The sequence below is a fragment of the Pectinophora gossypiella genome, chromosome 14 (assembly GCF_024362695.1).
Source record: "Pectinophora gossypiella chromosome 14, ilPecGoss1.1, whole genome shotgun sequence".
Classification (NCBI taxonomy): Eukaryota; Metazoa; Arthropoda; class Insecta; order Lepidoptera; family Gelechiidae; genus Pectinophora; species Pectinophora gossypiella.
In genome coordinates, this window is record NC_065417.1 from 3520799 (window position 1) to 3592887 (window position 72089).

Below are 72089 nucleotides of genomic sequence, written 5' to 3' on the forward strand. Positions count from 1 at the left end.
AGTGGAGACATATCACAAAAATTACTTTGTGATGTCTAGTTTAGTTAGGACATTACAGGCTAATCACCCGATGGTCCGAAAGTAAGATGATCCGTGATTCGGAAGGCACGTTAGTTCCGGTTACTACTTACATGAGCCACGTCAGGGACCTTTGGTTTCTCAATAGTAACCCCTCAGAGTTGATTAGGTTGGTTATCCACCTCGCAACCCACACGATAGAAGAAGACCTTTTAATTCTTAGTTCACATACTAAATTGAGCGATTTAGCACACTGAGGCAGTATCTCAAGTTTTTATGGCTTGTCATAAAATATAGTGTAGGTACAATATTTAGGACGCGTTGCCTAGCAACAGTGCATTAATATGGTAACAAACTAGACGTAATTAACTCCACAACACTTCATTAATTGAGGTCGAATTCATTTAGCCAGCTCGAAATAACGCTTGGGTAGAGGTGGGATGGAAATACTAGTAAGTTCCAAAGGATTGTAATAGCTGGGTATTAGATACGTATTAGGTACTTATGTGAGGTAGGTCAGTAGCATGGTGGTACTGTTTTCTTTTAGTGTATTTATATGGAAGTGTTTTCGTTTTGTATTGTAATTAGGAATTTAGGTAAGTATATTAATTTGGGTAATAGAGCTTTAGTAATAAAATTAACATAGATATCAAACTTTACATAGCAAGTCATTTCTTATAAAGTCTTCGAAAATCAGTGATTTTTAAGTATGTATTTCGTAATTATATTCGGTATAATTTGCGATTTATACCGTGTTTCTTGGCCAAATAAAGAAGTAGACAATTCAATGAGTAATAGTATAATTTCGTTAATGTTAATATTTCTGAAAACAGTAAATAAATTCAACAGTTGTCCCAGCTTTTTTTACGTGCTTAGCCGGACAAATGGCGATCGCTAAAAGCTCTCACTCGGTAAAAAAAGCAAAGATAATAGGTCTGAATATTGATATTGTGAGCGTACATCTTACTTCGCTACTCGTTCCACGTACCTGAAACAACAAACAGGTATCATTATCAGTAGCTGCTACTATATACTAGGGTATATGCTACTATATGCGAGGGTATCTCTAGCCAGCTGTGAGATTAGGGTCAACGGGCAAATCACATAATAACAATTTACACGAATTCGTGTCCATTAACGATACTCAGAGCACAGGACTTGCATTCAGTTACGGCCACGAGCATTAATATGTATACACTTTGGTACCATGTCACATTAACTTTTTTGACAAATTGAACTGTAAGTCTCACTAAATGTCAAATATGTTAGTGCGACAGAGTCCTAAAGTGGGTACATTATATTGCTCGTGACTGTATCTGTAGTATTATAATAACAAATTGGCCATGTTTTAGGTACAGATAAGTATAACAATGAGTGAATGACCATTATAGATGGCGATACAGTTCACCACTATCATGTTAGTCTAACAGAAAGCTAGATGAGGCGTGGGTACTTAGTTCATATTGCGATGGATGTACCTCTGACTACCCCATTGGGATATAGGGTCATGATAGGTGACAGGTTAGGTCAAGGGTGGCGACTGCAATTTTATTTAATTCTCTAGGAGATAGTGACATAATGGTGCTAATTCCTGTAAATACCATCTAATTTTATTTTAAGTTATATCTGTCATTTTCTTATCCGCCGAAAAGGAAAGGGACGGGTAATTGACAAGCATAAAATTTATGGAACAAACGTCAATTTTAAGCACAAATCTAAACCAACCGTCTAAAAATTTTACATCAGTCAATAACCCTACTCATTCTTCCTAAAATTAAGAGCTGTGAATCATCCGTCCCTTTCCTTTTCGACGGATATGAAAATGACGGATATAACTTAAAATAAAATTAGGCGGTGTTTGCAGGAATCGGGGCCATTGTGACATAAAGTGGTTTTTGTGATCTGTCCTCATCTTGATTCGAACCACGCTATTGTGTACGTGTACGGTCGCGAGTAGTAATATGTATACACTTTGAAACCATGTCACATTAACTTTTTTGACAAATTAAACCGTAAGTCTCATTAAGTGTCAAATATGATAGTGCGACAGGGTTCTTAAGTGGGTACATGATATTGCTTATGACTATATGTAACTAATTACTTATTCTTCGTATTCGAACTTTATGACTAGGTATAATTATCATTTACTTTGTTCCTTACCAAAATCCATATAATTTTATGAATTATGATTTACCATAAAGCAAATTGATACTTGGTATAATATAATTATTATTGTAATTGAACGCGGCCTAGGTCGGACTTACCTCGATTTAGTATTAAAATTAGTATTAATATATGCAGGACCTTGGTGGACTAATTGTCAACTAATTGTGTTGGGCTTTTAGTATACTGGTATTGATATTGTTACCCGACTGCCAGAGTAATGTTTTTCGAGTGTATGTATGTCTGTTTCTTTGTGGCTTCCTGTAGCTTATGGCTTGTTGAATGTATGAGGTATTTAGTGACATTGCTTAAAATTTTATACTGCCATAAGGACTTGACGATACACGCTTTAGAAATACCGAAACACTTAAAACTCAAACGTCAGTCGCAGAAATAAGACTACAGTGATTAAACAGATAAATAAGCTACTTAGTAACAAGCTACCCGTTGCATTAAGTTAATGTTCGCTTCAACTTTAATTCTCCAAGCCATAGATACACAGTAGTAGATTACACAGGCTTTATCTCTACATCTAAATCACTAAAACAAACGTTTTTGCCCACTGGACTCATTAAACTTAATCTTTCGCAATTTTTCTCCCGCTAATCCACCTGACGGCGACCTACCGCTGTGAACCAAGCACGACGACGCCAATAAAATGCTAATTCCCAACGGAATCTGTCTCAATTAAATTTTAAATAGACACAAAAACATTTTTTTCGCCAAAAACCAACCGGTTTGTAGATTAAATAGTCCACAGATTCAATTTACGAGTCATTAATAACGTGATAGAGTTCGTACGTTCAACTTTGTGGCGCTAGCAGCGTACGGTGAAAAGCCGAACTAATACGACACCCCTTTCACGAAAGTGCTGCCCTCGAGAGAAAGTAGCGCACAGATAAGAACCCCGAAAAAACATCCGTAAAAGTTCCGCTACTCTCCGCCAGGTGGCGAACACACGACGTCCCGAAGCATTCGACAGCGACGTACCCATGTGTGCGTGACAAGAGCGAGACCGCAAATGAAAAATAAAAAAGGAGTAAAATAGACAGCAATATGTGTATACAAAGGCGTGGTTACGTGCATGCAAACGATTTTTTTATCGCAAAAATGGCCGGAACTTTACACGTTTCGCGTTAGACCGTAAAGTCGCAACTACATTAGTGGATCAACAGATTGTGTTCTATGACGCGGTCATAAGGTCGAAACTAGGAAGCTAGTGGTGTGCGACTTGCGTTTAGATGTTTAAGTTATGGCAAAATAATTGGCGTCACCAGGCGTCGCGGCGTCAATAGAGAGAGAAAGTCTGACGCTCCTAGCCGCGGGTTAGAGCGGCGCCGCCGACGACCGTTAGACGGAGGGGGACGGCGAATTGGCGAACGTAGCGGCTAGAGTGGGACGTGGCGAAAAAATGTCCGAAAAAAGCTATTTTCACTAAAGGTGCGCGGCGCGATAGAAATTACAGAAACATGGGCGCGGTTTAAAAAATGTTAGGGGCGCCTGCGCCCTCGGCACGGTGCCGGTGCGGAAGCAAAGGGGGAAAGAGACGATGTGAGTGGGCATGTGAGCCGCGCAGTGCCGCGGCGCTCCGCGACCGGTCGCCACTGACGCACCAACAAAAACAACACAATAACCGCTAATTATTGCGTTGCGACTAATTCGAATGCCGTTTGTGTGCACGCGAGCTAGTGATGGCGGATTCGAAAAAACAAATTTAGAATTCAAATTTCGAATGTGTGTGTTCTCGTATTTCGCTTGTGAGACTATTATTTGATGTAAATATTTGGCGGGTTTCATTAAAAAATGCGTTTTAATTATTATTGTCGCAAACAGGTTAAGAAGGGTGTTGTTGTGTGCAAGCAACCGTTGTTTGTTCGATACGACCGCAATGGGCGATGACTTGCTTTTCCCGCTAAAATTTGAAAATGGTTGATTTTCCCGCTAATGACTGTATCGTGCTAGTTTTCAATCAGAATATGAGTGAATAACATATTAAAAATAATAGCGTTTCAAGGAAGCTACTTGCCACAGGAGGACAAAACAGAAAAAAGTGGAAAACAAAACTGTTCTGCTATGCCAACATCGAGAGGTTGAATCAGAAATAGAGTCAAAAAGTTACTTATACAGTTTTGAATGGTACTCTGATTCTACATAATGATTCCAGGAACTCTACAAATGCGATAGAAACAGATGAATTTTAAACTTTACATGAGTCCCAACTCAAAGTGATTAAGTGCTAAAAGAATAAAAAAATAAGAACAGTTCCTGTACAATAAAGACTCGAAAAAAAAATACATCGCCGAAAACGTGTGTCCTCTGGAAAAAGCAAATGACATTGTAAGTAAAGGTGCAGCCACAAATCGATCATCCAAACAAAAATTCCATTACGCACGAAAAGAAAGTCGTTGTAGCACAAAAATAATGTCGTTATCACAGAAATGTCAGTGTCTTTATATCTGGGTGATAAACTTGATAGCAATGTCAGGTGAACAATACGGTATCGTCTTAAAACATTAAAACCGCCAGTGCAAGGTTGAGGTCTTTTTACGGACACATTTTTGTAAAATAAAATAAAAACAAAAGTTGAGTTTGGTTTAGATGTCTATTTTCTTGTGACAAAAAGTATTGGTTGTCACACTTTTTACATTTATAATTGAATTCGGCTTACATTTTTCCCATGGTTGTCAGTTTGAAATTCTTATTGGAATTTGGTAGAGTCACGAATGATAATTTGCGCAATGTTTCCCTTAATATTTTGATAGTAGAATCCGTGATTTTTTTTCCAAAAAATAGTTTGTAATAGTCAAATGTGATTTTATAGAAAGTATTTAGTGTTTCGAATTACGTTCTTACAAAACCGAGCTCACGAACTTTTTTGACTGATATATTGTAGATTTGGCCTGATTGACTATAAACACTTGACCGGACAATCACATTAATCACAAGAACATGAACTAAACACAATATTTTACTTATTAATTATTTTGAAATTATAGATAGATAGATAGATAGATAAAATACTTTATTGAGCACAATGGACACAAAATACAGAGATAAGGACAGCAATCTATATGTATATATTTATTTTTTTACCTACCTAAAAACATTATCTGTGTATCTTAACATACCTAAGTATTATAGATTATGTGCAGTGTTTTTTTTTTTGTAATTCTTAGAGAAGTAAAAATTTCTTAAACAGGTAATAAGTAAATATGCACCTAGACTGTGATGAACAATACAGTATACTAGATATCATTTAGCAAAATATTATTCAGCTAGCTGTTATTACGAAGATAAATTTAGACTAGTATGTTCTGTACGATAAACTATCTCTATTAATATAATTTACACAATGATAAAAAATAAAACACTGGTTACTATTTGACAAGTGAGGAACACTACTAATTTTACAATAGATATTTTTTATACCTTTAAATAGGTAGGTATACGTCAAATAGTTATTGACTTATCTTTTCTTAGTTCAATAAGTTATATACGCATCTTAATATTTAGATTTAAAGTTTCACGAATCATATACCTATATATAGTGAAATTATGCAAATTATTAATAGCTTGTGAAATATTTTTATGGTAATTAAAAGTCCACGTACTTAAAATTATGATTCCGTTTAAAATGCAAATTTTGTGAGAACTCTACCATTGGTAAAGAGTTGAAAATAATATGTGTGTGGTAACTGTAAACTGGCAACTTATTAGGCATGACCATAATTAATCTAGTGGGCAGATGAGTAACGCCAAATTTATTGACAGTAAAGTACTACCTTCTTTACCCGATAATTATTCTAAACAAAGCCATACCCGTATTTAGATTCCAAACAAAAAAGAACAAGCCTCAATAACGAATGAAAACAAAAAGCCCATTATCCCCATCATTTTTCTCTAAAAACGCCACGCATAGTTTATGTTCGGTTGTTAAATCTAAACCAAACAAATGGCCCAACAGGCTTGCTCGGTCAACTTTCCAAAAACTCTCGTCGACAACTAATTAACTTTACGATGGAAAAGGGATTCGAGCCCGATTAAATAAATCAACTGACAGAAATTAGCCGCTATAACACCTGTGTACCACGCAACGTAGCATTAAAAATAAATCATTCTGGCATTTAAAAAACTAGCTTGAAAAAAAAAACTTTTTAAAACGATTCAAGAACTAGTCGTACAAACATAAAACTGGCCGGTTCGGTTTATTCGTGCCCCTCACTAATGAATATCTCGTGAGTTCGAATTTTGAAATGCGCACCGTGGGCCTGCGAGTGGGCGTCGCCATCGCAATTGTGTAAACGGCTCTCACTTGAATCCACGGAATTTTACATGCTCGAATTAGTAAAAACTATACCGACAAACACGCATTGACTGACAAAATATTTAAACCTTTGAAATTAATTGTAAAATCATTCGCTAAGAACTGCTAAGATGTTTTAGATTGAACCCATTTTGTTGAGTCATCCTCAATTGTTAGCTTTTTCATCGGCAAACAACTACATTTTCTTCGTTAAGAGGGCCAGTCTCTCACTGGATAGTTGCTAAGCCATCGAATAGGTAGGTGTATTTGAACAATCGTAATATGAATATTCATCCATCATGTGCTCAGTGTTAATTAAACATGTACAAAGCATTTCATATTGATTCAGGTAGAGCGAGCTTCGATAAATCGGGCTTAATGAAGTCCACTGGCCCGTGAATACTATTCAATGAGGTTTTTTTCAAAAAGGCAACTTTTATACAACATACTAAATCAACTCCAAACCGATATGACAAATGCAGAGAGCAAGATTCAAAGTTTTACATTTTTTAATGTGGCTAGCACTCATCAAAGCACTTACAAAGTCTGACACTACACTATTGCTCACCAATTCAAGAGGACACACATGCGTTACGCGGCTCAACTTCCGATGATGTTCCCTCACTGTCCCTCTCGGCGGTATTTCGTATCCCTCTCGCTCTACACGCACGATCTGATCGGTCGCGGTCCGCTCGTCACGTCGAGCTATCGCATAGGGGTTAGATTGGCGCGTCGCGTATTCAAAATAACGTTAGTTACGGATGGGGATAGGTGTGGATGTGTGAGTGCGAGAGAGCGAGGTGCCGTGCCCCGCGCCGCCCCCGCCCCCGCTGCCGACGCCAAGCGAGCGAGTGGCGCGCGTTTACACAATCCGTTGGCTCGGTGCAGAGCGCGCGCGGCGGCGACCGCGTCCTCTTCTCGCGTTGACGAGCCGCGCGCGAACACGTCTCGTCAATTGTTTTTTTTTTTTACCACATGCGGCTTCTGTGCGCTTCGGAACTTCTCATAAGACTAGTTACGCCGTCACCATATTGGAATAAAAAATCTACTCGTTTTTTTTAATAACGGACTTTAACAATTTTAGTGTTGGCCAACAGCGAAAAATATTTATCAAGAAATATTTTTTAACAATTTATGGTCCTTCGCGTCGAAACGCTAAATGGATTCCAACAAGACAAATCAAGTAGAACTTTTTCAAAACTTTCTGATTGGATTTCAATAATCTAATAGTTTACTAAAATGTGAAAAATCTCGGCTAAAGTGAAGAAGAGTGATACTAGTGACGGAATATCACAAGCAAGAGAGGCGCAACATGTAGTGCCAAAGTTTAAAAAATAAAAAGCCAAGAAAGTTAACTATCAAGAAAAAAGTACAACACTACCACAAATGGTAAGTCGTTTTTTTTGATATTTCAAATATAGCGAGTACCTATAACTAGTGTAGTGAATTTAGTGAGCCGTCGGCACGTAACTAGCCCAATGCATAAAAACTTAGTTTTTTAAACTATCACTAATTCGTCAACAAAGTCACATTGCAATATAAAAAAATCAACACAATACAAAAACGCGATCACTTTAATCGACGCCGCACGCCCAAGTTTTTTTTAATCCTATTTTTTAGAATGCGGCAAAAAGTTCCATGTTTTTTGTAAAGCACTAAAATATTTTAATCGGCCACAAAAACGGTCATTGGAATGGTTAACATTGATATTATTTTAGATTAAAGAAAGAAGGAATCTTTGCTTTTAAATTTAAGTCCTTTGAATAAAAATTTATGGAGGCTAATCATTTTTAATTGCAAAATTAAATAATATTATTTAAAAATATTTTTCATTTAAAATAAACACGGTTGAGTGCCCGTTATACGTGCAGAGCACTTAAAAATACAAGTTATTAGTTTGATAGTTTCACCATTTTGGACTGCACAAAAACCATTAAAAAGATTGATTTGGTTTAGTTTCTGTATTGAATTACATTAAAAATACTAAAAATTATAAAAATATAGTTAAAAAAAAGAGAAAATCAATATTATCCGATGAATTACAAGCTCAGAGAGTTAGAAAATGAGTGCACAAATAAAGCTAAAAATATGTTTTTTTATGCGGATTCTGTATGGATAATAGTAGGTTCAAGCATGAAAAAACCCCGCGTGACTACAGTACAAGTTAGAGATAAAAAAAAGCCACATTTTTTATCTTGTTGCTATGATATTTGAACTTATTCGGCCCTTATCACGCCTGAACAAATGTATAAAAAATTTTTAAAATACATGTTCACAAATCTCTGTGCAAATAGGTATTAAAATTAGTATCTTAAGCAAATTGTACTACCATTTATTTTCTGTGGTTATAGGCACAGGTTTTTGTAAGTAATTTAAATTTATATTTGAAAATTGTTATGCTATGATACGGTACCTAGAATAGGTATTAAAATTAGTATCTTAGGCAAATTGTACTACCATTTATTTTCTGTGGTTATAAGTACAGTTTTTTGTAAGTAATTTTAATTTATATTTGAAAATTATTATGTTATGATATGGTAGAAAAAAATGTTAACTGCAGCAAAATTTTAAAGAAAGCATTTTTTTTAGTTCCAGACGTATTAGATATGTGTTACTATAGTAACATATTTATACAGCAATGGTTGTAACTGGGTAACGATACGAAAGTAGGTAGGTACATATATTAAACTTTATCGTCTATTCTGGTATTCTTGTCAAAATTCTGTAATCTTTTGTATTATCTTAGCTTTTATCAGTTCACCTTTACTTTATCGCAATGTTTTCGTCAGAAGGCGATTTTTTATAGCTAATTATGTAGATACAGTTTAAATAATGTTATGTTTAGTCTAACAACACGTACAGACACAACACATTGTTTCTAGACATAGTAATGTAGAGTAACATACCTTATCATGGTTGCTATGCTGGTGTCGTACAGACAAACAAAATGTGCTATTATTAACATTTCAATATTATTTTTTAACATATTTTCCTGAAACGAAACGTGACTGTCCTCACATACACATTTTTGTTAATAATTACATAAATAGTTGAGCTACAATATTTCCTTGGCTTGTTAAATTGAAGGAAGTGATTCCGAATTTATGTTTTGTAGTAAATAATTTGTTTTAAAAGTTTCTTTGGTGGACTGGGTGCGTATTAATACATAACATAGAACACGTTCAGCTGCTTGTCCACCAGGACAGGTCGTAGAATCCGACAAAAGCATTTTGTTCTTTATAACATGATGGACAATTGTTACGGGTGATCGGCTGAACTATTTTTAGCATACATATCCAGAACAGTGCATTAAAATATATAATTATAAGAGTTTATAGATATGCAACATGGTTATAAAAATACCGAATAATAATGATATCTAGAATGCTTTGATAGGATAATAATATAAAATTAACACACGGAAAGTGTACAATCGGAAACGTGACTAAAACTCGAGTTAGTACCGAGTAAATGACAAAACAATGAGTCAAACACCAACACAGCATTAGGGACTAGGAAAGTACTCAGCTAGCTGTCCAACAGTCGTTTGTACCAACCTATTATTAGCAGCCATCAACAATACAGCTAATACATACCATGACAGATAATTGGTGTTTCATAAGTTATTCAAAAATATGAAAATTAATTCACAATAATTGTAGCATCAGTAACGAGAGGCATGGCCAGTAACGCTAATAAAAAAAAGTAAAAAGAAAATATGCTACTTATTAGAAATAATTCATGTTCTCAATTTAAAAAGTTAACGGAATCAACACTTTCGCATGGCGCCATAACTGGATAATGGCGGAGACGTAAACATGTGTTTTTGAATTGAGAACACGTTCGATATTCGAAACACGTACTGCAACGCTGTTGGCTACATGTCTTGTAAAAACTAGAAATCGCTCGCGACTTTCCTCTTGGAATCATTTATTTTCTTAACAATCCCTCGCTGATGTAACACGTCACTGATGTGAAGTCAGTTAAAATATTTAAACTGCAATCAACAAAATGTTCGTACGTTAAATAAAAATACTTAAAATATATTTTTATCATTACTCAAAACTGAAGAATTCTGAAGGAATCATCTCAGGCCTTTACATCTTTATCAGATGATTCAAACAGCGTTTCTGTGGCAGCTGAAGGAATAGGCTTATTCTATTTGCTTGGAGAGTGCTAGTAATGTTCACAACCTATTTATATTACCAGTGCTTTCAAACAACTTAAGTCTTGTTTACTCTAGAAATATAGCTATAGTGGTTTAGAATTAGTAAGTAGACGGCTTTACCTTATGCTACATCATCAATTACCATCAGGTGAAAATGTGGTCAAAGGCAAAACACTTTCACCCAACAAAATTAACCGTTCTAATTTTTATTAAGTGTAAGTATTATTTTTTTTATGAGCGTATTCTGAGATATGCGATCCGACGCCCACAAGCTTTTATCTCGAATAATTTGGGTGTTGCACGAAAAATATCGACCATTATAAAACTGTAAACGGAGGATTATTAATTTTGTTTTGCCCAAGGCAACCTTTTATGTTATTTGGCCGTAAGGCTTATCGTGACTCGATGTTTGGGCCTTATCTTATAGCCTTAGGGCCATTTTCGTTTTTTTTTAAACTGCTGACCGAATTTTTGCGCAAGCTTATGCGCGTGGCTGAATCGATTCTTTAATTTGTATAATTTTGTTGTTTATAGCTTTTGTTATGTCGTCATGTGGGACAATCTGGGTGGAATTGTTTATGGGCATATTTTGAAGCAGGTAAAGTTTCTTCTCTTTCTTTTGCAAGCTATTCTATTGAAAGATTCGGTCTTTGATCAATAGTTGAAGTGAGTGAGACATTGCCCCGGAGATAACTTCAATGTATATTATCATAGGGTTTTTACGTCCATAATCAAAACTCATTAATACATAGTTTTTGTCAACAAATTATCAGACACCAAACACCACCTTCGTATAAAACTTATCAGGGGCCTTACTGAAGTTGCAAACCATTACGAAAAACGAGAGTTTAATCGAATATAAAATATTGACATGAACATGTAACAGTGACATGTCAATCTCTATAAAATGTCCAAAAGCCATTAAATCTGGAAATAAACACTAGGCATTATCAATTATCATCCTACGAAGTCTAAACCCTAAGACCAAAGATTACTTTATCAAAAATGATAACGTTTTGAATGATTGTCTGTGATACTTTTACAAGTATGAAGATATAAATTGTTGTTGTTATTAATTTCAGTCCCCCGCAGGCGACAGGTAGGATCGTTAGTCTCAAAGTGTGGTAAGGGTTCGATTCTCCGTCGCTAATTATTATTTATGGCCGCCTCTTATCTGTAGCCAACGGGTAAAGGAAGTACCTACATATTACAAAATGTCGAAGCTATGCGCTCCGTTAATTGGGAACGTCTTTTTTGTTTTTTACTATGGCGGCCAGAGCGTTGATTAAAGTTAGTAAAAAAAAGTTGAGCTGAAAAAAAAGCATTGAGAGCTTTGAGAGATTTAGAATAAAAAAGATGTGATGTTTCAGAAGTAAAAAATCTTATTTTATTAATGTTTCTCAGCCAAAAATATCTTCTATTTAGGATAAATGAACAGATGGTTGTTTTTTTTTAGAAATAGTTTTTTTGTAGATATTATTATCTACTTACGTTTATTTGTTAAATTAAAACAGGCTTTATTCCATATTCGTTTGCTTGTAAACCTTCTCAATGCCTCTAAAAATAAATTCCAATATTAATTTAAATTTAATTCCTTATAACGTAGCATATTTTAAGCAATCAAGATATTAAATTTCTATATAAAGAGAAGAAACCTAAAATTAAAGTGAAGAATAAAGCTTTATATATTAAAAAAAAAAACACTTTCATAAGTTACATTTAATAGGAGTGACTTTAGTGGCAGCACATGTAGAAATGTACTTTGTTATAATTAGGAACCAGTTTGAGCTGTCACTCAATAAATTACATTAATTTCCACTCACCATATATGCTACTTACTGACAAGCTTAAACTTCGTAAATATTTGGAGAGGTTTGATGATGAGAGATGGAATTTTGATACAATACACACAACACTAATAACACACACACGCGCACACAGACATACATAACATATATTCCTTTCGCCCTTTCTATATAGCTGTTAAAAAAATACATGACTTTCATGTCGAGGCTTGGATTTTTCAAGATACTGTTTTTCAAAATACAATAATTTAAGTACATTTTTATTTTAATATTAATTTGTAATTTTTTTTTTAATATTTTTAAGTAAATTTTTAACTCAGAAAATATTGATTGGTTTGAATATTCACAATTCTATCTAATTGATCTAGAAATGTGTCACTAACCAGGCTGATATTTTTTGTTTACAACCTGTAAGATAAATCATTCCGTCAATAAAAATAAGAAAAATATTTCACCATTACTGGCACAAAACGTCGCCATTTTGTTAATTGGCGCCATTACTAAAATAAAAGCGCTCTATCATAATATTATTCCACATGAAAACTCGACAACTCGACGAGCAACCAGAGTGCAACCTTGAGTCGTTTTAGCTTCAACCGGATAATGTCTCGTAATAATCTGTTTAAAATGCATAGGAGCGGTGCAAACTTTGTCTCAACGCCCATCGCCCACGCGGCAATTATTTTTATTGCATCTCCTAAATATACATCTCTATGTGTATTTCATAGTACGTATCGTAACGTGTATTTCTGTACTATCATTAGCCGTAGCATGGAGACCATATATCGCACGTGATGCGATATGAATCAAGGCTATGGGCTTACTTAATGTTCACTTTTACTGTATTTTGTTTTTGTTCCTTGATTCGCAAATACTAGTTAGTTAACATTATAATATATTTTTAAAATATTATGTATTTAAGTATTCTTGTGTGCGCGAGATTGTAAAATTATTATTATCTAATAAAGTGGCCTCATACTCGTAATGTGTATTTCAACTATTCAGTTAAAAATAATGTTTGAAACTAATTATCATTTAGATAATAACAGTATTTATGAGTACAATTCATTTGATTCTTTGCAAAAGTCAAACCATTTTGCAATACTTAACTATTTCTAAAACGATTATCATTAGTATAATTAGATAATTAACTATTTACCATTCACTTACTTTCCAGTGGAATTCTATGAATTTTATTCTTTTTTTCCTTTTTTAAAAGCAATTTTATAGCATTCCTATCATAACAGGCCATGTATTTAAAAAAAAAAAATATTTTCTGCAGAAAATATGTTACCGTTATAACTGGTCTTTTTAAAAAGTCAAATTTGATCGGTTCTTATTACATAAAAAGTTATGAGACTTGTTTATTTTAAAAATAAATGTTTTTATTTTATAAGCGAGTTGAAGTGAAGTCTATAGATAGATAGATAGATAGATAAAATACTTTATTGAGCACAATGGACACAAAATACAGAGATAAGGACAACATATACAGAAAAGCACAACAGGCGGCCTTATTGCTCATGCAGCAATTTCTTCCAGGCAACCTCAAAAAAAAATAACTACTTTTGTTCTGTTAGCTTGATGTTTAAAATGTTTTGTACCTATTAAATACTCGTTACGTATTCAAAAGTGCATTCATTGTTTAATATAATATTTTTTCAGCTGTGAGTATACTGTAATTTATTACATTATAATGCATTTCACCTGCTAAGGTTGCTGATATTGCAAGGAATAAATACTGAAAACAAAATCAGAGGCTGAAACAAACCTGTGTGGCAGCATCTAAATTGTCTCATAAATTTATTTATGTGCCAAGTAAACATGTTTTTCCGAATGATAATTAATGTGTAAAAAAAAAAACATGTCATCCAACACTTACATCGCTAGCCTAATATGGCCATAAAAAATAAAAAGTAAATTATTTTAAAACCGTTCGTCGTAATCAGAATTTATGATACAAAACTGTCGAAGCCATAATATTTGAACATATCGGCCCAAAGGCTTCGTGTTCTTGGCCAATAAATTACGATGTACAGTCGCACGCGAGATGTTTTCACCAACTATCTTGTCGGATGAATATATTTCTACATTCAATTGCTGCTAATTAGGCCAATAATCGATGCTAATTGTTTTAGTTGAGACGTTAATAAGCTCGACTGTACTCGTGTTATTTATTAGTTTGAATTTAGAATTATAAACGGTGGAATACTTTTTTTCGGTTTGCAAATGGCGGATTATTTGATGTCATTATTTTTTTTATTTAACAAGAGTACAATTGATGGGTTCGCTATCTCATTTGTGTATTAATTATACTAGTTCACATATTAATTATGAAATGAACTAAATTACTATTGGAGTGGGTGTATAATAAATACTATACACCTTTGCCTATCCCTTCGGGGGGGGGGGGGGGGGGGGGGGGTACTGATTAAAAATAATAACATAACATAAACTGCCTATATACGTCCCACTGCTGGGCACAGGCCTCCCCTCAAAAAAAAAAAAATCAAAATCATTTTTTATCTCTTTAATTTATTTAAAAAAAGGAATGAAGAAAAAGGCAACAATTATTTCAATATTTTAATCACGTATTGTTACGTCACGGCATGTTATTTACAAAATCCACTGTAATTTCTTGTTTTGAGGTAATAAAGAAGTCTGAATATAATATAAAGCCATCATGACAAACTCCCAGCAAAAACCTGCAGAACCTGCTATAAATCCCCGACTACCCATCTACTCCAAATGACCACAAAGTACTACTTCTCAATATGGTCCAATCTTGGCCCAATCATACACATTTCGTGTTATTACGGACCTGATCGGCCCATCTCAACGGTAATTCTATACTTTACTATACTAGGCCGTACTATGAGAGTTGGAGGTCTATTTCTGTTGTACATTTAGCGGTTAATAGGGAGATGAAATGTGTGTTGAATTAGTTTGATTTATAGTGTTTGTAAGTTTTAGGTGGTCCTGTTTTTAAATAAATTATGGCTACCTTTTTGATGAAATGGGGGGACCATCAAACGATTCCCGGTTGGGACTATTTAGGAAACGAACTTGTCTAAATTGGATCGGGTATGGGTGTTTAGGTAGGTGGATATCCTGCAGTGGATCAGTTTGGTAGAGTTTGTACTTAAAGAAAGAAAAAAGAACATCCAACTGATGCTACTTGATGAGAGCGTCTTGTGCTAAGCCGTAGAACAATCGAAAAGAAAAAAATACATAGGTACCATATGTTTGGCAGTGAAGTCTAAAGAAAAAAATATTTATTATAAAAGAAGAAGTCAGAGGTACATTCATCACAAGATGAACTAAGTGCCCACGCCATCGAGCTTTCTGTTAGACCAACGTGATAGGTGAGCCGTATCGCCGGATATAATGGTCGAGCCGATTGTGTTAGTGACAACTGGACTTCAGAACTTATTATAAAAGGTCCAATTATTATTAGGATTCGGTACCAAAAAATAAACACAGTAAGTCCGTTCGGTCCACGGTCTAAAAGAGTCAACAGAACATTCCCTACACGTTGTTTTGCAGTAGTCGCCAAATATAGGCCGTCATAGTACAGTATTCCACCATGATTAACGTTGATTACTACTTATTACTCCATTAGGTGCGGATTAGGTTACCATGAAATATCTAGCCTGGAACGCACTTAGGCTTCACTAATTAGACGCTAATAAAGGTAGTCTATAATGAGCCCATTTTTATAATAAGGCCAGTTTCTCAGTAACCTATTACTGACCATAAAAAAAACTAGACTTGGTCTGGATTAAGTTATAATTATAACTTAAGGAATGTGATATTGGGATATCTATGTACCTAACGTAACTCTGTATTGTTGATACAATTTTTTTTGATGATACTTAAAATGTTTTTTTTTATAAAAGTAAATAAATTTTTAACATCAATAATAACGTATGTACTCTATTTGGTCACGATTAAGTTATAATTATAACTTAAGGAATGTGATATCGGAATATCTATGTACCTAACGTAACTCTGTAATGTTGATACATTTTTTTTGATAATACTTAGAAATATATCTTTTTATATATTAAATATTTTTTTAACATCAATAATAATGTATATACTATATTATTATATGATCACGATTAAGTTATAATTATAACTTAAGGAATGTGATATTGGGATATCTACGGTCACGAGCATTAATATGTATACACTTTGGTACCATGTCACATTAACTTTTTTGACAAATTGAACTGTAAGTCTCACTAAATGTCAAATATGTTAGTGCGACAGAGTCCTAAAATGGGTACATTATATTGCTCATGACTGTACATACCTAACCTAACTGTGAAATGTTGATACAGCATTTTTTATTAATGATACTTAGTAATGTATTTTATATTAGCAAATACATCTTTTTTAATGTCAATAATAATGTATTTACAATTGTTTTATTGACTGACCCAGTGCACTTTGGGCATGCTGATTCTACAAACAATTATGAAATCGATAAAGACGACGTACAAAAAACGTAAACGCCACTAATCCGCACTAAGCGCTTCGCTTAATCTTTCATAATGCGCACAGCCAAGGAATGGAATGGGCTGCAGGCGTCGGTGTTTCCTGTATCTTATACCCTGGGGTCCTTTAAATCACAGGTGAATAGGCATTTTCTGGGTAAGCTCGTTCCAACGTCGATCTCTTCTTCTCCTTGTGGAAGAACGAAGTCAAGAGCAAACCCATCTGAATTTAAAAAAAAAACCGCTTTTTCGTACGAAATGCGAACACGGGTTAACGCTCAGCAACACTCGTCGCCATAACAAGAAGGAAAACATGTTAGAGTCGACATGAGTCACCGCTAGTCACTGTTGGTCACTGCCCAGAATAGACAAGCCAACAGTTTATATTAGTAATAATAGGCAATAATATTATACAGCTAAATGTAGATGGAATGTGGTAGGATTGTGTCAGGAATGTGCTGTAAGGTACACAGCCTGTTTAGGTCTTTATGGAACTGGCTGCCTTCTACCAACTTAATTTTATACGATATTCGAGTTGAATTTAATCGGGTACTTATAAGTAATGCCATTCGAAACGAAATTTTAATGCGCCACGTTTAGGACAATAGCAGATAATACATTATTGAATAGCTCTGGTAGCCCAGTTGGTAGAACGCTTGGATCTCACTTTGAGGTCGCAGGTTCGAATCCAGCACATGCCTAAACCAATGGTTGTCGAATTTGTTTTCGAATTCATAAGAGTTCTTCTTCTACGAAATAAAATGTAACCGCACATTTTTCCCGCACCCAAATAGTTGACATTACACCAAATTGTGGAATATTCAGCGTTCGCTATCAGGCACCATTTGACGACCAAGGTCTTATATTGTTCGCCTCTGTTTACATGTCGTTGCTATGCGGCACACGTGGTTGATTAGGGATCCTTAGGTAGAAAGTTCAACGCATCATACATCACATACATATATCACTAGCATTTTGGCGTGAGAGTTGCTAAATTTTTAACTTTTGGTCATTTTAAATGAGTTTAGCTGGACTGAATCACTATAACATTTGGTCTACATAAATTATCTTGAAACTAAAAAAAAACACTGGCAGAATGGTCGTACTCCTAAGCGACCCATTGCCATAATAATGATAAAAAAAAATAAAAAAAAATCCTATCAAAATATACTTACATCCATAGGTGCGTAAATATACTTAAACCAGCAAGTATGTTAACACATCACTATAGAGTTAGCCAAAGTGACAAAAATCAATAGACAGTAGACTATTTTGAAACTTAAAAAACTGAGATACTTTTTACGAAATAGAAAATGATGGCAGTCAAATTCAAACAATGAAAAAAAAAATACACAGAACCCTTTTCAGCCAAAATACTAATTGTGCGCGAACCTTTTTATTTCTCGTTGTTTTGAGTGACTTTGCCATCCGTTTTGGCGTACTACACGTATTTTTTTTTTCATTCCATATCAAAATAACTTACAAAATAACAATGATTTTATCTCAATTTAAGTGAGTTTGGAGGAGCTCGGTGGCGCAGCGGTAAACGCGCTCGGTCTGCGATTGTTGAAGTTAAGCAACTTTCGCAAAGGCAGGTCATAGGATGGGTGACCACAAAAAAAAGTTTTCATCTCGAGGTCCTCCGTGTTTCGGAAGGCACGTTAAGCCGTTGGTCCCGGCTGCATTAGCAGTCGTTAATAACCACCAATCCGCACTGGGCCCGCGTGGTGGTTTAAGGCCCGATCTCCCTATCCATTCATAGGGCCTTCCCCAGCAGTGGGGACGTTAATGGGCTGGTGATGATGATGATGTGATTGGGTATTTAACTGGGGCAAAGATAAATTGTATCATGCTAACGTAGAAATAGAAGTCAGTCTAAGATGATAAAAATCAATCTTATTTTACTATTCGATTTATTTACGAGTTTTATTTATGAATTAAGTAACAATGAGTACGACGTTTGACCGCTTTTGTTGATGACGTCACAGTACAGTATTTTCATACAAACTCCAAAGAATACTTTCGTTTTGACGTTTCGTAAAAAGTATCTCATTTAACTAGCTTGTCATGTAGCCCATTCTGTACGATTGAGCTATAACCTAATCACTTGTCACCATGCTATTTTCTATGTAAGTACGTATATTTATAATATATTTATTTATTTGGAAACAAATACTATATTTTCTGGAAAAAAAGTTGGCAACCCTAATCATATCAGTTTTTTTTGAGACTTCGTATGAAACGTCTTCTAATTAATTATGATTTTGCCCGCTCCATTAGGAACTGTGGGCGTCAATATATTTATGTTGGTATTATATTTTATGTCCTAATCATTATTGTACTTATTCATAAACTCTCGGAAGTATACCGAACTACAAGTTGTTAAAAAACAATGGAGAAACACTTGGTTTTTCTAAAGATGAATAAGGTGCAGTTTCTAAGCTACCCTAATAGTTTTTTTTTGGCATTATAAAAGTTTATCTAATAGTGTGTAAACCCTAATCGATAAAGAGCTATAAAAACTTTACGACCCAAAAAGAACATTCGTAAAAAGAACGCAAGCAAAAAAAAATAAGATAAAGAACTTTCATTTCTTTTTATTTTTAATTGCCACTTTTCAAAGTATTTCGCGTGCGGTGTTATTTTTATTCGTCTAGCAAAAGGTTAGATGTCAGCCAATCTGACAGGTAATTAAACAAAGACGCATCGAGTGCATTGTCGAAATACTCTTGGCTTTTTATTTATTCCTACACTGTGGTTGGGGCTGTTAAAGCGGCGAGAAGCGATTGTGAAGTTTAAAGTTTTATTAGTTATTTATACATTTGAGTAAAACTTAGTTTTAAGTGTTTTTTTCATACTATCTACACCATTTCAGTGAATGGGGCAATTCAGTGAATGGGGCAATGCACGCAGTTGTTAGTAGCCAATGTATCTCGCAAGATGCGAGGATGGCTGTTCACAATGCAGTGCTTGTCCCTACGCTGAAGTACGGTAGTGAATGTTGGGTATGGCAGAAGAAGCATGAAAGTAGGATCAATGCCGTAGAAATGAGGTCTTTGCGTAGCATCTGCGGTGTGAAGTTGAGTGATAGAGTGAGAAACAGTGTGATAAGACAGAGATGTGGTGTAAAAGACGATATAGTGACTAGGATTGAGAAGGGAATGTTAGGTTGGTTTGGACACGTAGAGCGGATGAAGGATAATAGGATTGCAAAAGCGGTATATAAAGCGAAAGTTGATGGTAGGGCTGGCAGAGGAAGACCGAGAAGGACTTATGATGACCAAATTGGAGATGTCCTTAGAAAAGGTTCAATACGATCTACTCTGAACCGGCGTGCGTGTATGAAGCGATTGATGAATGTGGAGGAAGCAAGAGAAGTGTGTCAGGATCGAAGCAAATGGAATTCTATAGTCTCTGCTTACCCCGGTGGGAAATAGGCGTGAGTTTATGTATGTATGTATGTATCTACACCATTTCAATCAGCAATCCAAAATAAATGTATTTATCTGTCAAGCAGTTTTTGAAACGTGGAATAAAATATATTTTTTTTTTACAAATTAAATGCTTTAAATCCCGGGTTTTTCATCTCTTTGATATCACACAAAACGACGACTGGTGATGAATGTAGGTAGTCAGTAAATATTTAAGGCAATTAAATAATGCACTATATTTATGACTATTTTTTTTTTCTAATGCCATTTATCCAATAAAATCGCTAATTTCGTAGCCTTGCGCCAAGAATCGTCCTCGATTCGCCTCCAAGGGCGTAGCATGACGCATACAAATGATTTTGGAACTTTTTTGACCTTTTTCTTTAGATTAAATATTATTGTTCGCCTCTATCGCTTGCAACATATTGAAGTACCCTTTAATTAAATATTTCAATCCAAAGGTTACGTGGGTAGCGTGTTTTTTGCTCTCAGTATTAATTTCGACATCATTAGTAACATTGTTGTGGAATGAAAATGTAATGTAACAAGATTTGGGTCGGTGACTTTATGAGTAAACAAGTTTATACGTGCTTCTAATGGGCGTAGACCTCAGCACAGAACGGCCTCCGTGGTCTAGTAGTTGAGCGTTCTGCTCACGATCCGGAGGTCCCGGGTTCGAATCCTGGTGGGGACAAATCACTTTGTGATCCCTAGTTTGCTTAGGACATCGCAGGCTGATCACCTGATTGTCCAGAAGTAAGATGATTTTAGCCTCTGCCTACCCCAACGGGAAATATGCGTGATCCTATGAATATATGTTATGGCGGTATTCTGAGATAGATAGGATAATATGATAAACTGTAGAGTTATAGTTTGTCGCTTGGTTTTTCTTTCTATCAGTAAAACAAAACATTCATCCCCTTATCATTATCCCGTTTGTACAGAGTCCGCTTACCTAACCTGATCATTTGACAGGTCCGGTTTTTTATAGAAGCGACTGCCTGTCTGATCTTCCAACCCGTGAAGAGAAAACCAGCCCCATACAGGTTAGGTCATATACCTCCTAAAATGCATTTCTCATGTTTTGCTTCACCAGAGCACGTGATTATCATTTATGATCCAAACATGAATTTGACAATCATTGGTTTAGGCCTGTGCTGGATTCGAACCTGCGACCTTAAAGTGACCTCAGAGGCAAGCGTTCAGTAAAACAAAACTTTATGGATGAAAAAAAAGAACGCGTCTCTAAAAAAAGTTTATCATCCTCGATATGACATCCCTTTCTCGACATCTAAGTACGAAATACTCAAAAATCATGATGCATTAAAAAAAACTAATTTAAATACTAGAAAACCTAAGTATTAAATTCAGTTCGAAACAAAACTCGTTAATTTCTACCTCATTACCTACGTTTCAACCTCATACAAACATTGTATTGCCTGTCACAACACTCATACATAAATACTAAGCAATTCATTACTGTCTCATACACAATAACACAAAGCCATAGAGCTACAAAGGTTATACAATAGGTTACAATAATAGAGTTACCATTGAGTTCGGTACAAATCGAATAGTTACCCGATTCCTTAACTTCTGTAGTGTACTTGAATCTATTGCGTTTTTTTTTTCTATTGATAATTGCCTTTGCGGCTTCTTTGTTACAACCGATTTTGAGATTATATTGTTAGTTTTTTTTTACATTGGCAAATACAATTCCTTTTTGATTTTCTTTCCACGTTCGATTTTTGAAGTTACTTTTTTGTCTTTTGTTAAGAAATTATTTTTGAAAAGTAGGTACTTACTTTGTTTTAAAGCGTTTTTAAAAGTAGAACTTTTGAGTTCTATAATAAATTATTTAACTGAAGTATTTTGTGTTTTATGTTCAAGTAGCAAGCTGCTTTGAAAACTGTCAAAAATGCTCAAGTTAAATGCATTTCTTAACTCTATCGTAAAATTTTATTACTTAATTAAAATTAAAAACATGTTTTTTCCACATTGCAAACAGATAATTATAATTTTTAAACAGGTTATTATTATAACTTTTCTACAAGAAATACGTCTTTTTGGTGTTAGAATATCATCTTTCTTCAATATTGCGTTCGGTTCTAAGAAGACGAGTTCGGTAACATGATATTTTCGAATTTTAAAGTTAAAATGTTCCTTTTTATTTGTTTTAAAAATATTTTATGTTCAAGACAACGCTTGGGGGTTAAAAAGGTCACATCGAAGTAATTCATCCAAAAAAAAACAAAATTGCAATTTGACATTTGTTTACAATGCGCACTTACCTTTATATGCGCAAATGTCAAATTGCAATATTGTTTTAGATGAATTGCTTCGATGTCACGTTTTAAGCTAACCTATTGGGTCCAATTTTATTATTTTAGAAATATTTTCAAATCAAATGAGTTCAGACAAATAGGTACAAAATACAATTAATGTTGATTTTAAGTTTTGAAGTAAAAAGATTTCATTTAAGAAGTACGGCTTACCTCTATTAGTAAAAGAAAATCGGTTTTAATATAAACTAAATCAAAAAATCTGGTTAACCTATTTCTTCTCATTTCGTTCCAATGATGTACTACCTACATCATTAATAATAACATTAGCCTTAACAATACTCAGTAATTTAATATCTTTTGATATGTATACTTGAACGAAGAAAACCATTAATTAAAGTTTTATTGAAATATAAGCATAAATTAATTTCAACACAAAATACGCCATTGGAAAAAACTCAACTGCCGTATTCGAACGCCAAGCACATAAACTAAAAATCACAGAACCAAATTCGAATTTCAAACGCCTAATGTTAAACCACTTGCCTACTGCCTACCCTTTGGTAGCTGATGCAAATTTCTCGCATAAATAAATAAATAATTCAAACGCCGATAGTGCAGTCGATAAGCCCCTTTAGACAAAGATGGATGGTACAACGCGTTGACACTTTGATACGATAAAAAATAATAATTGTGAGTTTGTTTTTAGATTAGGTTAATATGAGTACAAATAAGTAGCTTGTGTTCATGTTCCTTTTCAAAATAGAAATATAACATAATATCACAATATTCCCAATGAGCGTCTTTTCAGGTTACGTCCCCCAAAAACAATATAGATGGCGTTGTACAGCCACAGTTGTTGTTGTGTTGCAGGTTGCCTGGAAGAGATTCCTACTTAGCAATATCGCCGCCTATTGTACTCTTTCTATTTCTCTTTTGTTTTGTATTTCTTGTTTGTGCAATAAAGTATTTGTTATGTTATGTACAGATTCAACATGATAATTCCTGTTTTCTCATTGCTCGGGTCTCTCTCTCTCTCTCTCTATTTAAGAGCTGCGCTCTTGTCGGTGGAGTAATCGCCATTCCTCTCTTCTTTTTTTTTATTGCTCGGATATACCTCTATAATTATTCAAAAATGTAATGTAATGCAGAGGCATATTTACAATAATTGTAGCTTCATATTTAGATCAGACATCTAAACAATTATGTAAACATAAGCTTATGATTAAAATTGTTTTTAATTAAATAAAAAAACTCGATCACACTTAAGATTCGCGTTATAGAAACTTAAATAGTTATTATTGTACTTTAGCTTAAACGTGTTCCGCAGATTATTATGAATTATTTATTATTATGTTATTAATCGTTGTTTTTCCTTATTTCAGATTGTGCGCGTGAGTGTGTGTGTGTGTGCCACCAATCGGAAAACGAGGTAAATATCACTTTATATCGTTCATGTCTCTACATGTTTAAGTGGTTTCATTTATACATATAGCTATTATGTTAGTATTGAGTAACTTAGTATTAATACCAAGTAAACTATATACCTAAATAAGCCGGAGGGGATATGGAGAATACTTCTCCATTATACTCCACTGTCGGGTGGTAGAGGTGTCTCGGCTAGTAGCCTAAGACCAACTATTTAACGTGTCTTCCGACGCTCGGAATCATCTTAATTTTCCGGACAATCAGGTGATTCAAGCCTGCAATGTTCAATCCAATCAAAGAACAGTCCCAAAATGTGATTTCGAAAATGTCTCCGTTGGGAACCGACCCTGGGCCTAAGTATGGAATCATCATTTACTTTTTCGGACAATCAAATGATTCGGCCTACAATGTTCAAACCAAATATAGAACAGTCCTAAAAAGTGATTTCGAAAATGTCTCCATTAGGAATCGAACCTGGACTTCCAGACCGTGAGCCTACTGCTCTAACCACTAGACCACGAAGGTTGTCAAATTGTGAATTTAAAAATTTCAGATGAAAACAGCTACAAAACTAGTATAATATAACTCTCCTAGCCGATTTCGGGTACAGCGACTACTGCTTCTCATGGTAACTCCTTTGTTAGGGTTAGGAGCTTTGCTGGACTGCTCTCAAGTACCAGTATACACTAACAATAACAGCATTCAAGCTTTAAAATATAACAAAGAATAATCATCGAAATGTTAAGAGCCCTTCATATGACATTTAACTGAGATACTTTAAGATAAATGATATCACCTCATTGATAACTAAATACATAAGTGGTTTTTACATCAATCAAAACCATTATCGGGTGTTACACTTTCATTTTTTGCTTGTACCTAAGAAACAAAGAAAATAAATTTCTTAGAGAAGGTTGGAACCGTTTGAGATGTGTTGTTGGCGAAGTATGGTTTTGTGTCCATTGTGCTCAATAAAGTATTTTATCTATCTATCTATGGAGAGTATAAGCTGGACTGAAATGGTGTCCAATGAAAAACTGCTGGAAAGAGTAGAAGAAAAAAGAAACAATAATAAAGACTATAGAGAACCGGAGAGGAAATATGATTGGCCACCTGATACGACACGATTTGTTTATAAAAAACATCATAGAAGGAAAAAGAGGAAGGGGTAGCTACCTAGGAGAACATATATGAAACAAATAAAAGAGAAGGTGCAAGTCATGTCGTATCAGGAGGTAAAGGATTTGGCGGGAAGAAGAGAGGAATGGCGATTACTCCACCGACAAGAGCGCAGCTCTTAAATAAAGAGAGAGAAATATTTATAGGAATATGTAATGGCTATAACTGTTAGTCCAAAGTTAAGATTAGCCAGACAAAATTAAACGTAGCCTCAACTTATTAAGTTAAACCTTTGTTTCCTAATAGGGTGGACAGAGACGATAATCAGTCTATTTGAAGACGTATTATGGTTTATACTTGCTTGAAAGCACTTTTCATAGGCTATTATAATAAGCACAAATTACAAATCAAACATGTCTAAGTACGTTTGATAGATGGAATGACGTAGACTTTAAAAATAATAATTTTGAACGTTGCTGTAACAACCTAAAATGTTATTTGTACCACATTGTTCATTATACAATACAATTTAAATTACTCGTACAATATACCTCAGTGTATATAAATATATAATAATAGTGACGTATAATATATAATAACATATAATAAAATTTGAACTATTATTTTTCTATAAAAAGGACTTCTTTTTACGTTTTATAATACTCATTAGTATCTCGTATTCACAACAGAAAGTCCTTTGAGAGACTGTCCATTAATTTAACTTTAATATATAAAATTACAAACCACAAGAAATAGTAATTCATTCCTAATGCACTGTTTTATCCATAACCCTTCTTTGCACAGCCGGTTAACCCTTCGACATACGGTGTCTTTAATGCCCTGACTTTCACATCCTTCCTTTTTAAATGTATTCATAACGTGGTAAAAAAAAACACAAAAAGTCTAATGCGTATCATTTGACGGTTTCTAAACAAAAGCCCGTGTCTAGTGAGGGGTTGAAGTTTTTTTTTTTGGTAGAAAGTGGATCCGATCAGAAGATGCGCAACTGATAGCGTGTGCGTTGAATTAAGTTGAAGATGGTCGTTGCATTTCGGTTTGTAGCCTATTTTTTAAAACAAATATTGTTTGATTTAAAACAAAATGCTTCTATGCTGTTCTGGGAGCATATAAAAAACATAGAACACGTTCAGCTGCTTCTCTTCCCGGGCATGTCGTAAAAACCGACAGAGGGATTGTGTCCTCTAACATGATGGACTAATGTTATGGGCGATAGGCTGATCCCTTATCACCATAAGGTTCATCATATCGTCACTGGAAAGGCAAAATTACGTAAGCGCCAAAATAGGTATTTTGGGTTTTTTATATATTCGGAATCAGCGTTTCATTCTGCGTCGATCTGTCTGGGTAGCATTGCGATACGAGCACTTTTTTGGCGCTTACGTAAATTTGAAAATAGTTGACTTTTTTCAATTCCAGTTTCTTAAACGACAAGATTTTGGTGTTTTTTTCGTGACTGGTGTATAAGTAATATTGTGGTCCTATATAATAACTACATATTAACTTTAAGTAAATTTGGCATTCTATAGTTTGAAAAGTATCATTTTATTAGTAATTTTGGACTACTGAAAATAAAAAATAGACTATGTATAAGTCATTTTTATTTACAGCTTTTAAAATAAGTAAGGCGTATAAGAAAAAAATGTCTTAGCATGTTTATGCAGTGAATGGCGAATAAGTAATTTTGACTTACAGTATTTAGAATAAGTAAGGCGTGTACGTAAATTTGCCTTCGCATTTTTATGCTGTTATTAAGCAAGTTTGTGGGCTAGCAGTAAATTTCCCAGGAAGTTATTTTTTAACAATAGATCTAAAAGTAAAACTATTTTAGAATTGATTTTATAATTTATTAGCGACCCGGCTTCGCTCGGATGCAATGCTGAGGAAAAATGAAATTATTTACGACATCACATTAAAATCCTCAAAAATAACAGTATTTCTACACTATTTATTGGATGTTATTATACATACCTATAAACTTTCCTCTTGAATCACTCTATCTACTAAAGAAAATTGCATCAAAATCCGTTGCGCAATTTTAAAGATTTAAGCGTACATAGGGATATAGGGACAGAAAAAGCGACTTTGTTATACTTTTTAAGTTCTGTCGTTTGCATATTTAGCGCCAATTTTGAATTGAGAACTCTAAATTCAAATTTGTTGGAATTTCGAACATCAAAACAATTGAAAGCATTAGGATTAATGCAATTGTTTAGTCACAGCGTTGGTTTGAATCTGTCAGATCATGTCCGAAAATGAATCTTACAAAGAAAAATTTTCTATAACTTTCGAAGAGGCCTACTGCGACTTCAGTGTTTCAAACAGTTAAAATCTCTATTCCACGATGAAGTGCCATGTCTGCGAGCCATCGAACGCTGGTATTTAGAATTCGAGCGTGGATATCCGCCTTCACTGAAGATAATATCGTTGCTGTGAGACAACTAATCCTCAAAAATCGTCATGTGACATACCGAGAATAGAGGCGTTATTAGGCATTTCAGGGACAACCATTTAAACGATATTGAATGAGGCACTTGGTGTGAGAAAACTAGTTTGCCGTTGCATCCCGCATTTTCTGACGATCATAAGGTAGCCCGCGTCAGATGGTGTAAGAAAACTCTTCAGAGGTTCAACCGAGGAGAGTCAAATCACGTGTACGACATCATCAGTGGTGACGAATCTTGGATTTATGCTATTATCCTGATTCCAAACAACAATCCACAGTTTGGGTCTTCCAAAACGAGTCAAAGTCGACTAAAGTTGTTCGCTCTCGAAGCACTTCAAAGAAGATGGTGGCTACCTTCGTGGAGAAAATCGGTCATGTTGCGACAATTGCACTTGAAGATCGTAGGACGGTTAATGCAGATTGGTATACCACAATTTGTTTACCACAAGTCATCGCCGAACTTCGAAAATCTAACCCAAAGCGACGCATGATGATGCGCAGGAGTGCAGGATGCTGCACCATGACAACGCAAGCTCACACACCGCTCGTCAAACGATTATTTGAAGCAGGAAAACGTAGAAATTCTTGACCATCCTCCATACAGTCCTGACCTAAGCTCCAATGATTTCTTTACATTTCCTAAAATTAAAAAAGGAACTCTTCGCGGTCAAAGGTTCCAGTGCGGTGAAGAAGCGGCCAACGCTTTCAAGTCAGCCATTTTGAACACTTCTACTTTGGAGTGGAATAAATGTTAAATAATACCTGGTTCGAGCGAATGGAAAAGTGTATTAAACTTCGTGGTAAATACTCTTAAAAACAATAAGGGGAATTATTGAGGAATTAAAAAGACTTGACCCTTCCAGAGACTTGACTCGACTTAGAGCCACGTATGCTTGTCCTAATTCAAACAATTTTGAGCCCAAATATACTACTGCATGGTCGATTGTGCTGCCCTGCATATGTTATGTTAGTGGGCTCTGTTTTCCGCATTTAGACTCTAAGGTGGCCCATTATGCGTGTAATTGTTGACTACGTAAGCCAACCTATCTCCTTCCAGAAGCTCAGAAGCCTCCTGGGGATTTCACAGGCTTCGCGGAGCGACCCCACCCAGCGATCCACTGTGCTGCCCTGCATATTATGGACGGTGGATGACAATGACAAAATTAAGAGCAACATCCTTCTTTCAGTCATTTTGTAATATCGTCCATCTTGGATTTGAAATTTTGACATAATGACAGTATTCTACTAGTGTAGTCCTATCTTTGATACCCATATTGAGGGGGTTGTGGAAAAATATGTAATCCCCCATTATGTACCGGCTGCCATCTTAGATTTATAATGTTATTGATTTTATTATATTGTATTGACATCGGAATTAAAGGTGCGTACCAAATTTCAGATCTATCTGACAACAGGAAGGTACTTAAATTGCAATATCTAATTTTGATACAAATATACCGTACGGGTTTAGCTAAATAAAACCGTTTAACCCTTTCACGGACAGAGACCATGGGTCATTGGTGATTCATAATAGGTAGTATGGCACCTTGGAATCGGAACGTCCGTATACGTTCTGTCTTTGAAAGTGTTAAAAAGAAACTTTTACAAACAGATAACGGGTTGTACGCTATTATTTATATTTTATGAAACTTTAGTGGCTGCAAGTTGTCTTTGATTACTTGTGGCTCTGCCCACCCCATTTGGGATTACGGGCGTGAGTTTATGTATTTATGTATGTATGAAACTTTATTTCTGGCACTTCAGTATTTTAATAGCCATTTTTATAAATCAATTGAAGTAATAAGTAGTTTAAAGAGGTATTAAGAATAATTATTTGTCTCTTACGTCTTTTTACCCATGTAAGATATTACAAAAACTTACTTTAAAGAATTTTTGGTGAACTGACATAATCAATCGATCACTTTGTAGGCAATTTTTACATAATGAGAGCAGATGTGTAAAAGTCGTTACAGTAACTTTTACTCCGCTAACATTACAGTATTATTATATTTAAAGAAATATTGTCGTTCTCGTATGCATTGTCGTAAGAGCTGTAAGTAATTTTGCTTCCAAATAATATTTTAACCAGATGGCGGTTAAGTAAATTTGCTTTACTGTAAACTGAAGTCATTTTTACGTAAGCGCCACTATATCCTAAAATAGCAATCCAACAGTTATAATATGTATTGCTGGACATAGAAAATTAAAAAACAATGTAACCTTACTTTGACATCATCTAAATTGGATAATTGGGTAAAAAGTTATGATAAAAAAACGAAAAAATGAAACTTTAAACGGCTTTTTCTCGAAATGGCCTTTTGGCGCTTACGTAATTTTGCCTTTCCAGTGACGATATCCATCTTTGGACTTCGTATCAACAGTGGCTGCAAGTTGTCTTTGATTACTTGTGGCTCTGCCCACCCCATTAGGGATTACGGGCGTGAGTTTATGTATGTATGTATGTTAAAACAAAAGAAAATCATTTTGTGTATGTAAAAAAAAATACCAGACCCGTTAAATCTTCAAGTTAGATAAGCGGACCCTGTAAAAACGGGATAACGCTAGGAAGATGATGAAAAAAATGTATTTTGTTTTTAAGAACTATTTTACATATTTATATTGTATTTCTTTTGCTGTTACACCGATCTTTTTGCAAATAAATTGATTAAATATAATTTGATTTGTCAATTTAGGTACAGTGTTAGTTGGTGGCCGGTCCACTTTTTATAAAATGATGAAGTCAACTTTTGTAATAACCGTAAACATTCCAAATTAAAATCAATTAACAATTTCACGCAATCCAATCAAGAAGCTATAAAGTCTGTTTGATTGTACGAAATTTCAATTAAAAACAAATAAAATTGTTTATTTGAACGTGATAGGTTTTTTTTTAATATGTAATAAAATAAAATATCAGAATTTCGGGAGGGTTAATAACGCCATATTGAAGCAATTCACTTAACAAAGAAATATTGCTATTTGACATTTGTTGACGCACATTCTTCAAATTGCAATATTGCTTTTTAGATGAATTGCTTTAATGTGGCTTTTTAGACCCCACAAATGGCTGAAAGTTGTCTCTTGATTGCTTATGGCTATACCCGGCCGATTAAGGACTACTTATGTATGTTTGTAGGTATTTACTTATATTTTTCAAAAGATTTTGCTAAAATACCCGGAATTAATATTTCATACCTCTGACGCAAATTCTTCGACAAGGCTTCAAATACCTTTGTCTTTGTAATCTAACCCCTGATTTTATCACCGATAAGATAATAGTAATTTATCTCTACATTAATTCTTAAGACCCTCAAGCAACATTACTCAGACCTGCACTTCGACAAACCGCGGGCGCATTCTACCATTGTCACTATAACCCTCATATACAATGGAAACACTACCGTACGGAGCTAAACTACTTTGAATAACGCATCCCTTTGTGAATATTATAAATATTATGCTAATATTATAAAAGGTATTTTTGACTCTAACCAGGTGCAAAGGGTTAACGTGAGATTTTGGTCGTCTTTTCATTTGAATATGATCATTTATTAAGATTCAGCCGCGTTAGAAGCTTTGTTCGTCTCCCTTCCTACACGCTTGGAGTAATTTATGTGAGAGAATGCGCATGATATTTCTTTTTATTATTCTAATACGCTCCACGGTCTTAGACATTCAAATTTCTAATCGTAAATTTCTGGATTAAAGTTATTTATTTCTTTCTTGATGCGTCTTTTTTATAGTTTCTTACCTAAGGTAAAACTCGTAAAACTGTGTCAAATCTTTACGACTTGTCCCCATTATGATTTAGTTAGCTTTATGAGTCGTAAAAAAAGAATTAAGTGTATTTAAATTTCACACACTTGAAAAGTTTTACATTAAATTAGCTTGAATTTGATGACTAACAGCTGAATTTTTTTATGACTTGTTACAAAGTGCTTTGAACTCGAATATATTAATATCAAACTCACACGCTTTACTTGAGCAGGTAGTGTAACCATCCGTACTGGTTCAGGAGGTATTTAGGTATACACTGGTGGACAAAAAAAAACGACTTAAATGTTACCGGGCATTTGGGAAAAAACTGCGCTCTACGGAAATGATTATTTGTCATTTTCTTTTCTTCTATGACTCTAGATAACTTCCACTAAAATGATACCTACCTACTAAACCTTATAGCATATATGTGGTTTATTTTACCATGTTGCTTATATATGAACACTCTATAATCTCTAATGTGTTAATAAATTTTAAGAACGGGTGTAAGTTGAATTGGAAGAGGAAACTCTTAGGCGTACCGCGATTAGATCGCGATGTTTTAAAGAAAGGCTGGGTCAAAAGTTCTCTAGAAAATCTCTATAATACGCTCTACCCATGAGTAAAAAACGCTATAAAAGTAATCTTCTTCTACCGTGTGGCTTGTGAGGTGGATTACCAATCCCATCAACCCTGGTGTCAGGTTTACTATTGAGCCGCCTAAGGCCCCTGACATGGCTCATGTAACGACTACTTACTTACATCAGTAAGTAGTAACCGGGATCAACAGCTTAACGTGCCTTCCAAGCACAAATCATACTTTAGGAAAATTAGGTGATCAGCTGCAATGTCCTAACCAAACTAGGGATCACAAAGTGATTTTTGTGATATGTCCCCACCGGGAATTAAACCCGAAACCTCCGGATCGTGAGCCCGACGCTCAAACCACTGGACCACAGAGGCCGTTAAAAAAATATTGTAAGTAAGAAAATTTTATAATTAACAGGTCTTATGGAGAAATTTCCACAATAACAATAACGTTATGAGATTATAAGCACAATACCATACAAATTCCATTATATGGAAATCATGGGATAGTATTGAAAAACCTTTGTTTAAGACGATTGTACTTGTAACACTAGGTTACTGCTTTATTATAACTATAGAATATTACTCGTCGCAAAATTCATGTAATTTCTGTTTTTTTTTTTGCGACGGAAAATTCCACTTGATATCAACTCGAATTATGGTCTGAATCATCCCTGAAAGTTTTCGATACGATGTCGCTAACAACCTCTGTCTGAAAAAGTTAGATGATTCCGTGCTTCGGAGGGCGCGCTTAGACGTTTGTCGCGGCTATTAGCTGTAAAAACAGCTCTACCAACCCGTAGTGGAGCAACGTGGTGGATTATGCTCCATACCCCCTCCGGTTGATTGAGGGGAGACCAGTGCCCGACAGTGGATGTATATAAACTGTTTATATATATTATTGATACGTGCTTTCAAAAGTACAGAATATAGACAAATACAAATTAAACCAAACCATTCCAACTATAAACTATTTCAAAGAAAATGTTTAACAACTAACAACTTCGCAGAAATATTCGTCCCCACCTTAATTATTTAATGTATAGATTGATGTTATTGTTACCTTAAAAGGGACATTTTATTGTACATTAAAACGCGTAAGACATTTCACTGCATGCGACTAGAAGTAAAAAAAAAAGAAATGAAAACGTAAAACAAACATTGGTATTTAATTATACACATCTGTCAGCCAGTTTTTTTTTTGCTAGTTTTTTTTTTCTTTCAATGCAACGCTGTCTGACTTGTCGATTCGTAATTGGTGTTATTTCAGCGTTCGATTCCGGACTAACTAATTATATAATTATGAAGTAAAAACGAGTCGGGGTTTGCACGTACAATACGTATTTGTAGAGGCATTTACTTTTGACGCTTTCGCCAATTCTTATCAGCGTGGATTAGGCCAGTTACCTATTAGTATGTTTTTTATAAAGTTAAGTTACAATGGCCCCGATTCCTGCAGACACCGTCTAATTTTATTTTAAGTTATATCCGTCATTTTCATATCCGTCGAAAAGGAAAGGGACGGACGATTCACAGCTCTTAATTTTAGGAAGAATGAGTTAATGAATGAATAACCCGGGCGGATCAAAAGGTATGTCGCTGGTATGCAATCCGTTTGACGTGCTGTCTACTTAACTGTGTCGGGTTATTGACTGATGTAAAATTTTTAGACGGTTGTTTTAGATTTGTGCTTAAAATTGACGTGTGTTCCATAAATTTTATGCTTGTCGATTACCCGTCCCTTTCCTTTTCGGCGGATAAGAAAATGACAGATATAACTCAAAATAAAATTAGATGGTATTTACAGGAATTAGCACCAATTTGTGGTTATTATGCAGGTACTTAGCGACATGTATTTAATTGTATTTTTTGTTAATATTTTTTTGATAAATATTAATTTACCCCGAATATACCTCACTTTTGTGCTTTTACTTTTTTATGCTCTATACCCCTTCGGTTGATTGAGAGGAGGCCTGTGCCTAGCTGTGGGACGCATTGGGCTGTTTATGTCACCTATTTTTTTATTTCATAATGTGACTATAGTATTTTTGAAGTACCGTTTTCGATTTATAGTTCTGTTTACCCCATTCTATGTATAGTACCTATGTATGTAATAATGTATGTAGTAATGATGAGGCCTATGAGGATGATGATGTATAACTGCTAACATACATTATACACAAACTAAACTTAGACATAAACATTGACTATGGAATTCCATTTGCTTCTCTTGCTTCCCACATTTATCAATCGTTTCATACACGCGCGCTGATTCCAAATAGATCATACTAAACCTTTTCTAAGGACATCTCCAATTTGGTCAACGTACGTCCTGGTCTGCTAAACCTTGAAAAATGTAGTATATCGCCTACCCAACCTAAGACCGCTAATTTAGCACTTATCCTAAACATGGCAGTTGTAACCGCAGCCTTCTTAGAAACCATTACCATGGTTAAACTGAATAATTTGCCGTAACTGTGTGACAAGTTCGATGAAAAGCCACGCGAGTTAAGTAGTTTATTATATATTAGGCTGGATGATAAGTGAGATCATTTTTACAACACGTCAAAACGAGTCATTATCTCCCTAGCGTTAGGTAAGTCATCCCGTTTTACGAAGGATCTGCTTACCTAACCAAAAGATTTGACAGTTTTAAATTTGAAGATATGTTTCGGTTTTTTATGTCAGCGTCTGCCTGACTGACCTTCCAACCCCGAGGTTCACTTCAGTTTCCAAACCATCCCAACTACAGACGTTCGAAACACATTACTCGGGTGTCCCCACGATGTTTATTTCAACGCTGAGCATATGATAATTATTTAAGGTCCGAACATAAATTCGAATACAAATTGTGGAGTTGAACCGGCGACCTAATAATGAGAATCTAGCGTTCTTTCGACTAGTCTACCACAGCTTCTAAAAATCTAATAAAGTTCTTTTTTAAATTCTTATTTCTATAAATACTTAGTTGTTACGTCATCAATAACCACGGCTAAATATTATAATCATTGTTACACAAATCTTTACTAAATATGATTACGTAAAAATCTGTCGCAATTAGAAAATATAGTAAATTGAATGGGACTTAGTTTTTCGGTGTGGGTCCCAAACTTTTGGCCACTGCGTCAAGTCTAAAAGCAAACTATAATAACACAGAATAAATGAAAAGGTTTAACAACAATGTTAAAGTAATAACCTACTTTAACAATTACACATTATCTTTAAAAAAAATTTGACCATCACCTTAAGAAATAGATACTTGAAATCGAATGTAAATTAATCTTCTCTTTAGTGATTCAATCAACTACAACAATACACCTTAATACAAAGTAAATAAAGAATCTATTATAGAATGTAAGCCTACATTTACGAGTAGAATAGCAGACTGAAACAGTATAAAAACTTAGCATATAGGCTATTAAAATCAATTCGAGATTCTATTATATCTTTTTGTATGCAAACTTTTTATTTCTCTTTCCGCTGGTCATTCCATTCAACGAGTGTTAGCCTTATTGCTTAAAAAAAAACATACTCAAAGAACATCTTTAAACTATCGTGCAGCTAATAGACAGAAAAAAAACAAATATAAAAGTAATTTTAATTTAACATAATAAATATTTAGTTACGTATTTCTAAATAAATTATAAGAAATTTAGTTCCATTGCCAAGCCAACAGCGTCCGATTACAAAGTCTGGCAAAGATAAACAAATGAGCTCGAGTCCTCGTTCGTAATTTCAAAATTCGCAGTCATTATCTTTTACACAGAATCATAAAGATACTTTGTCAAACACATGTGAAGGAACTAAAAGGTTCTTTATAGTTCCCACTTCGTTCCTTCAAAAGCCCGGTACAAAGTCTTTGACAATTAAAACAAGGGGTTACGTGCGACACTCGTATAGTTGTATGCTAATAGTAATAACAAGACTCACAGATGTCCGTACACAGCTGTTCTCGACTATTCTTATGCAAAACAGTTCAGAACCACACTATAATGGTATAGTAATAGCTAAGTAGAACTCACGAACGGGTTGGAAGCACACGAAAACGTATCGAAATTTTTTTAAGAAAAATACGGTCCAAAAAGATTCGTCTTTAAAAAGTTTGTTTTAAAAAAGAATGTGTTCAATAGTGTAAAGTATTTAGAAGTCTATTAATTAGGTAAAAGTGTGCTTAGGTGGTTTTTATCTGTGGTTGTGTAAGTTTTTTTTTTTGGTTAACAATTTTAGCCATAAAAGTGTAATTTTCTACACCGTGTATAGTGACGGTGATCAATCCATAGCCCATAGCTTTTTGATCAATCGTGATAGTCTATCAGTTAATAATAGTGATAAACAAACAACAAACAGTTATTATTTGATATTACAACCAGAACGTTTTTCACTCTTTAGAGTTACGTTTACAATACCTATTTAACAAATTGTTAGTATAATCTTGAGTCGTAAATAAGTTACAACTGCCATAACATTCTTCGACGGTCATTTGTTAAGTTAATTTTTAACTGTTATCTTTAACTGCTGTGCAAATAATATTATGGTGGTTAATTCTTAAAATTGTGGTAGGTAGGTCGTATGTTTAGAGTTAATTGTTTTATTCATTTATAAGAGCTTATTAACCCAGTAGAGCAGTAAATTAACAAATGACAAATAATTGTTTTACTTTTGTTTTTTTTTTTTACAATAGAGAAAAGAAAAAAAATACAAGCTACTGTTTAAAAGAAAGGATAATAAGAAGGCACAGTGGGCAACGTTATTGCTATTATTCTAAGAATCATTTTATAGACAGATGTTCGACTTTAAAAAGTATACAGCTATAATATAAAGTTTAACTCAAGTCAAAATGTACAGTTGGCTCGACCATTACAGACGGCGATACGGCTCTCCACCTATCACGTTGGTCTAACAGAAAGCTTGATGAAGCGTAAGTACTTAGTTCATCTTGTGATGGATGTCTACGTATTGTTTTGAGGAACATAAGTTAAGTTACAATACAGAGGCCTATGGCGGTTCAATAACAACCCTGACACCAGGGTTGATGGGCTTGGTAATCCACCTCCACCTCACAACCCCCACGATAGAAGGACAGTTTTCTTTAGATAATAGTTAATTATATATTGTAACTTAACTATTATCTAAAGAAAACTGTCCTTCTATCGTGGGGGTTGCGAGGTGGATTACCAACCCCATCAACCCTGGTGTCAGGGTTGTTATTGACCCGCCATAGTCCCCTGACATGACTCATGTAACGACTACGCACTTACATCAGTAATAACCGGGACCAACGGCTTAACATCTTACTTTTTGGATAACCAGCATTATAATGTCCTAACCAAACTAGGGATCACAAAGTGATTTTTGTGATATGTCCCCGGATTTGAACCCGAGACCTCCGGATCGTGAGCACAACGCTCAACCTCTGGACCACAGAGGCCGTTAAACTGTCCTAACCGTTATGTATCAGCAACATCTACTAGTCAGCATATCTAGCCAGTCCTTCTAATCATTTTATGTTGGAATGCAGGGTTCGAATAACGGATTCCTACTTCTTGCTTCTATTGCTTGTTGCTTCCATGACATGCCGAGAGTTTTTAATTCCCGATCAACCGAGCAAACAATACCGGCCAGTAAGCCAATGGGCCAGATATAATGTTGATCGCTTGCTAAACTTATACGAAAGGCCCTTTTTTCATGCTCATCAACAGGCCTGTTGTTGCTGTTCGGTTGATCGGGAATTAAAAACTCTTTGGCATGTCAATTGCAATCTATTGCATTAACTTTGCATGCCTATTGTGGTTTAACATTTAGGTACATTTTTATTACTTTAAGAACCAATGATACTAATAAAAAATAAAAAAATAAAATAAACCACGCGAAAAAAAAAATAAAAATAAAAGATGGCGCGACGAGTTAGACCGCTTCTCGAAACGGTGGCGCGAGCAAGCTGGGGACAGGGAGGAGTGGAAGAAGGGAAGAGAGGCCTTTGCCCTGCAGTGGGACATTGAGGGCTATTAATAATAATAAAATAATAAAAAAAAATTCCAAATAGCCTAATACACAGGGAGCTAAAAAAATAAATTTTATGTGGGGCTGTTTCAATTTTTCACAAGGTAATGACCTCTGAACTTCCAAACTAGAGTGAATCTGTATTATGGGAGTCAGTGTTCTTCCGTGCTAGTAATGTTTTCCTCAAATAAATGATGATGATTGATTGATTGATTGATTATCATCCCTTACTAAGCCCTAAAAGTATAGTTACCACATCAAGATTAAAAAGAAACTTTCTTCAAAATTAAGGTACTTAACAAATAAAGTACTCAAAGTTATTCGAAAACAACATGTTGCAACGAGAATGAATCTCATTAAGTTGGGTAATAAAATTAATGAATCCACCGAAATAATTCGACCAGATGAAAATTTAAAGTAGTTATAAAGCAAGTTGTACTCTTTACGCGCTAAGACATGTGTTCCCTCGCTTCGTATCCTCGAATCGTTCAAACAATTCACTCCTTAATTTACTTACTTCCTCAATAAAAATTTATTGTGATAATTAAGAGGACCACACACAAACTAAGGCGGATACGTCTTTTGTTTTTTGGGAATCGTTTCACGTTTTTCGGCGTCGTTGTTCGTCGTATTACTTACTTTATCTGATGAATAACGTGAATTATTTTAAAATGTCATAAATTTATGTGTACATTACAATTTGTAAAATTAATTTAAAAAAGTTTTGTACTTATATTAGATGATGATTTAGATGTTTGTTTGTTCGTTGGTCTAACAGAAAGCTCGGTGAGGTGTGGGTACTTAGTTCATCTTGCGATGGATGCACTTCTGACTACCCCAATTGGGAGATAGTCGTGAGGTTATGTTATTTATGTGTGACTATAGGTTTTATTAATTATCAAATCGAAAGATAAGTTGAACCTCCGTCGTAGTTCTACAAAATAAAAAACTTGGACCAATTAAGTCAAACTTTTAATTAACGGTTCGATTCAATTATTAGTTAACTTAATTAGCGATCGGTATCTGGTGCTGGCATTTTTTTTATTTCAAAATGTTAGCTAACGAATATTAAAAATGGAAGTTGCAATGGAAGCTTGTTCGAATTAAATAAATTAAAAGTGACCAGATGTTTTTTTTACTATCGCCTGTCATCGAAGCGGAGTCAAGTGCTTCGTTTCGCGAGTCGAAATAAAATTCAAATTGAAATTATTTATAATAAATAACAATCCATACTCATACTCACTTATAAATCAAATCAAACATACTTTGTTGAACAATACATATATACATAAACTCGCCTATTTCCTACCGCGGTAAGCAGAGACTATTATACTACCATGACACACTTCTCTTGCTTCCTCAAAAAAAAATACAATACTTTACATTTACATGGATATGGCAGAACAGGGCGGGCTTGTTGCTTTAATTTTTCCAGGCAACTACTACCAATAACCAGTCAAAAAGTAAATGCAAAGCTGTTTGTTACTTTTTCGTGTCGATTGGCCGAATATAACGTACTTGTAAAAAATATTTTTCATGTGCTCATGTACATAATAGACAGATTTAAACCCAGATACGGACATAGCGCATTTTCCCAAAATTATTAGTACATTCGAGAAACGGATTTAAGGCGCTTACTGCGATAAAACCAAACCAAAATCCACACGGACAAAGTCGCGAACGGAAAGCTAGTCAAATAAATAAGCATATATTATTATAGTGGTCACGGCACGAGCAACCCTCTCGTTCGATCGATCACTTGCGCAGGCGTGGCCCGAGTGACGCAAACTAATCGCTCCCCCACTGATAGAACGACGCCATCTTGGATTTCCTTTTTTAAAAATTCATTCCTTTTTCATTTGCCAGCGCAAACGCAACTCGTTCATTCTGCCAGTGCTAATTACGTCGCCTTGTTTGGTTTGACTGATCACGTATAGAAAAATAATGTGCCGTTCGGTTAACCTTTCTGATTTTCAATTTATATGTTAAGAGTGCGTTTTTGTTCGTTGGCACTTGTTCAAACAGCTTTAAAGTTAATTAAGTATGAAAGGCAAAACATGAGATTGTGACGTATTTTTAAGAATTTAATAACAAACTATTCATGTCACATTTTTTTAGTTTCAATTCCTTTTTACCGCTCGAATGCTTAAAATTTTGCAGCCTTTTTACGTAAGAATGTCTAGATATAAATCGCATATCTGATGCACTTTCAGACATGCCGACTTTTTCAACTTTTTCTCGAGTTATTTTTCATGCGATAAAAACCTGTACAAAGTATAAATGGTCCTCGTATCTTTAGCGGCATCTAGTCTAAAGAGCAGCTTTTGAAGAGATTCATTTGTACGACTGTAAAGTAGAAATGCATTAAAATGCAAGAATATTATATGAATTCTTAGTACATGCAGATGTAGGTAAAGATAATGTTTGTTTTATGGGCCTCAACTTTATTTCTGATGCTAGATTTTGCTGCGAAAGATCTTAAGATGCTGTTTTATTGCAGTCTCTACAACTATTTGCTCTTTAACTTCTGCCATGAAATGACAAGTTTAAAACCAGTTCATAAATAGTTTTACTTATATAGCTCATTATGAAGTGTGTGTTCTAATTAAGTATGCATTTTTATATTGAATTTGTTGCACTATTAATGCGTCATCTACCTACTTATATATTATCATGTTATGCACATTATAACTATGTTAGGAAGAAGAATTGAAGATAAGAACTAGAAGCTCTAATGTAGGCGGCACCACTGTTGAGTGTACCTAAATTTTGACAGTATGGAACTGAATATAATTAAAAAAAAAACACCAAACATTTCACGAAATTTCACGTACTCGGTGAAGGAAAACATCGTTCAAAACCCACATTCCCAAGAAATGTATTTTCAGAGGTATACGACCTGTATTGGGCTGGTTTTCCCTTCGCGGGTTGGAAGGTCAGGCAGGCAGTCGCTTCTGTGAAAAACCGGACCTGTCAATGTTCAGGTTAGGTAAGCGGACCTTGTGAAAAACGGGATAATGCTAGGGGGATTATGTTAGGTATAACATCTTTGTCATCATCATCAATTTAAGAGCCATCTTTGTAGAGATAGCTTATTTATTTTTTACTTTGTTCCTAGTAGTAGTAAAAAAGGCAGCTACCACTGGGAACCGTATAATTTTAAATGCACGGAATATGTGATAAAATAAATGTAAAATATTATAATTATTATGTAAAATAATTCTTAACACGTGTTAGTTAGTGGGTTTGCTAATAAATTACTTCATTTTTTACGTTAGAATAAGTATTGAGTTGTTTATTACTGTGTTTTTTCTAGGAGCTTATGTAGGTACTTAGTGTATTTTTTAAAGCTATGCCAGGATTGACTCAAAGCTAAATAAGTTAACGATCATAAAATGCATACGTAAGTTTATAAATTAAAAGACAAGAAGAATAGGGTACAGAAGAACAGTCAGGGAGCGATTAAAATATATTATGTCGTCGTAATGTAGGTCCCGTAGGCGCATTTTTCCAAAATCACACTCTTATGATTATCTTCAACAAAACCGCGTAAAAGACACGATCGTTTTTCAACATACGTAAAAAAATGTGGTATTAAATTCTCAATCAAACAGAAATGATATTGATATTGTCAAATCTTCAAAATTATCAAGGCAATAAGAAGAAATGAATCTGTTTTTGTCTCCTTACGCGTGGTAGAGTATTTTTTTACATCTACTATGAGATGACTCATCAAAACACGATGTTTAGCTGGGTTCTTTCTTGAATGCTGATGGCTGTTTTTCTGTGTGTTCCGACTAATAGTAGGCGTAGGAAGTACAAAAAAATAATTCATTTGTTTTATCTTGTGTAGGTATACCGGACTACCGGTAAAAACCGGTTTTGATCTAGATAGAATATTAAAACTTTTACGAGTTAAGGGTTATAGATTGTTATACTCACACCCGTTATTCTTATCGCGGTGGATAGAGCCAAGTCGTTTGAAGATAATCTGGAGCCTTCGTAGCATGGAATATTGTAATCTCCTAGTTGCTTTCGCGCTTTGATTTTAAGCATAGGGAATTAAAAAACTTAAAATATCAGTCATATTAAACTTAAAGTAACAAATAGCATACAAAAATCAAAATATGTTATTATTAATACCACTTAAGTGTGTTGGTAGAGTCGTTAATTTCACGAAAAGGTTCGCTACTTAATTAACAAAACATTTTTTTTTCCTTTCACGCTATCTCCCTTTTATGAATAATATCATTGTTAAAACTCACGCATAATTTTTCCAAAGACTAAACACGTAGCGGACAGCGGTAAACAAATGCCGTCACGCGGTTAACAAAAAAAGAAAAAAACAAAAAAATACAACGCCAAAACATGACCACAGAAATGTAACACTATCTACGCACTCTCCGATTAACTTAACTCTTACCTTTCAGATTACACCGTGTCGGAAATACGAATGGCGACGAAAAAAACCGAAAGACCGAAAAAACCGAACACAACCTGTTGTGCCCGGAGACATTTGGTGAGCGCTCAAATTTATTCTTTACCCTTTTTTGTTCCACTTTTTAAGGTAAAAAAATGTAAATAATACCATCCTTTGAAAACGTAAGATACAAGTGGGGTAAGGCTCGGGTTGTACCGAGCATTGTATTGAAAGTTTTTTTTTTTAAACTTAACTGTCTTGAGGGGTATTCGTCTTTTGTTAATTGACAAAATGTAAAAAGTTGAGAAATCGACCTCGTTAATCATTTATAATGAATTGCGTTTCATTCATGGGTCATAATATTTTTTAAACGTTATTACATTTTCTTGCGATAACGTATGTTGTCTTAATATCTTAAATAGGTTTTATTTAACCGCAATAAAGCATAATTTGATCGATGAGAATATATAACTTTATACTTTAGTACTTAGTAAGTAATAGATGAGGAGGGCAGTATATAGAAAGTGTTCATAATATTTCACACTCTAAAACTATATTCTTTGAAACCTAAAAAGTAACGATGTAAAGTTTACCAATTTAGTATTTGTGGTATATCTATGATGTTTTTCTATGGTTTTCTGTCATGTCACAGATTCAATAGCTTTTTTTTGCTATTTCTCGCCGTTTATTTGAATATATTATAGTATTATAGTTAGTAAACGATCTCTCCCAGTGTAACTCTTACCACATGTTGACTGACGGGACCACTCCGGTCGAGTTAAGTGCAGGTATCGTCTGTGTGTCTTTCTTTTTATTCCATTTTGAAAAAAGAACCTCTCGGAAATAGGTTATAACCTATTTATTTTCCTTTTCAAATTGTGATAGGATAAACGTTAATTTGATCGCATACTTTCGGCCTTTTGAAAAGGGTTAGGGCTTTTTAGTGGATTATGGTGAGATTTCGTAAAAATATTACTTATAACATAACATAACATAACAAATACTTTATTGCACAAACAAGAAAAAAACAAAATACAAAACAAAAGAGAAATAAAATGAGTACAATAGGCGGGTACATTATTTTTATATAATTTTGATAGGTTATTGTAGACAAATTAAACTGTTATGATATTTAAATAGAAACGAAATTCCAAAGCGACGGAATGAACGGACACGATGTGCATTCTGTTTTTGCCATTGTACCTCCAGTACCCATAAAATAATAATCGCTTATTTCTTCGAAATTCGAATACGCGTTATTCAATTTTCGAAACAATTAACTACAGCCATTTAAAAGTCAATAAATGTCCGCATTTCACTCACTCGATGCATTCCATAACCCATAACGACTCTTATACTCTAACAATTGCCTATTATTAAAAATAATAAATATATTCAAAACAATTGTTTGAAGGCACGTAACTGTATAAGTATAATTGCTAATTTACTTTACAGCGTTATAAAAATAAAATTATAAAAATAAAAAGCGTTCTTATGTCTTCACGTTATTAATTTGATTACTTTTGTCACTATAAAGTCACAGATGGACAATCAAGCCGGGTTGATATCTTTTAAATTATATGTCTGTTTATAGCTCCTTTAAAACTTCTCTGAAATAGCATTCTTTATCTTATAGCCTATATCTTAAGTTTTTGATTCGAATAACATGGTTCCTTTCGAATGGATATGCTCTGAACCGGAGACGATTGTATAAAAAAAAAATTGAATAAAAAAGATAGTTTGAATAGAGTAAGATTATAGTGGATGTGTCTGGGCAATCGAACCCTTTCGCCGGAGTTTTCAAGCCACCTGAAAGGACCGACGATAGGTACTTCTGTCTTTTTGAGAATCTGTCCTTATGAGATTAAAGGGATTGTGCCTTTCAAAGCAAATAGGACCCTGAAATTAAATAATTTAGTTTAGTAAACGGTCATGTATCTAAAAAACTTGCTAAATAGGTTTGTATAATTGGGCTAGTTTAATGACCTCCACAAAACCAAATAAACAAAAAGACATAGCTAACATAGCTAATGAAAGTACCTAGTGATAGGCAGTTGACGATGTAATCCACTATGTATAAATTTATATCTCACCAGCCAGCTCTAAAACATAGTATTTATTTTAATTCTCGGCCATATGCGGTGCATCTCACCACACCACCTGCCGCGACCGGTCTATGAAGAAAAACACTTTTTTCTTTTAATTTTAAAAACAACTATTTAAAAATGAGACCGTGGGATTGTTTATAAGTAAGGGCGTTACACACCCGCTTGTATATTGTTTTGTGTGTAAGTTGACGGGTTGTGGCGTCGGTGTATTTTTTTATTTATTGTTTTATGTAGGTAGTTTACAGCCTTTTTTATAAAATGACTACTTCTAAATACAAACAAATGCCAATAAAAAGCTACCACAAGTGACTATAAATAAAGGTTTTGCAAACTAAATATTTCGAGAACTTATTTCAAATATTTGAATTTAGAGTGTGGACGTTAAATATTTTCTTGTCTGTCACTGAAAATCTTGTCTATGGTAGAGATAGTATGGTTATTCTATAGATATTTCTGCTTATTTATAAATACGCGTTTCGCTTTATTAACGATTATTAAAAAAAAACAGCTCTTTCCTACCTCTTGGTCTACCCATAAATATGAGGCACCGCACCGTAAATTCTGTTTATAACAAAGATAAGTATCGACTCCGCAAATGTTTTCTTGGGAGGCGATAGAATAAATAATTATAGTCTTAAATCGATAAAACTGGCAAAGATTGCTAACTAATTGGCACTTTAAATGCGGTGCTGATATCATGATATCTTTTCCTCAATATATTGAGTAAGTAGATATTTGTGCGCGTTATCAGTAACACAATCGGAACTTTGTAAATAAAGTGTTGAAAAGATGTGGTAATAATATTTTGTGGAAGCATTATTTGATATTTTTTCAAATTCTTCAGGTTTACATAATATATTTTATCTCTTTATTATTTTTATTTTAATTTTGGCGATAACCTACTCCACTGACAACAGCGCAGCTCTTAAATAATGAGACAGAGAAATGTAACGCTTTATACGTGTTTTCAATGATTATTTTTTTCCATGCCTTATGAGATTAGGCACTTTAGAAACGGATATTTCGTTGTTAACTAATTTATCTACTTATACCACTCACTTATGCAGTCTTGCATAAGCTATAATTATTTCAAAAGTGGCTCCCCCATTAGTTTATCGCCCGGAGTCCATTTTCGGTGCTATTAAGTTGCATTTAACTTAGATAGAGCATCTATTTGGAAAATTCCATGCCACCTCGTTAGCTGTGGTTTTAGCTTTTTAATTAAAAATTAGATAGAGACTATAAACATGTCGTGGCCGGACGTTTCAGTTTTTTAGCCAACCGGTTTCAGTCCGGCGGTTTTTAAATTGCCGCTGATTCTATCGTTTTAAATTTAAATTTCGAAAATGGAATCACGCATTCCACGCCGCCCGTTAGATTAAACGCACCGTGAATTATTTATTTTAAAGAGCGATTCTGTCATCCATTATGGAATGATATTCATTACACCGTCAAGCCATTCATCAATACTGAATAATATTTATAGTGTCTTCGAGGTCTACTTAAGTTTTTTATAGTCACCGTTTTGCATTCCTTTGTTGTCAACGTAAATCGATTCGCGACACTTTATCACGACAATCGGCTGATGTGGGCGTAATTTTTTTTACACGAGTCCATCAATTCAGTACACAAAAAGTAATATAATAAAGGACAACCCCAACAAAGAGTTAGGTCATGTAGGTCGCTGCGGGCGTTGCACGGCGGTAAAAAATAACGCAAAATCATCACGCAAAAACACCAGCATGAGTCATATATTATTCCTTTATAAAACCACTCTAATAAAGGAAATTCGAACGTAGCCCGCAATGGGTTAAGTCGTCGCAACCAGTCGTTCCGAATACAATGATTGGGCCTCGTTTGTCACCCGGCTGACGGTGTAACGACCAAGCATTGAATGTGACACCGACGGACATTAACGTCGTCAACAAAAAAGCTAAATAAAGAGCATAATTTGCAGCTTTGTTCAAATGTTCACCATAATTTTCAGATGGCACGTTCTTGATTGATAGCAAGACAAAGTAACTAAGCGTGCTTAGTACAATGACAGTAGAGTATTTTAGTGACACAGTTCAAAGGCATTGCTACGTCTTTAGCTATGCAAATGTGCATTCCACTTCAAATTACAAAGAGCGCATGAGCGCAAAAAGTGTTGTGTACAAAAACAACGGGTGAAAAAATTCGACTAGGATAAAACGAGCAGAGTTGACCGAGGCAAGGTCGCGGGGATTTTGAACTTGAAATAAAAAATATTCCACATTTGAATGCTGGCCGAACTGATTGATGGGTTTTCTTTTTCACGGTGCGCGCGATTGATTTGCTTTGTTTATTTTTTTATTTCAACTCACGTTGCACTTTGTGTACAGCCAGTGATGTATAGGAACAATTTGAATTATTTTTAGGTTATTTTTATACTCATTGTTTATTCTTTTGTTTCAGGTCTTTCAACTTGCCGTTTTCGTGCCAAAAGCAGTTGCATCTTTGGTGAGTCGTTTGTTGGTGTTCTTTAGAAAGTTTTTTTTTTATAGTGGTTTTATATCCGTTATGCATATACTGCCTTATACGGGCCCTAGAAGAGCGTCGGCAGTCTCATTGTCTTAGCGTTCGTCATGAGTGACTCACGCTATTGTTGCGTTGCACAATAGACCTCTTTGTGCATTGTACCCAAGGGACCCTGGTGTTACGTATTTTGTAATAATTAGTCGACCTCTATTGAAGTCACTAATGACACCTATTGCTTTCTTTAACCCGCGACTTGAATTTGTGGAGGCGTTATGATGCTGTAATAGTTTTAGTTTATTTCTCAATAATAGGTTCGGAAAGTGTGAGTTAAGTGTCACATTTTAAAATAGCTGTGAAGTGATGTATCAATATTGACGTAAGATAGAAAAAGTACTCAAACTTTTTGTACTGAGTATTGATCCACCGCGAAATAAGTTTTTATATGAAACGAAACGCAATATCTCATACGGCACGCGTGCGTAGGGGATCGCCCTCACATTCTACATTTGAAACTACAAAGGGCAAAAAATTTAAACCCAAAAAAGGGTCTGCCCAGAATATAATAGATATGCGAAAACTCAATCGCTCGCTCCTAACAATAAAAATGAATAAAACCAATGAGCTCTGTTCCAAATTTAAATCGTCCAATCGAATTTCGTCCCTGTTGATTTACAAATATGAATTACTTTTTTAAACTCGTTAGGAAATTCGGATTCCCCTTTTGCAGTTCGGCACAACTTGTAGGCGGGAAAAGTGGTCGTTCGTTTAGAAATGTCAAAACAAATTAGCAGTACGTATAGTAGCACTATTTTATCGCATATCGATTTTGTGTGTGCGAAAAGGATGGTAATAAAATATTATTATTGGAAACCAATTTATTGTCAGAGCTGCTTGAATTGGTGTTTTCAACGTGTGGGGGCTTTGCTAAAGGCGTTTTAGTTTCCTGTAATAATAAAGTTGTTTATGACGACTATATTATCGACACGAACCGCAAGTTTTTATGAAAACATGTTCACATTTAATGTCATAGTTATAAATATACATGTAACTATACGTCTTGCACGTTAATTAAAATTTTGATAAGCAAATTCTGGGCGTGAATTTTGGCGTATTTTTGGTTAACATTTGTCAGTATTCCCACAAGAACAGTTAAATAAATTGGTTGAAAGTTCTTCGTAGTGAAAACTACCACAACACAAATCAACGGAACACGCACCCCCGGACAAAAAAAAAGAATACTCACATTGTGCAAGTTTAAAAATCGAATTAAACGCGTAATAATCGAATTACGGTTGTTATCAGCCATTACATCGATAACGTTCCAAATTCGAAAGTAATTACTGGCTTGTATGTAACAGACCGCAATTTTAAATTAGAGAACGGAAACTACGGAACATTTTGATGTTTCCCAATAGTTAGATGGATTTTACTTTTAAATATATTGCCTGTATTATACCTTTCAAAAATCTTTTTTTCTTTTTATAAGAACAAGAATATACAAGAAGCGACTCTACGTTTGTTGGGCTGTTATGGCTTTACCTAGTCGAATTAGGCTAAAGAGCATACTTATTTCTCTAATATATTACTTCTAGTTTAGAAGCACTTTTCTCTAACACTACTAAGCAATATTAGCCACAGACCAAATTCAACTAGTAATAAAATAACTAATTCAAATATCGAATGATGAGTCGAGTGGGTGGCGACGGTTCGATTATGGGGTAAGAATTGGGGTAAAAATTACCCCTGGGGGTAATTCGCCCTCCCTATGTGTTACTACTGAACTAGCAGTATATCTGTGTAGATATGTATGTATGTGTGGACGAGTGTATGTGTTTATTTGTCGGAGGGTATGGTAATGGTGTATTTCCGTTGTCGAGTATTCCCCCGCTAGGTACCTACTGTGAATTTTTGCGATTGCATGCTGTTGAAATGGGAAATGTGAAGAGATAAGATACAAGAATGAGGGTGTGAGCAATGAAATGTATTGGAGAGGTTACGGTGATGCACCTTTTTCCTTTAAATATTGTCTTAATATGTTAACCTCTAAATATTATAATACATTATATACATAAACTCACGCCTAATTCCCAAGCAGGGGTAAGCAGAGACTATAGAATTCCATTTGCTTCGATCAATGGCTTCATACACGCTCGCCGCAGAGTAGATCGTACTAAATCTTTTCTAAGGACATCTCCAATTTGGTCAATGTAATTCCTTCTAGGTCTTCTTCTGCCAGCCCTACCATCAACTTTCAATATTATAATATCTTATGAATTTTGTTTTTACAAACAAATGATATACCAATAAAGATAAAGGTTATTTGAAGGTGCAGGGTGTGTGTGTGTGTGTGTGTGTGTGTGTGTCTGTGCGTGTGTGTGTAATCATTATGCGTATGTGAATCAGAATACATGTCAGTGTACCAGCCAAGTTTGGCAAGCAAAATTCTGTTTGTATCCAAACTTTAAAATATAGTCAACAATATTTATAAACACCAAACATTCAAAAATACTATAAAACGTAGGCGTTATTTAAACAAAATATTATCCACTAAAACACGTTTCAATAATTTGTTGGTACTTTTGTAAAACTTGTTTAGGTTTTAACGCTAAATGTTCTCCCTACAACTGTTTACCGGCCATCAGGCCACATTGTACATACTTTTACATTTTTATTTGAGCCCATAAACGTAAAATATAGCGCACAAAAAGTGTACAAAAAGCATACAAAATGAACATTAAAATATGCCCATTAAACGCCTCCCAAGAATGAGCCGAAAACGACTGTTTGCATTTTAGCGAACCGACAAATGGTTAGTGTGAAGTGTTACCCCGGATAGCTCTACGGTTTATTGCTTTTAAATCTTTTTATTCACACACAACGATAACTTTTTGGTGTTTACATTTGCAATGTGCAACCAAGTGCCCTAAGTTTGTATAGGGAATAATATTAGTGCCCAAATGCAGTAGTCAAAAATAACATTATTAGATAAATTCTGTGCTCCCTGCCAATCACAATGTGAATTACGAGTAGATGTGGTCTTCTGTCACTAGGTCGTTCAAAACATGACACATCCACCTTAAGCAAAATATCGAGCTGCTGCGCGGTCTTCTTATTTGTGACTTCGCTCTGCTTACCCCAATAGGGATACAGGTGTAACTATACGTATAAGTATCCAAGATCCTCAACCATGGACCGGCTGTAGTGATTCACGTTAAACGCGCAGTGCATTTCGCGCCAAAAACGGGCGCCATTATTCAAAAGAAAATGGCGTCCAAACAAAGCGCGGGAAATTATGCGACTTCACACATAATTACGCGTACGGTTAAACTGTGCCCTTAAGTTTTAGGGTTCCGTAAAGAGGGCCATTAATCCTTCTTTATCGTTCGGTTTGAATATGTCATTTGTAAGTCGTTTGGGGCTTAAAGCTTAGCGTTTAAACTTTAACAGTTGATGGTAAATTTTAAATCTATGACTGTTTTAGTAAAATAGTAAGATGGTAAGTTTAATTGTCTGACATATACAACAGTTATAAAATTATGAAAGAAACAGGAAATATAAATCTCAAGATATGAACTCTATACTATCTAAAAATATTGTATTAATTCTTTATCGCTTCAATATTAAGTACACAAACTGATAAATATATTTTTAGCTTTAATTATAGTAAAATGACTTGTAGAAAATAATAATAATAGTTCTTCAACTGTAGAAAGAACATCGTGGAAAGGAGTCAAAAATGAAATGAGAAAATCATTCATCATTGTATATTTTGCCGCTCCATAAACGAACCATTCGTCCTACTTTTTTTTAAATAATATGAAATGTAATTTAAATACGTAATGCGGAGAGTATGTCGTTACCATAAACGATGTTGGCGCATGCATGCATAGAGTTTTGGCAAGATGCAGACTTTTTAACACATTTATTCTCTTTAAAAGAAAATATTGCATTTCATTTTTATGGAATTGATGGAGAACGGGTTTCATTCGAAATTCGAAATAAAATACTGAATATACTTACTTAGTAGCCCACCCACCTACATTCCCGAGAAATGCGTTTCGAAGGTGTGTGACCTAACGTATATTGGGCTGGTTTTCCCTTCGCGGGTTGAGAGGTCAGACAGGCAGTCGCTACTGTAATAAACCGGAGCTATCAAATGTTTAGGTTAGTTAGCGGACCCTGTAAAATGGAATAACGCTAGGGAGATTATGAAAATAGAACCTCACAGAAAATAAAGATATTTATACCTAACTTCTTCTGACGTTGTATAATGGAATCGAACATTAAATTCAATAGCTAATTTTAGTTGACGTGACAGTGACGATAAATTATTGTACACATAATAAAGTGTACTCGTTGTGCTTAGTATAATACTTTAAATAATGTCAGAATCATAGATCTACATCTCGTGAATAAAATCAATTATTGACTCATTTACAATTTCTCGATTGCGATAGAGCCTACATTTTAAAATTTCCACGAGGCGCATAAAAGATAATTCTGTGAAACTTTATTACTTATCTAGCTACACTGGCCGCTAATGTAAATCGCCGCCATTTAAAAAGTAGAACGCTTGGTATTTGAATTTAGAATGATCCGTCATCGACGTGCATTTGCGTTGGGTATTCAGATCGCGGCGCGCGTTGCAGAGGCGCATGGCGTGCGCGTAAACAATTCTTACTGCGTGCAAACTAGCAACTGTTACGCATTGTCGAGTTAGGGTTAATAGTGTTACCAAAGGAAAAAAAATAAGGATATTTACTTTGGGTGAGTGTGATTTGGATACTGCTATTTAAGTGGGCATTCGTAAATTTTGAATTTAATTTACTTATAAGAAACGAAATTTTAAAAATAAAATTACAGTTTTTACTGCATTTCGATTAGTAACAATTCAATTTGCCTTAAATCTATATCGAGCACCAAAACTAATTTACCATCAAAATACTTGCCTTTTTTACTTTGGCAACCCTGAATACTTTGCGCTACTATAAATTAATTCGTCCAACAATAGCCCGGTTTCTCTTGCCGCCATCGACTCGACCAGGCTAGGTAGACCTGCCACACCTTCTCAACTTACTGGTGTAAAGATATATCTGCTGGAATGTTATATAAAATGGTGAACTGTCTATTTGAGTGATAGGTTAATAACCACCGTATGTTTTATTCGTTAGTAAAAGTTAGTAAAAGCTGTTCGAGTTACGCTAAAGTCATCCTTACGACAATCTTCCCCACATATTTATACATATACTCATATTCTCAAAGGTTTCCCATCAAGTCTTCATGCATAACCTACACAGAGGAACACCTATAAGTTTACTGCGCAGAGCTCTTCCATAATGGTGGGTCTCTACGCACCGTTCAACGCGTATTTTATAACGCGTTCGCACCGCGTCCGTGCCCGCAATACTGCCGATTGACACGCGAACTACCTTTACAGCTACTTTGTACGGATTTCTACGGTATAGAATACATACTGCGTTGTATCTGGGGTTGTTTAGTGCGTTTATAAAGCGAGGTATTTATATCCCATTAAAATAGTTTGATTAGAATGACAACTGTCAAAAGAGACTAGATATTATCTTTCTCCTGTCTGTTATAAGTTTGGTGCAAGTATTTAGGTTCTGGATGTGAGTTATATTGATTTCAGAAATCAAATTTTAATTTAAAGTCTCATTTTTAATAATAATATTAACGTAAATATTCAATTGAAGTTAAATAAGAATCTTTTTTTTTAATATTCTGCGCTTTTATAATAGAATAGAATATAAATTGTTTATTATAAAAGGACTTTTCCTTTGTGTATTTTATATTGTGTGTTTGTGTATGTACTGCTGTTGATGTACCATAGTAAATAAATAAATAAATAAAGGACGCCACATACAAAGACAAGACAATAACATCACTTAAAAATTTTCACAAAACAATTAGAAAAAGCATAGAAGGACTTCTTTTACACACTTGCGATGAATTTTATGGACAATAACAGTTTCATTATTAAACTACTGACATACAAAACACTGAAATATAACTTGCTGTTACAGCAAAATTACTGTTTGCCAGTCTACACATCAAAGCAACAATGTATGAAATTTCCAACGGCTATAATATCATGTAAAATTCACGAGACCTGTCAAATTCAAGTTGACATCTCCAATTTACTCGTTAGAACGCATTTACGTATCGTGTGTTACCGCACTAATAGGGTTAATTTATTTCAATAACGACTATAGGTTTTGTTTCTTTGTAATAAAGATGAAAATTGATGAAAACATGACACTTTTTGATAATGAAAATAAAGCTGATGGTACATAATTTAGGAATACTACGTTTTCGTGTGGAATATGACATGTTTATTACTCGTAATCGATGATAGTGTTTTAACTTTGTCTGCCGAATAGTTTTTCTTCTATCTGTGGGTTGTGAGGTGGATTACCAACTCCATCAACCGTGGTGTCAGTGTTACTATTGAACCGCCAAAGGCTCCAGACATGGCTCATGTAGCGACTACGAATAGTTAGTCCCATTTGAGGCAAAGCTACAATATGTCACATTAAAATAACTTTTCTTTTTAATTTTTCTTTTGTTTTTGTTTTTGAGTTAGTGAGTTTTATAGTCATAATAAAATTATTGGTAGGTAACAGATAGGTACTTCCGACTTATTTTTGGCCAGTTACAACAAAGCACGACGGCAACAAACATTTGTTTAAAAATAAATCAAAAAAATAAGGTGAAACGGAATTTTAAATTTCTTTGAATGATTTAGTCCGTTTAATAACCATAACATTACCGTTCAATCCTTCTTACCAGAAATTCAGTATCCTTCTTTACCCTCTAATCACATTTCCATACAAAATCTCTTAAGAAAAAAATCTCAACCAACAATAACAAGACATACGGGCACGGGTTATTTATCAGCCCCGGGGGCGGTAATCCCGGGCTTCGGAACTAATTTCAACTGCAAATCCGGAAAATGAGCAGGATTTGGTAAGACGCCGCCCCTCAAAACACCTTTATGATTATTCTCTACGACAGCGGTTGTTAAACTGTAGAAAATAACAACACGGGGGTTAAAAATGCTACATCGAAGCAATTATAAAAATCTAGAAAAGCAATATCGCAATTTGATATTTGCGTATATAAAAGGAAGTGCGCAATGCACACAAATGTCAAATAGCAATATTGCTTTTTTAGATGAATTGCTTTGATGTGGCTTTTTAACCATTAATCAATTTTGGGATCAAATAAGCTTGATCAGATTAAGAAGATAATAAGTAACTACTTAATAAAACAACGTATTTTAAACTTACGCCCGTTATTCTTAAATGCTAATTCCCTTTGAACTTGAACTGAAATGATATAACGTGTAAATGATAATCTCCTTAAATATAATTATATGATTTCTATAAAATGTTGAGAACCTCTTAGTTTTAGGGTAGATATCTCATCAAATGTTTACGAGATTTTACGGTTTCGTATTCCGATTATTCAGTTTTATTTTTATACTTCAACTAGCTTTCTGTCCGCGACTCCCCCTGAACTTTAAATGTAGTCTATAGCACTTAGGAGTAATATAACTTTTTAATGATAAAAGAAAAAAAAAGAGAAACTTACATACTTCACTTTTGCTCTTTATTATATTGGTATAATCTGAATACCATCGAAATGATAAGAAGATTATATTAGTGAAGTGATAGTAATGAAGATTAAAAAAAAAACTGTTTGCATACCCATCAGTATGGAAAGCAAGTGTATATAAAACGTAGGTAAATATATATATTTTTTAGAAAGTTACCGATATTTATCACAAACAAGTTTACCGTAACTTTGCTATAAACGATTATGGTTTAAAAAAGGAAACACGAATTTATTATAAAAAAAAATTGCAGTCATTAACGGTAGATAGCTTCATTTTTCATGTGGGTTTTAAGGCAATGGCCGACTTCACCAGCCCTAGTGTAAGGTTTATTATTGTACTAACGGTATTACCTCAAACAATTAATTAACGGTAAAATTAATCTATAAATATCAACATACGAACTTTCTTATAAAAATATTTTTTTGTCAAAAAAATACCTTATTGTTTATAGACATTATTATAACATTACAGTAATCATAATAAATAAGGTGAGATAGATATAATCTTTTACCGTCATATGAAGACCGGTATAGCTAGATACTTTTGGGGACTTTAAACTGGAGGGTTTTAGTAAATGTCATGGGGTCAATTTACGGTGGTTTTAGTGGCACCCGTCGACTCTAATTATGTCAGGGTGCAGACACGATGTCTACTTACGTCATGGCTCATTAACAATGAACTATTAAGGAACATTATATGTATGTGTACTAAGTTGTAGGTATATAATAATATCTATATGATTTTTGTTTTTATAGCACGTACCCGTGGTTAGCGAAACTCACAAAGAGAAAAATTGTATCGAAAAAATTCGCTTAAAAGTTGGCTTAACGGTACATAGATCGAAAGAATTTTGCATGGCTCGTCTCAGCTTGACAAGAGCTGCGAGTTCAAGTCAGAATCTTTGTCGATTTAATTTTTCTCTTTGTAAATATAGACATGACTTGAAACTTTGCATAGGGTGTCGATTTGGTATTAGTTAGTTGGTATTAGTCTTGTAGTTTACCTACACGTACCTACTTACTGTCAGATAGAAAATCAAATAATCGATCAGCTTTAATAATAATCACCTCACTATGCTTATGAACATCACAACACTAGCTGCCGTACTTTGGCAGAAAATTAAATAATAATTCTTGATCGTCGTGGAGATCCTTGGGGGAGGCCTATGCCCAGCAGTGGGCGTCGTACGGCTGATGATGATGATTGAGACTATTGGAAAATGTTAGTGTTATTGGAATATAATCACTAATTGTATTGAACTGCGGGTTAAAAATACCACATAGAAGCAATTCACCTAAAAAGGAATATTGCAATTTGACATTAGCGTCTATAAAATTAAATACGCAGTGCCAAGAAATATCGTCATCATCATCAATTTAAGAGCCACGCTCTTATCGGTATAGCATTGTCCTTGTCTAACAAGGGCCAATTCTAATTAAAAAGAAGACGAACATCGTGTCTTATAAGGAAGTCAAGAAATGTCAAATAGCTATATTTCTTTTTAGATAAATAGTTTTGATGTGACCTTTTTCAACAAGCGAGAGATATGTAACTCTACTTATGTATGAACGTACTTTCCTAATGTTAGGTTATCACTAATTTAAGAGCCAAGCTCTTACCGGTGTAACATTTTCATGCTACTTTATTAGGGAAAATTAGGGCAGTGGTTTCCCTCTTCCGCCTGTTAGGTGGTTGTTAATGTTAGGTGCATAGTGCAAAATCTATGTACATAAGTGCACTTTGTTGAAGATAAACTTACCTGTACTGTCTGTTGTCTTTGCATGTTTCTTTTGTTAATTTTATTCTGAACAAATACATACGTAAACACATCAAAATTGCAATTTGTTGCAAGCCAGTAAAGTATGTAGAGTAAAATGTCCCTCTGTTTACCTCGAGCGTTTGGCTGGGTCAAAATATCCTGTCCAGGGTACATACAAAGCTCAAACTTGTATGTCTTCATGTTTATACAAGCTTACAACGTGGGGACGACAGATTAAGCCGATAAGTCGACTTGAACTTAACGGGTTCGCTTCGATTAAGCAAAAACGAGCATATTTTGTTTACTTCGAAAAAGAAAAGAAAAAACAGGAGCGTATTTTGCACTTTTTATGCGAGTAAGCGGACATTAACTCGAGGTGTTATTTAAGTTTTTTTAAAAGCTGGTGTCTGAAAAGGTAAATTGAGTTTAGAACACCGTGTATATGATTTAAAAATATATATTTTTATTTTTATGTTACATCTGTTTGATCGAAAATTAGTATAAGTACTTATTGGACCAAATGGAAAACGGAAAGCTATGTATTATACTCGTAAAAGTATAGTGCATGTATGAAGAGACGGTTACACTTAAAAAGTATAACAAAAGTTTATTAAAACTAATTCGATTTTTCACCAACCACCAAATTTCTAGGTAAATATCATAATATTTTTTTTATTTATTACACTACAAACATTAAAAAAAAATGACAATAAGTCTCCATGAGAAACTCCAGAAAAAATTTAAAAGTACATTAAAAAAGTACATAATTTAAATATATTTAAATGAATAAAAATAAATTTAAAATTTCTTCTTTGTAAACAAATCACTAAATCGAATCCTCAATTTGATATTGTAACATAGAAAAGGTCTTTTCACACGGAAGCGGTTCTCTCAAACATTTCTCAAGCATTTTCATAACAAATAAAATCGCTACTGTGTCGCTGTCCTGCGTTTTTGAATTTCTTATGCAAATTAGTTTAGTACGGAATTCCCACAGAGTTATACAAAAATTAACATAACCTGAAGGGGTTGAAAGTTATCTGCATACCGAGGTAGCGATGTGTATTGAATGTTATTTATGCGATTTGAAGATTTTACCTGTTATACTACACGGTAAAAAAAGTTTTTGTGTTTTTTTTTTTCATTTGTTTCGAATTTAGATTTTTTTCTTTTTTTGCGTAATCCTTCTACGTACCTTATAATAAAATTTAAAGTTAAAAAATCTTGCTATTTATTACTTATTTTACCAACTGCATTACAAAATTACACGGTTAAGCTTGAGAGCTGCGAGTTCAAGTCCCACCCGAGTGTTGTTTTTTTTTTCGATTTAAATTTATTTTTCAAACCAGACTTTTATACTTAATTTTACTCATTAATCTCTATACGTAATCTCTGCTTTAAAAGAATAGTAGAACATTTTCCTTCTCTAGTTTATGTCTGGTTAAAGGCGCCTCTATAACTATATAAAAAGTATACAAATATAAAACTATTATACAAATAGGTATTACAGATTTATATACATTACGCCATCTATAGTATATATGTTACTAAAAACCTTAAATTAATTAGTGGCGCAGCTGGGCCATTCATATGAAAATATTGTCTATTGTTGTATTATTACGCAGTTGTTATTAACAAAATGTATGCATTTGCTACCGGTATGCAAATTGCTGCAACATTGTTATTTTATAGAAATATGTTTGTGTATTATTATACCTGTGTTGAAACTATAATAGGGTACAAATAAGTTTGTTTTATGTATATTTTTGTCTAATTACAGAGATGGAGATTAATATAAATAGGTAGTTTGATTAAACCATTCGGTTTTATTTTTTTCAAATAACGCTTATATCTCTAGATTAATATATGTATATACAGTTTTATTTCATTACACTAGAAAGCAACATATTACTATTGAGGATAGAACCCAAATATAATCTTTATTTTTAAGACAAATAAAAAAGAGCTTTGTGTTCTGGGGGGGTTAAAATTGCCACATCGAAGCAATTCATCTAAAAAGCAATATTGCTATTTGACATTTGTTTGCATTGCGCAGTTACTTTTATATGCGCAAATGTAAATTTTCAATATTGTTTTCTTTGATGAATTGCTTTAATGTGGCCTTTTTAACCCCCCTGTTGTTTATTTAGTTTCCATTTCATTTATTCTCTACAGAAATAAATCATATTGGAATGTCCACAATGACAGGTAAGTACATATCCATTAAACACTTTACAAAGAACATTCAAGAACAAAGAATAAAGTTCCAGAACACTAGCAGATTCTAGAAGCATCGAGAATGTCATCGACCTGGTGATTGCCACTAGCGAGGTATAGAGTTCCTACGTGCTCATGATTGTAGGAACTTCATACCGTGCTCTTGGATAGCCAAACTTCATCGGTACTCCAAAACAGTGAAGAACTGAAGGAAGATACTTGAAATCTTGTGAAGAATAACAAAATCTTGATGAAATCTACGTGAAGAAAATAATAATTGTAAAGGGACTGTAATCTCAGGACACGCTTTTACAAAGGTATAAATACTTTTTCTGATATCGTCGTGGGCCGAGGAGTATACAACAAACTGCTTTTTTTTAATGTTACTTATTGTAGATTTGCCGCAGATGGCATTAACTACTTGGTCGGACAAAACAACAAACTGCCTAGCCATATCACACGAGCAAAGAATTACTCTATATTTAAACTAAGACTTAAAAAATGTCTTATTAAGCAGGCATTCTAAAGTTTTAACGACTTGTAATCGATAATATATTTTAATGCAATTGAATTCCGTAATAATCATCATTGTCAATTTAAGAGCCACGCTCTTGTCGGTGCAGCGATTTCCATGCTACTTTTTTAGGGAAAATTAGGGCAGTGGTTTCTTGCCTTCCGCCCCGCAGTACTCTGTCTGACGCAAGTGGGATGGCGGCCAGAGTGGTCTATTACAAAGCCATACTAGGACTCCTGTCCTCCGCCTCTGAATAGTACTGACAGTTACTGCTGCCCTCTGTCAGGTTCCAGGTTACAGTCCCTGTGACTTGCCCCTTCCGTCCTACATTGCCGTACCGAGGGCTCCCATCTTCGCCTCTGCAACCGTTGAGGTCTTCGCCCGTAATAATATTTAATATAAATTGAATTTTGTAATATCTGTGACGTGTAATTCTTTTTATCAATAAATGACTATGACTATTGCACCGTTTTCAAGTTTTTACATTATACATTAATTAATGGAATCCTCTGTCTTCTACACACTTAGTACATAAGGTACGATGAAAGTATATTATGTATATTTTCCACTATAGGTTCGCATATGACAACAATCTTAATGATTGATAAGAGTAAGTGACGACGTGGCTGAAAAATTCCTTAGGCGGCGGGCCGATGAAATTGATTTATCACACGTGTTTAAAAGAATGCTTTACATACCTAAAAGTCCTGAAGTATTTGTTGTCGCGAGATATAGGTCGATTCTCAACATATCAATCATTATAATGGTCTCGTATTAAGCGAAAAGCCGGTCAAGTGCGAGTGCGACTTGCTCACCGAGGGTTCCTTAGGGAGGCTTTAACTGACAACAAAGTGTAGGTAGGTAAGCATTCCGTTTTGCCTTTTGAGGTGCGGAACCCTAAAATAGAGATAATGCCTCACAAATCACGGAAAAATATAATTTACACAACAATAATATATGACGGGTTATGGTCGATAACCTTACATTGTTCGTGTCATGTAAGTTCAATTATAGCACAGATAATAAAATCTAAATTTAGACCTTGTAGTCATGTGTTGTAACTCATATCTGTACTTGGTAATTAATATTGATTTTGTGCCATCTAGGTTTCTAATTCCGCAAATATACAGAGGGGTTAAAAAGGCCACATCGAACCAAAAGCAATATTGCTATTTGACATTTCTTTGTATTGCGCACTTACTTTTGTAAGCGTTTTCAAATTGACAATTAAATACAATTGATATTAGGAAAACATAGTAAGGAAACCCACATTCCCGGTATGTGACTTAAACTGTATTGGGCTGGTTTTCCCTTCGCGGATTGAAAGGTCAGACAGGTCAGACTTCTGTAAAAATCGGACCTGTCAAATCTTCAGGATAGGTAAGCGGACTCCGTGTAAAACGGGTTAACGCTAGGGAGACGATGATGACAATTGATATTAGGATTTCCTCAAGGAATGAGTTCGGTAGCTCTATGTAGTAGATACTCCTTTGTTCCTTCCCATTGTGACAACTAATTACCGTCAAAATTCTTATATATGTAGAGCTAGTAAATCTTTCAATGAATTGTCACGCGATACAGATTTGGATCTGTTTTTAGACCTGAAGAAATTAGGCACCAGCTGAGTTGTGGTTTTTCTGAGTAGTCTAAGCGGGGTCCAAGTGGTGGGGCGTAAAGTTTTTTGGCGAGTTTGCTGTTTTCATCTCATAAAGATATTAAGTTGTTATTTGCCTATAATTGGCTTATTGTATAGTTATAACATAATCATAATGCATGCTATGTGTTTATATGAATTTCTATGATTGTAATTGTATTGTATTAAGTATTATCGAATTGGGCCTGGCCTGTACCTAATGTTAATGTGTTTGGATATGTAAATAAATAAAAATAAATAAATAAAATAATTAAATATTTTTTCATTTGCTGTTGGTTTTCCGAAGAAAATAAAATAAAAATAAATAAAATATAATAAAATACGATTTTAAGAGTACCTATTTTTCTATTGGTAATGAGAAAAATGTTTCATTTTAAATTATGACCGTAGTAATTATATATATTTGTTATTTGTTTTGTATTTGTTACTGTGGTGTCCCTTTATAATAAACGTTTCTTTCTTTCTTTAATTATAGGTGTAGGCAGAGGAAAAAGATATCAGAAGACTACTCTTGGATCTTGTATCTTTTTATGTGACTTATTGAAGATTTGCGGCAAATGGAATTAACTACTTGGCCGGGTATACTACTTGGCCGGATCCGTATACTTAGACAGTCAACGGCTCCTCATTTTCTTCATATGATTAGGAATCGTTAGTATTAGTATAAATTGAACATACAATGTAAAATTGGTGGAAAGAGAAATATACTTTTTCATTATTTGCTCTCACTTAATGACTGACCTCCACCTGTTGTCAGTGTTATTATTGAGCCAAAAAGCGAAATGTAACGACTGTAGAATTACTTAAGTAAATAGTAGGCGGGACCGTCTTCTTAATGTACTCTTTAACTTTTCCACATAACATACATACATAATGAGTTTTTAAGTTATTTGATTTTTGCTTTTCTTTCATGTATTTTCCTTTTCCTTATACATATTTTTAGTAAAAGTGATATTCCTTTAGTTTTTCTTTTTATTTCCGCGCACTTGCTGCCGAAGATTTACAAGTTGGTCACCTTTAGGTAGAGTTACTGTTGATACGAAGTCAGACGGAAATTTTGTCTGTCTTGTGTTAGTGTAATAGGGTATTTCATTGGATCAAAGTTAAATTATAAAATACTAATATAGAAATAGAAGCCAGTCTAAGATGATCAAAAACCAATCTCATTGTACTTTACGACTTATTTTCGAATTTTATTTATGAATTAAGTAACAATGAGTACGACGTTTGACCGCTTTTATTCATGACGTCATGGAACAGTATTTCCATACAAACTCCAAAGAAAACTTTCGTTTTGACGTTTCGAGAAAAGTATCTCATTTCATTAGATTGTCAAGTAGCCTATATTGTACTGTGTACAATAAACTGTTAAATAAATGGATATAATAAACCTTAACGTTTACTTTTCATTACTGCATCCATCGCCAATCAATGGAGAACCTTTAAGGAGACTTATTGTAGATTTGCCTCAGACATCACCTTGTCTGCTGTCGGGATAATTGATGAGTCATATTAGAAAAGACATTTGAATAGTCATTCCGTTAAAAAGTGTTCTATAATAAGTCACATAGTAATAACAAAACATACAGACCTACAAATTAAGGCGAACCACAAAAGTATTAGGTAGATACTAAAATAAATCATAAAAGATCTTGTAATGACCATATAGATCGAAATTATCGAAAAATAGAATAAGGAATAATATTACGTATAGAACGGCAACTCTCCGCTCCCCACCAGCGGCTGAGCTAGGTTTACCTCACCCCCCTCGGTCTTATTTTAGTGTCCAATCGTATGGCGTCAGACGTCACACATACAAATGCCCGTGTACGGTAACGACAATATGTAGTGTCTGTATAACGAAGTATTTTGTATGAAGTGTCCGGTGTGTGGTAATGGTTAAAACACTCGTCCCGTACTTGACAAGAACTCCTGTTTGAAACCCCCTTCGGGCCAGACTTTTTCGATTGAATGTTATCTTTGTAAATCTTCGTAATAAAATCTTATTCCATGTATAAAATAACACCCAACATAACACACATCAACAACATCTAACATCATCTCCATCTCTTTCACCCTAAGGTTGCCTGGCAGAAATTGCTGTTTAGCAATAAGGCCGCCTATTGTGCTTATGTTTTATTCGTATGTTTATGTACTTTGTATATGTTGTTGTGCAATAAAGTATTATTGATTAATTGATTGATTGAATAACAAAAATTATTAAGACAGGTAATGATTTTCTTATAAATAATGAGGTTAGAATTATATAACAGTTCTTGTGTTATTACGCTAATTTAGCGTTAGGTATAATAACATAAAAGATAACATTTATGTAGGGAGGTAACGCAATTTAATATAAATTAATATGTAGTGGTCACGAAACGGTGTAAAATTTGCTTGTAGAGTCATTCTTAGATAGAAGAGTAGGTAAATATAAAAAAAAATACAAGTTATATACCTATGGGACCACAGATATATAACTATCGCATATGAACCATAAAAGGGTGAGGTAAGGCGTCGTAAAAAGTACATGAAATAATTAAAAGCTAACTTACAGACAGGTACGAAGTTCTAAGATGGATATGACGAACCGAATGGTGATATGTGATCAGTTGAACGCCCAGAATATATGAGTAGAAATTACACAATTCATCTATCTATGCCGCTGAACACATTCTGTTTTATTCGCTTCCATAGACTCACGCCACAATGAAGCTATTCATTTTGAAAGAAATATTGCTATTTGACATTTATTGTTGACATTGCCTATTGCCATTCAAAATCAATCAATCAATAATTCCTTATTGCACAAAAACATAATCACAGGACATGTACGGACGAATAAAACAAGCACAACAGGTGGCCTTATTGCTAAACAGCAATTTCTGCCAGGCAACCCTAAGGTTGCCTAACTTCTTTCACCCTAAGGTGAAAGAAGTTTATGCATTGGAGCGCGGGATGTTTCAATACAATAAATAAATAAATTAATAAGAAATAGGAAAAATAAACGTATCCTCTGCCGACCGAAAAATAAATACATACACACAAATACACAAAGTCATTAACCGGGTGCAAATCATGAAAACCTAGCATAGAACAACCACATAACAACTTGTATGCATTAAATTGGTAATCATTTAACCAAAAACCGTCATTCTACATTCATAATTAGGTACTGTTGTAAACAGAAAACATATTGTAGGCTGTTTTCATTAAATTTTATGGATAACCGTACCTAAATATGGCATGTCATTTGACATCTTACTCAACGAATTTATGTGCTCAGTAATCTATTTACATAATATATTTGTGTCTAGTGCTGTGCCACTGACGTGTAACGGTACTTTTGTAACAGGTATTTTAATTAGTTGGTTTTGATTCTATCATGGTAAGGCATATGAAGCCGATTGTTCCGGCTACTACTTACTGATATAAGTATGTAGACGTAACATGAGCCATGTCAGGGGCCTTTGGCGGCCTAATAATAACCCTCAAGTTGGTAACCCACCTGACAACCCACACGATGGAAGGAGTCAGGATGATAATAAACTTTACATCCGTCTTTATATATTATGTCACACAACTACCCACCCCTATTTAAAATAAAAAAATCACAACCACTCACTTTATCAAGTTAAAATTTTCAACAAACGTAATAAAGGATAAAAGAAATCTAAAAAAATTCGTTGTCACAATTATGAATATACTAGCTTTCGCCCGCGACTTCGTCCGCGTGGCGTGTTATAAAAGAAAGATCTTTGTGTGTGTGTGTGTGTGTGTGTGTGTGTGTGGGAGTGAATATCAAATTTCAGGCATCTAACTTATGCAGTTTAGCTTTTTTCATACAAATGTTTCTTCCCGCTAACTCCCGATTCCGTGGGAATTTTGCAATATCCTGTTGCAACTAAGCTTTAAGTTAACTAAGGTACCTGCATGCCAAATTTAAAGCGTCTAACTTAAACGGATTAGATTTTTCATACAAAAGGATTTTCCCGCTAATTCCCGTTCTCGTGGGAATTCCGGGAATTCCTTTCTTAGTGCACCTCTACGGTACCTAAGCTACGTCCCTTCCAAATTTCAAGTGCCTACGTTTAGTCGTTTAGACTGTGCGTTGATATGTCAGTCAGTCAGTTTCTCTTTTTATATATTTAGATATTTACATTATAAGATAGTGACTTACAATAAATGTAAATGTGAACAATATATACGATTACCTATAGCTACAAAATAATGGAAGTATCAATATTACGAAAGTAGCCAAACAACTTTTCTCAGTTAGCACCCAATCCGACATTTGAAACCGATTGTCGACGCGTCCGAATTTATCGCTTCTAACTGTTAATACTATAACATGATACCACCGCTATAAAAGTAACAGTACTAATACTTCAACCGGACACTACACAACTCTAGTGATACCCGAAACTGTCTGTAGGCGTAATTACCATACAGATGGGTGTGCGGGTTCGATTCTCGGTTTAGAAAGTTCTAATGGTGTTTATTATGATAATTACTTGCATCGACATTTTAACGGTCTTCATTATTGCAAGTTAGATGACCGGTTTTAGGATTCCGCATGAAATGGTGAAACCTCATTTACGGACGTACTGGTTTTGAGTGGTGTTGTTCGTTTGAAGGTAGGGCGTGGTTTGTACTTGTCATGATTTGGACGATTTATTCTTATGTATTCTTATAAGGTAAGGGAGCTCGGTGGCGCAGCGGTAAACGCGCTCGGTCTGCGATTGTTGAAGTTAAGCAACTTTCGCAAAGGCCGGTCATAGGATGGGTGACCACAAAAAAAAAAGTTTTCATCTCGAGTTCCTCCGTGCTTCGGATGGCACGTTAAGCCGTTGGTCCCGGCTGCATTAGCAGTCTTTAATAACCATCAATCCGCACTGGGCCCGCGTGATGGTTTAAGGCCCGATCTCCCTATCCATCCATAGGCAAGGCCCGTGCCCCAGCAGTGGGGACGTTAATGGGCTGATGATGATGATGATGATTCTTATAAACTTCAAAAAGCTTTTTTTTGGTAGCTTTATAAGTACCTATTATAACACTATTATTTTATTGAAGAAAAAAATGTCAAATCAGAAATATTAAGTGCCTTATATTTACCAATAAAAAATAAACAAGAGGTTAACGCGTGCTGAAGTATTTGACGGAGAAGCAAAATTAAATCCAATTGGGTAGTTTCCTGGGTTTTGGGTCAAAGGTAAACTATGAAATTCTGATTACTAAATAAAGACAGATCTAAAGGTGACCATAAACGTTTTCTTTTTTTTCAATTTTACTTTAATAATTTAATAATGAGTGCGACATTTTGTCATGTTTTTCTACGACGTCACAGGTTACATTTTCATACAAATTCCATGGTAATTTAGTGTTTTGACGTTTAGAAAAAAGTAACTGATTTGTCAAGTTGGAAACAACGTTATTATCAAATAGGTACCTAATTCGATTTTCGATTCGATCAAATGGATTCATGTGATTACAAAATAGTCACATCACCAGATGTGCCCGACATAACAATTTATGTAAAATCTTGGGAAATGCAAATGACAGTGTAGAAGACAGACAGATAGTTACCGATATTAAAATGTCTGTATAGCAACGAAGAAGATCCAAGGCTTTTGCGACGTGCTCGATAAGTATGTGTTAGCCTATCTAGGTTAAGACAATTAAGATTGGAGCAAATCGAACATCGATTTGATTCTGTCGTACCGCGTAAGCAGCCAAGATGGCGATCCCTGATTCGTGACGTCACATGAAGTTCGGCAAGCCGATCGAATGAATGATTTCAGTACTTTTGACACTTCATCCGTACTGGCTGAGAAATTACCGATTATAGTATTGCTAACAGTTACTTATGCGACATAAAATCAATCAGATAATTTAGCAGCAAGAAGTGAAACTTGGTCTAATACAAAATACGTCTAAAAAGGCCACATTGAAGGAATTAATCTCAAAAAGCAATATTGCAAATCGACATTATGGTTTATAAGTGCTCAATGTCAAGTAATAATATTGCTTTTTAGGTGAAATAACCTTTTCTACACAGGACTTTACATAGCTGAGATTTCTGTACAAAGGCAGACAGATATTTTAATATAAATGATAATTATGTATTTCTCAAAAAATGAGCTATAAAGTAACTTATTTTTTATACGGAATACTAAATACGAAAAAACTGTTACGTTACTGACCAATTATGTTTAAAGATCAAAATTGGAACGTGTTTAATTTATGACGGGTGGTAATTTTAAATTTTATTCAAGATTTCCGGAAAACAAAATTTGAATTAAGTAGATAGACATATAAATTGAATAATGAAAATGGTCATCACTAGTTTACAGGTTTTAAATATAATATTATATTTTTTTATTACTACCATAAAAAATGTAAACGTCTCCAATTGAAATTAATTGCGTATAATTTTCAAATAATTCAGGCTCAAGTAGCTATTAATGTTTTAAATACAAAAAGAGTTTTACTACTTTGATAAAAAAATGTATACATTATTTTTAAGTGTACGTCTGTAGGTACCTTGAACTGAAGATAGAAATTAAATATTATAACTCTTTAGCAACACCGTTGTCTTATCTTTTAAGAATCGTATAAGTAGGTTAGCTTCGTAGGACTGAAAATAAATATAAAACAGGGGAGTTGAAAGGGCCAGATCGAAGCAAAAGGCTAGTTTCCAACTACTTACTGAAATCAGTAACTTTTGACTAAACGACAAAACACGAAATTGCTATGGAATTTATATGAGAAACACACTGTGACGTTATAGAAAAACATGATAAAAATGTCGGACGTATTATTTCGTTTTTCTTTATTAAAATTCATAAACAAATTAAATAGAAAAAAGAAAATGTTTTTCGTTAGTTTTAAATCTGTCTTTATTTAGTAATCAGAATTTCATAACTTATCTTCAACCTAGTACACGACCCAATTCATCTAAAAAAGCAATATTGCAATTTGACAATTGCGCATATAAAAGTAAGTGAGGAATGCAAACAAATGCCTAATAGCAATATTGCTTTTTTCAGATGAATTGCTTCGATGTGGCCATTTTAACTCCCCAGAACGATGTCTATCTTCTCAGGCACGTCATCGTTAAAACCTTCAAAAGGATTGTGTCCTTCCTAACGGTTATGTTTAAAAAGTGATCAATAAACACATCGTGCTAATCTTCGGAGTTCAAAAATCCTCGTGTTTTAATGTTAACTTTACTACCTATACTTAATGTTTTTTTCGAGTCATAAAGTCATAACTCAACACCACGCCTGTATCTCCGAAGGTGTATACACACACCAATTCCTCGCCAACTATGTTTATGACCCACCTAGTAGTGCTTCAGAGCCCAAGCCGGGATTCGAACCCGCGACCTGATAACTTGAACTGAACAAAGTTTCTAAACCGTCCAAATCCGAGTCCAGATTCCTTTCAAATTACCCGAATCAATGTTGCTAGCTGATAGTGGCCCCAATAAAACGACCCGATACATTATAGACAACGCCACGGAATTCTAAAACCGAAGACACCAAACTGGTCGGGGTCAGTGATCTTTTCTCATTAGTTTTTGATCACCACTTTCCTAATATCATAACGATATAACTTCCTATAAGTTCTCAATAAGAATCTCAACGTAAAACTTGACCATAGAGTGGTTTTATGAGCGAGTTTCTTGGTACAATATTTTTTTATGTCCCAGGTACGGAACCAGTTTTCGTAGACGGTTGAAATGATAAAATTCCTCAGGTAAGTATAGATTAGGAAATTCTCTCAACCCGGCTATAAGTTTCAAGTTATTATAGGGACTCTAGGCCGGTTTTTTGTTACCTTGTCGTTTTTGGTTGAATTTTAAATGAGAGAAACACGTCGGATTTTAGTGTCACGTGAGAGAATTTTGATGCCGAGATTACCCGATTTGCATTTAGTTTGACATCGAGATTCTAAAGAGGTTCTCATTCTTAACGTATTTGTGTAGCATAGAGCAACACGGACCTTTGCGGCTGTGTAGGTATTTGAGTCAATATTTTAAAACTAAGTACTAATATAGGACAGTTTCATTTTAAAAAATAGGTTTGTGTCCATATCTCCTTTCAGATATAACGTTGAAAACTGAAGACAAGGCACTGGCTTAAATTGGATATTGAAAACTGAAGACAAGGTTTAGGCCTATTTTGATTGTAAATTTCGAATATTACATTACTAAAGTCAAGGTTGTATGGTCCTCAGATCTTTGCCTGCCATAAATAAGGCAAATTTAAACAACAACATCATATATAATGTTGGGAAACATTACCACGTGTTCAGAGAGAGATAAAGGAGTCTGAAAAGGGAATAAACTAATTTTATACTAAATTTTGACCTTAATACACTTCCTAGAATAGACCAATAGGTCATTAAGCTTAATAGTATTTGATGTAAAGATGAGGAAAAACGTAGCCCCTAGGCTCAAACTACTAAATTGGGGCTAGATTTCCATTCCTGATCCCAATTTACAAAATTACTTAATACCCGAGCACGACAGATGGGAATAAATAAAAGACAATTTTGACTGACTTCCAAGTATATATTGTTGATCATTTAATACACAAAATAGGAGTAGCTTTTCGAGACAAACGGTTTTAAACAAGGTAGAACGACAAAAACTTGACTTTAAATAACATTTTGAACTCTATGCAACGCGACATGAAGCTGGATATTGACAACCGACAGAATTAACTTCTTTATTAATTTTTCTACAACACGCTGGTATCAGTTCGCAAAAAGGCCGATGGTCACAATCTGGAATGTCCTCATAAGGCATCACACTGTCCTTTACCAAGTTACCAAGACACTTTGGTATCCTAATACAATGCGGGTGGTGTCTACAAAGCAGCTTCCCATTCGTGGCTACCTGTATACCAGCTTCATCTCTTGGCGTCAATTGAATGTAATGCTTCATCGTATTTTCAAGCGATCTTGTCCTTTGCACAGAATTACTTTCTTCCAATTTTTCAACTAAATACTTAGGTTCTTTTGTACACCTAGGAATATTAATACAAGTACTTTCATGACTAGATTTTACCATCGAAGGGCTTTTAATTTTCGAGTGAAGCGTGATCATTTTGTTCATACTTATCCTCGGTAAGGTCCAGCTAGGTTTTTCTATGATTGTTCGCAACTCCTGTAAATTTCCTTTTCCACTGTGATATTTTGTTTGCTTATCAAACATCGACGATTGCTCGTAACTTTCGCATCTTGGATTATGGCATGTGTTCGCCTGTGCACTTATGTCCTCTTTAGCAGAATAGTCAACATAATCCATAGTACTTATAGGCATTTCTGAACCGATAAGTCTCTGATCGGATACTGGCCGTCTTAGAGGAGAACCTATTCTTTCTGGAAAACAACATTGAGGCAACTTTTTACAAACAGGCACATGAACACAGAAGTTTTCCGAATTATCGTATTTTGGTTTTACTTGGGTCCACGTATGTTCTTTAGCAGTTAAATGAACAGCACGCGTTCTCTTCATTTCACACTCACCATGTTTGTGTTGACAATCGCATTGCTTGGGTTTATCATTGTCAGAATCATCTGGAGCCTCATACAGTTTTGGACATTTTGGTATATGAACACAGGAGTCTTGCACAGGTAACTCAATTTTATTTTTTGTACATCGTCGTACGACTTCGCAACGAGGTTCGTGGTTGCAAGAACTTTGCATTATCTTGTCTGCTCTATATACTGATGTTTGACACTGTTGTTCACCTATCAACGACAATCGATGCTGAATGCCTTGCTCATTGGTCTTGCTTTTACTGTTCCATCTTCGAAAAAGGCTTGATTTATTGGGATTTGTAGTAGTGTATACTTGCAAAGGCTCAGGTTGACTCCCAGGTAAGTTGAGGCATCCATTAATTAGAACACAAGGAGGATTGTGAATGCAAACAATTTCACCTTTGTATTTGTTTTGAACGGCTTCTTTGACGGCTTCGTGTGGATACTGGCAAGGAGGTTGCGTGCAAGCAGGTGGCTGGTACACAGGCTGCTGGTACGCAGGCTGCTGGTACGCAGATGGCTGGCAGCAAGAAGGTGGCTGGCAAGGAGGTTGCTGACACTCTCCAGACCCTGGACAAACCGGCGGTGCTTGAACCTCCTGGGTAGGAGGCATGAAGTAATCGGCAAGATCTGGTTTAACTACACGCGGCGGCTGATACAGTTTAAGCACCGGTTTATCATATGAAGGTAGTGGTGGTGCTTGAGTCTGACCCGTCTGCTGCTCCGGTTTTTTACCTTTATCAGAATAACACTGACAATCAACCTTTGATTCCTTTTTTTTCTCTGGAGGTGGTAGTGGCAAAGTAGGCATTTGTGTTGGAAGTGGAATAGGAACAGGGCCAGGAGGAGTAATAGTTTGTATTGTTCCCTGTACAGGTGGAGGACTGTACCGGCAACACTTAGGGAGAACATCATTAGCGTCACGGTTTTTATAATGTGAACAGTCGTGAACACAAAAATCGTCTTGAGTCCGCTCGATTTGATACTTACTTTGAACATCATGGAATACATTATCCAAATACTCCACCGATAAGTTATTGCAGTCGATTTGCTTATCTAATGTGGTATTACGGTTAATCTTTTGATTACAAAGAGCGCATAAATGGTTTTCGAAAACAGGTTGGTGTTGATGCAATTTACATAACCTTTTCTTTGTTTGATTGAATTTGTCTTTCATTGTTTTAATTACTTTAATTTCTTTCATTTCTGTTCCGATATCTTTAGTGTGAGTATTATTATCGGATAAAGAAGTGAAACTGTCACTCGGGTGTCCTTTTACATCCTTGCTGTAGTGTACAGGTACTTGTATTATCTTTGTTGCACCAATTCGTACGGGCACTTGTAGGCTGCCTTCAGTAATATACATGTGTTGCTTTTTTCTTCTGACTTTTCTTGATTTTCTTTGTATACATCTAGCGCAGAAAACATCACAAACTTTATCACTTTTTATATCTGTCTCTTCTTCTTTAACCTTTTCCACTTTGGTGATACATTTTCTTCCAAACATGTTTGATATACTGACTACTTTGTGTTTTATTAGAGACCACTTTGATGGCGTACCTTTGACATCTCCATATCCGTCCATGATTGTCTGAAGTTGTTCCAAACCTTCCCGAAGGTCCGACTTATGTCTTTCCCACGATTTTTTATCTTCTTTTTCTTTCTCATTTTTATCGGAAACATCAACTTTTTCAACTTTTTGA

The 72089-nt window shown here is 34.7% G+C and overlaps 1 long non-coding RNA gene across 1 annotated transcript; it reads left to right on the forward strand.

Annotated features, from left to right (window-relative positions):
• The first annotated feature begins 7354 nt into the window (after positions 1–7354).
• LOC126372594 (uncharacterized) lies at positions 7355–49212 on the forward strand. Its single transcript, XR_007567185.1, has 4 exons — positions 7355–7873; positions 24058–24104; positions 42458–42546; positions 46992–49212. It is a non-coding gene; the product is annotated as an uncharacterized LOC126372594 (long non-coding RNA).
• The last annotated feature ends 22877 nt before the right edge of the window (positions 49213–72089 follow it).